General features: G+C 35.0%; 3 protein-coding genes across 5 annotated transcripts; all 3 read right to left on the bottom strand.

Moving 5' to 3' along the window:
• Positions 1-7,497: 7,497 nt before the first annotated feature.
• LOC110692693 (homeobox-leucine zipper protein ATHB-16-like) lies at positions 7,498-9,818 on the bottom strand. The gene is made up of 3 exons (XM_021869730.1): positions 9,353-9,818; positions 8,889-9,259; positions 7,498-8,497 (listed from the first exon to the last, which is right to left on the bottom strand). The coding sequence occupies exons 1-3, from the start codon at positions 9,411-9,413 to the stop codon at positions 7,916-7,918; spliced, it is 1,014 nt and encodes a 337-aa protein (XP_021725422.1). The 5' UTR covers positions 9,414-9,818; the 3' UTR covers positions 7,498-7,915.
• Positions 9,819-41,072: 31,254 nt separating this feature from the next.
• Positions 41,073-45,711, bottom strand: LOC110692691 (uncharacterized CRM domain-containing protein At3g25440, chloroplastic-like). 3 transcript variants are annotated; one of them, XR_002505510.1, is made up of 6 exons: positions 45,047-45,711; positions 44,466-44,862; positions 43,095-43,496; positions 42,840-42,994; positions 41,795-42,064; positions 41,073-41,687 (listed from the first exon to the last, which is right to left on the bottom strand). XR_002505510.1 is itself a non-coding variant. In XM_021869729.1 (5 exons), the coding sequence occupies exons 1-4, from the start codon at positions 45,115-45,117 to the stop codon at positions 42,842-42,844; spliced, it is 1,023 nt and encodes a 340-aa protein (XP_021725421.1). In that variant the 5' UTR covers positions 45,118-45,711; the 3' UTR covers positions 41,073-42,064; positions 42,840-42,841. The 3 variants fall into 3 exon arrangements, 1 of the variants encoding a protein (XP_021725421.1); XR_002505511.1 differs by having other exon boundaries at positions 41,073-41,659; XM_021869729.1 differs by having other exon boundaries at positions 41,073-42,064.
• A 2,403-nt stretch (positions 45,712-48,114) lies between these two features.
• On the bottom strand, positions 48,115-56,873 carry LOC110692690 (ribosome biogenesis protein BOP1 homolog). The gene is made up of 18 exons (XM_021869728.1): positions 56,529-56,873; positions 56,400-56,445; positions 56,156-56,289; positions 55,916-56,070; positions 53,607-53,724; positions 53,392-53,493; positions 52,405-52,561; positions 52,192-52,300; positions 51,973-52,075; positions 51,665-51,815; positions 51,435-51,567; positions 51,248-51,354; positions 51,039-51,106; positions 50,872-50,932; positions 49,977-50,204; positions 49,794-49,881; positions 49,166-49,329; positions 48,115-48,559 (listed from the first exon to the last, which is right to left on the bottom strand). Exons 1-18 carry the CDS (start codon positions 56,754-56,756, stop codon positions 48,474-48,476), a joined length of 2,238 nt encoding a protein of 745 aa, XP_021725420.1. The 5' UTR covers positions 56,757-56,873; the 3' UTR covers positions 48,115-48,473.
• Between the last annotated feature and the right edge of the window lie 15,216 nt (positions 56,874-72,089).

Below are 72,089 nucleotides of genomic sequence, written 5' to 3'. Positions count from 1 at the left end.
CAAAGCTTTTACTTTATAAATTAATTTTATAATTTGCGAATATACACTGCAGTGCGGTTCCACAATATGGCAACAAAGCTTGTTCCCTTAATTGAGGAGTTTCATTGGTTACCTTATTAACACTAATGGGTGGTAATTAATAAGAGTATTAGTGAACAACACCATCAAAAATAAAGAATACCTTCTTTTTAGAGAAGAAAGTGCTTTGTATTATATTATACAATATAAGTATTAATGAATAGAAGAAAACTAAGTAGGCAACACTTTATATGAAAGTATTATAGTTAGCATAAACCAAACACCAATTGTATATTCGTGTAGACTGAAGTGTAGTTTTATTATTCGTATCTATTCCCAAATTACAAACAATTTAAGAAATGTGTCAAATGCGCAATACTACCCTTAGAGAGATCTATTCTTTTTTGTTAAGTGTGGTTATTATGGTTTAACCTTAGTCAAGTTCATGTTAGATTTTAAGCCGATCACGAATTTTGTACAGAAATTATAATGTCATTATATAAATAGTATAAAACTTAATATTATTATTACAAAATACTTCGTATAATATATGAGCTATAATTGATTGTATTTGAGTCATTCTTTAATTTGGGTGAGGCTACATTCGGGTTTCTCTTGATAAATTCAAGCCAAGTTTGGGTTATGAGCGATTGTCAGCTCTACTTTTTATCTGGTAATTTAACGTTAGACCCTTAACCTTTTACGAGATTATTTGAGTTATTTTGAGCCATTTGGTCTTTTTTTTCATAAATGTCGTTTGTGTTTGTTTGTTTTCTTGGGTGTGAGTTTTAGCCTCTAGTTTATTCATCTTATCTTAAATTAACTTATTTAGGATTGACAAATGTGATAAAATAAATGTGTCATCTAATTTAAAATGGAGAAAGTATATAAATGTTGTTGCAAAATGAATCAAAGACAATCAAAGTAGGCCTTATTCTTTTGAGCTTCTAGGCAAGCAAATTTCAATAGAGCAGAGCAGATTTCAACGAGTAGAGCAGAGCAGATGTCAACAAAACAGAGCAAATTGAGTCAATAGAGTGCAAATTTTAACAAAGTAAAACAAATTTTAGTATAGTAAAACAAAGCATAGCAACTCAAAAGCACATAACCTTAATCTTCATAACATGAAAATTCATATCCAAAGAATTAGATTGGTTTGGAGTCTTTGGACTCGACTTTGGCAAGCTAATCCACAAAAAAGGCAATATGAAAATCAGTACACACGAGCAAAGTCTACTGACATCCCTATCCAATGGAAGGAAGCAGCTACTCCTCACTTTCATATTCCCATGCAATTTTTATGACACTTGTGACCTTTGACAATGACGACTGACCACCCCTTATTTTTTTAATATTTTATTTTCCATTTGTTGGGCCCCACTTCACATGCCCCTCTTACATAGCATCATTTCTGATAAAGATTTTGGGAGAAATTGTAGGAAGGTACATCACTAACCACTGGGACCCACTTCTGCGTGTGGGCCCCATTTTTAGTAATATTTATATTGTATTCTTTTCAAGCTTTGAACAAGTAATTGTGGGCTTGAAGTTGACATTATTTAACAAATCAATATGGTTATATCTTATATGGGTAACCCCCTTCACCATGAACAAGCAACTTCTTTTTTAATGGAGGAAAGGTTGCATTTTAAATTGTTTAAACTCATTTGTGGTAGTATATAAAGATTTTGGAAAAGAAGTAATTCTAACATATTTGTATAGTACGTTTATTATTTAATTTATGATTATTTATTTCAAGAAATTCTATTATACAGGTGAGTATAAATAACAATATGTATATTTAAGATGAGTAAGTTAAATTAATTGTAATTCTTTCATAAAATAAAGTTAAATTAATTCTAATACAACAAATTTGATCCCTATTGTTATCATTTAAAGGTGTTTTTTTTGGAAAGATTATGGTATGTTACATAAATTGAAAAAAAAAAAAAAAACACTTAGATTTAGGTTTAGATAGATTCAATTACATCTAAAAAATTTATATACATCAAACTCAGTAACTTATTAGTTATTATACATTTTAATGTAGCACAACACTTCTAGCTAAGCTAATGTGTCATTACCCGATTAATTCTCCATAAGTAGTTGAAAGTCCATTCGAAATATTGCCATATATTGGTGTTGATCAATTAGTCACTCTCAATACAAAACTTGTTAAGACTAAGTAATTGAGGCTAGCAAGTGCCAAGAATACACCATTTTGAAAGTACAACAAATTGGACAAAAACAAACAATTGTGCCTCCGTTATTCCCCACCTTAGCTCCACGCATTTTTCTCATTGATATATCAAGATTCAAGAGTAATGTTGATAGAATATAATTGTAGTGGTTTGAATGAAAAATCAGAATTAAAGGCACACAGTGGAGTCCTTGTAATATGAGAGGGTGTGAGACTTTACATAAATGATAAGACCGACCATATTACAACATAGAGTACGTAAGTTTGAGGCCATATTAAATCAAATACAGAGTAATAATTATGTCATTTTAACCGAGCAACTCAACCAATTAATAATAAGGTATTCCCTCCGTTCTATAATATAGTTTATGTTTCCTATTTTAGAGACTCAAAATGTTATTCTTATTTCTATTTTTGGATAGTATATAAATATCATTACCCTCATTTTTTTTTACTTTATTAATTAAACTTCTTAATTTACCTTAACTTATTCACTTACATTGTACTTTTTTCCACTTTATCTTTATAACTTTTGTCTATAATTGTACTTTTCACTTTTTTCACCTTAAATTATCCACTTGCTTTGTACTTTTGTCTAGTTTTTTTCCCACTTTTAGTGTACTTTTTCCCCCTTTTCTCCGATTTTTTAAATACAGTGAAAAAAATTACAATAAAAGCTATATTATTGGATGGAGGGGGTAGAAAAAATTAAAATGCCCGAGAACATGAAGAGTAGATACAGTAACTAACTGTTAGATTAATTGGAATAGAAAATAGGTGTCCCATGATCCAATGCATCAGGTTGAGATGATATGTCAGGGGTCCAGTCTGCAGTCTGTACTATATTTTTACATTATCTTCTTCACCTTGTCATACTGTTACCCTATTTTAAGGACACGAGTACATTTACATTTATATCACTGCCAAGCTCTTAATTTAAAAGTTTTAATACACACAAAATATAGAGAATACTCCATATTAAACTATAAGTAATACAGCAGTTGCAAAAGTAGAAACTCACCCAGTGACTTTGAGGTTATAAGTTCGAACTCCAACAAATACATTTGTTTTAGAGTCGGGGGATTCCATCCCTTACCTTCTCCTATACTTTTAAGCATTGACCTACCTAGTTGGGCTGACTTAATTTGTGAAATTGTTTATTTAGTAGGAAAAAAAAAGTAAATATCATACGGTGCGAATTGGAAGTATAGAATGTGAAATGCTCAGTCGTACAGCCACTCATCATTTTAATCTCTTACGAATAAAAGTTAAAACCAACCAAATTTTTCATCTTATATTCACTCATTTCAAGTTTGATATGAAGTGAGTGCTAATGATATAAGTTCAAAATTGGAGAACAATAATGGAATTCAACAACAATACATTACTTTTTTTTAGTTAGTAAGATGAAGACGCCCTATTATATTAGAGTCTCTCACACAGATTAACCCAATCCACGTTAAAAGGCAAGACCCCTTAAATATATGCGTGTGAGGCTACAGGGGGGAGGGGAGTGGAGGAAGCCCCGCCTCCAAGATGCCTCTAACAGGAGTTGATCTCTTAGATATCCTACAACTTCATGTTTGTGAAATAACAAACCTTACCACTAGACATAGTTATAATTAATTACTCGATCATATTTGAGTGTAATTTAGGGTTTAGGATTACTGCATCATTTATGAACTTAATTTTCAATGAGTTCATATGACAACAATGACAAGTAAGCAGAAAAAGACCAGAACCTCATATATTAACCTCTATAGAGATAATAATAATAATAATCATTTCATCTATTAGTAAAGGAATTATATACCGAAGTACATCTTTAATGGAATAAAAAAAACAGAATAATCACATACAATTCATAATACATAATTCATTAATTCCACCCCAAAGTACGAAAGAGTGCAATTTTAAGTAGGAATTGCACAAGTTCATCATATTTTTACGCCAGTGTACAAGTTTTTCTCTACAATTAGCAAAATGGCCAATTTCACATTTAATTATCCAAACTGCCTACCCTATTACTAGGCTAGAAGGCTATACTACATGCTACTTGGCGTACTACTAGCTAGTAAAGCTAGAGTCTGAGGTTTTCTATCTTAGCTTCACAATTGTTTAACTCATTTTTACTTTGTCAAGCAACCACTCCCGTGGGTTGCGCTCTCTCTTGCATATTTGCACATCACGTAAATTAAAATTACCTTCAAACTCCGTATAATAATATTTACGGATTATATATTCGTGCTACCGTCTCATAATACTTTATTTGTATTATTCGGATACATTATTTATCAGTATACAATTGTGATCATTACGAGTGATATTTTAAAATATTTATTGCAATGATTTGATGATTTGAATAAATACCCTACGAAGTATCTAACAAATAACTTTTTTATGTAAGCATTCATTGTTTACATATTAAAAAGAAAAATTAAATTAAAATAAGTATATATATATATATATATATATATATATATAAAATGTACCATGATTCAAAAGTTCATAACGGTAAGATATTCTTCACAAGAACAAAGGCCCCAATTATTCAAGGTGAAAGAGTGGGATTGACAGATTTGATCACCACTAAATTGTCTCTTTCAATTTCAATACAAGTAGTGAAGTAGAGGTGTAGAATCTTAATGTTGAGCTAAAAGAAGGCCGTTACAAAAGGTCAACAATTGTAGCAACGGAAGGTTTACATACCCAAATTGAATGATAGGAACGTTACCCTCCTAACCCTACGGAGGACTTTCTTAACCCTTAATAGGGTCAAGTAAGTACGTACGATTTCTTGTCTCTAATTGCATAAGTAACCATTGAACCTTGTCGAGCGGCTCCTTACTCGGAGCACAATTTAAAATACTACAATGGAACATACCATGCTCCATTAGCTCAATATCGTTCTCTCCACAATGGTCGTTGGCAATACATCAAGTTTAACAAACTAGATTTAAGAGGTCGACGGCTCCCTTTTAAGGTAATCACCAAGATAATTGCGAAAAAAAGCCAATGTTGCAAAGTCGAAAATTATAGATCTATGTGTAGGTATTTGGGAATGCAAAATCGAACCAAATCGAACCAAATTATAGTGCGTTTAGTTCACCTAAATTTTATATAACTAATGTTATACAAGTATGAGTTTATTTTAGCTGTATATTGCTCTTCTTAACTTATTTTAACACGTATGAACTAAATTTAATCTAGCTCCAAATTCATCTGTTATGAACTCTTGATTTTTTTTTAAATCTTAGTTGAAGTTATGAATCTATTTTTCCGAAATTAGTGAAAATATGATTTGAGAAAATTGACTTATGTATATATGACCAACAAAGGTTATACCAACAAAGGTAAGGTTATCTCAACTCTCAATTAAGCGATACAAAAAGATTGTTTATTATAACGGCACTAAGGCAAAAAGTTCGAATTAAAACATGTAAAATAATAACATTAGATAGTGAGTGACTAATGTCTATATAGACGAAAACTATATGCTTCGCCTAATAACATTTTTTCCTCCAAAGTAGCCCAGGCATCTTTAAGCGATTTTAATACACTATACACTAGAGAAAATTAGAAGTATAAATCAGACTATTACATAATATAATGCTCATACATCGGTACCTATAGATTCTTCAATTCTTTTTCACTATATAATATAATATAATTAAGAAAGTTCTATCCAATTTAATAGTGTAAGTGATTCCTAAATTTAATAGCTTCTTAATAACACAAACAAATCTTCATAAAAAACGACCCCTCGATCCTTTGGGAAAGGTGATGATCACAAGAACCTAATTGGTAATTGATAAGAACAATGTCAAGTGTGAAAAAGACACTGGTGAGGTAGAAATGCTCATATGCAAGATGAAAAGAAACTAAGAGATTTAGCTTTCCATTATCATTATTTGTTTTCGATAATTATTGTTAAGAGTAATATACGGAGTAACCTCACACAAATCTATTTTGAAAAATTAAAGTCGTTCACCAAAAACACAACAAGTAATTAGAATGAAAAAAAATACCCTGATTTTATAACAATAAATCTGTCTCATATAAGATTTTGCCTGATACATAAATACGATAACGTACTTAGACCCATCCCACCCCCTTAATATAGCAATAATTGAAAATTTGCGCCAATAGTAAGTAGGTCCTATCCCATTGTTTTGGCAATGACCTCAGAATGTAACAATTTTAGGAATTACTACGTACTATGCAAAGGAATAGTAGTAACCTTTAATTACTATTTGGCACAAAAATTCAATCATCAATACAACTTTACAAATTTTCTACCCACTCCTCCTCTCCCCACAAAGAATTTCAAGGCTTAAGGGCAGCTCATCACATGAAGACAAGCAGGACAAACAAGCCCTTATTCAATTTCACAAAGACTATTTAAGGATAAAGTGAAATTAATCCACTAAAAAAAATGAAATTTAGTAATAATAATCATATTTAATTATTAACATTAGTTCTAATATAAAAATTGATTTTGATCACTTGTAGATAGATTTAATACGAAATACGTAGTATTATGTAATTAATACAATTCAATATCTGAATAGAAATTACTTAAGAATTAATCGAATAGGTTCGTCTAACCTGTACTAAAAAAAAAGAAAAAAAAAAAAACTATATTGATCAATAAAAAATAATTTGATGAAGATATGGTGAAAACAACAGGACCTAAGATCATCTTTTAAGTGTTCCCCCATTTTCTTGCCATCCCTTTCTCTCCTAAGGTACGTTAGATCAAAAGTTGAAAAAAATAGTGAATGGGATGATAAAAGAGAGGATTTCATAACCCTCTTTATGTTCTCTGTATCTTTCTCATCTCTCATATATATAACTCACTTTTTTGAGTATCTTTGAGTGAGAGAGAGAGAGAGAAAGAGTTGATACATAACACTTTGTACTATAATAGAGTTATATATTGTTAATGATGCTCTTTTGAATTGAAAAACATCAATTTAAAGTTCTTTTGCCTAAAACAAAGGGTTAGAGAAGTAGGGTGTGAAAGATTGAAGAGAAGCTTACACATGACTTCAGTGGACCTCGCTAACATGTTTATTATACACCCGAATACCAGCACACACCCGAATACCAGCACGAAGGTAGTCACAATCTTCCGGATAAAACATACTCATTAGTAAAAGCTTCTTTAGAGTGAACACCATCATTTCAAAGAGCTAAAATTCTTAGTTCATAAGAAAGATTAAAAAGTGAAAACACAAAAAATAAAGAATGACATAATATTCTAAGATGATATGATATGACCAAGAAAAAGGGGATTATAAACCCCATCATCATATATTATTATTTGCATTATACAGGATTTATCCTGTTCGTGCATATTAGTAATAATAATATTAATCTTGTTCATGTTTTTACAGCATAGAAAACTCCCCAATTACTGCCTAATCATTCATTCATTTGCCGCACGGTGTAATACTACAAGACACGGCCACCTCTAAAAGACGTCATCTTTCTCTCTCCTCACATGGCCTCTTTTCCCCTCCATTTTTCTTGCTTCCAACAAGAAAAATCACAGTGCTTTGGGAACTTAACCTCTATACAATTAATTTGGAAGGATGTTTTTTATTGAGTTATGTTCCCAAAACCCATGAAATTCCTCAAATTTGATCATCTCATTTTTTTTTTGTTTGTTTAAGGGTTTTGATTTTGGGATCATTAAGTCCACTGATCTGGGCAGTACCAATGAAGAGAAGGAGCTTGTTCTTCAGAGAAGAAGTTACAAGCTTCTTCACCACTGAAGAAGTTATGTTCTTCAATCTTCACGAATTGGGGATGATATACATTGTTGTGATTCTGGGGAGTGGCTAAATTGTCTGATCTTGTTTCGGCTGCGAAGCCGAAACAGTTGATTGAAGGCGGAGGTGATGAAGAACAGTTGAATCTGAAGGAGGATGTTGGTGACATCAGTAGCTGCTGCTGCTGCGGGTGGTGGAAGAGTGCGTCGCTTGAAGAGTTTGATGCATTTGGACTGTTACTGTTATTGTCATCGTTTAAGATTGCGCTTGAATCACTGTCTGATGGTCCGTCTTTGAATTCGGGGAATGCATTATTTACCTTCAGCAGCTTTGCATCCTCCGATCCACCGTCGCCGCCACTCAGTGTGTCGAGTGGGGTGATCAGCTCAACGTCTTTCTTGTTGTGATCGTTGTCGGATTCAAATATCAAAGCTTCTTCTTTGATGTGTGTATTGCTGTCTGAGACATTTTCTTCACTCAGCTTTGATTTTAACTCTTTAATCTGTCAAAAATTATAATCACTTGGTAAGAAATACATTACGAAGTACATATAAAGTCATTTTACTTGCAATCTATGTTACTCACACGCGACTCGACTAGATATGTAAGATTATATGATATAGCAACTTAAGCTGAAATGAAAGTAACAAAATTTACCAAAGTAATACTTGAATATGTTACTCAGACTCGGCTAGATGTATAATTGTACAAATATAACACGACTTAAGGTGAAATAAAGAGACACTAAGTAACATAATTAATCAAATTACTTGCAATCTATGTTACTCAAACTCACTCAGACTACTAGATGTATAATATGATATGACACAACACCGAAGGTGAAATGAAGAGTCCGAGTAACAAAATTCAATAAAAGTCACGTGAAATCATACCTCTTTATGGAGTGCATCCTTGTCATGTTGAAGAGACTCATAATTCTGCTTGAGATTATCAAAACTAGCTTTAAGAACACCATAATCTCTCTCCAACTGCTTAGTCTTCCACCGAGCCCTACGGTTCTGAAACCAAACAGCAACCTGTCTAGGCTGCAACCCAAGCTCTTGAGCAAGCTTAACCTTCCTTTCAGGTTCCAACTTATTCTCAACCTCAAAGTTCCTCTCCAAAGCCTTGACCTGATCCACACTTAGCCGTCTCTTCTTCTCCGGTACGTGCCCGGTTTCTTCTATACATCCTTCTTCATCAAACCCATCTAACATAGACTGGTAATCTCTGCTGTATATGTTGTTCCTTGGGCTATGCTCATCTGCATCAACCAACATACCATAATTCAGCACCCAACAAATAAAAAAGTACAATAAAATATATTAAAGAAAATTATGTTGTTAAATAAGTAAACCTGTAGGAGGGCACATGGAAATGAGGGCACCCAATGAATCTGAGCTGCTAATTCTCTTCATAATTCTCAAACTTTAAAAAGTTTATGCCTTTTTAATTTTCAATAAAAGAGTTAAATGCTTTAGTCAACTTTATTGAGTGTTTCAGATGTTGTGTTGAGTTTCCAAGTAAGGAAGAATTGAAGCAGTTGAAATGGTGCAGTACAACAGATAATTCACTGCTAAACAACCATTTTCTTTACCTTCCATCATCATTAGTTTTAGTTTTACTTCTTCTCCTCTACAAAACCCCATGCAACAACAGTAAAAAAAAACACAAGAATTTAACCAACCAGAAGCAGGAAAAGAGTGTTTTACAAGTTCATTTGGGGATTGAGAGGAGAGAGAAAGTAAGAGAGAGAGAGGGAGGAGAGAGAAAGAGATGTATAACAAGATCACAACCCAGAGCCAGAAGGCTCTCAGATTTCAGTGTCCTTAAATAAACAAACTGGGGTTAGTGAGAATGGTTAGAATTCAACTTGGGTTAGATACTACTGGGTTGTGAAATGAAATGAGCCCCAAATTATAACCAAATGCAATTTTTGTTGACCGGCTATATCCGGTGGTAGTCCCTTCTCCCTTGCTAAGGGACCGTTTGGGTTTTGATGAGAAGATATTTTCACAAAATTCATCTACTACTAGTACTATTTATAATTAAAAATAATGAAATTTACTTTCAAGGTTTTTTTATTTAAAAATAAATAAAATTATACACACTGGTGCAAGGTGCATCCAACCATCTAAAAGAATTTTTTGTTCATATTAAAAAAAAAAAAAAAAAAAAAAAAAGGATTTTAACCATATACCCTGACACTATGTTTGGATTGAAGGAAATTGAGGGAAAGGAAGGGAAGAGAAATGAAGGAATGAATTATCTTTCATTTGGATAACAAATAAGGAAAGAAGGGAATTGGAGGGGGGAGAAATGGAGGGATTAAATTGTAAGAAATTGATCTCTCCAACAATTGAGAGATTTAGAAGGAAAACTCATCTTTCTTCTTTCCCCTCTCTTTCTCTTCCCTCCCCTTCACCTGCCTCCCCTTCTTTTCTTTCCCATTTATTTATCCAAACACACCGTCAAGTATTTTTTTTATTCACCATATATCCGTGAAACTTTTCAGATTCATCATATAACCACGAGCTTCAAAAAAATGTCACCAAATGACGACGGTTAACTTCGTGACTCGTTAAGGATAATTATGCCATGTGGCGATAATTAATTGATTATCTTTTAAATAATTTAATTAATTATTAAAAGATAAAAAAAAACTAAAAAAAAAAACTCAAGACCCCAGCCAACCAAACTTCCCCTAACCCTTACCCTCGGTCGGCGCAGTTGCCCAATAAACCCCCTGTCGTTGCCCATCCCTTTCCCCTGAACCACCCTCCCCCCATCTTAAAACCCTCTCTCTCCGACAAACCCTTTCTCCCCACCCGCGCGACGCCCTAAACCCCTTCTCGCTTCCCCCTGCCATCTCCACCAACTTCCCCCACCCCCAACCATCTCGCTTCGGCAGAGGAAGGGTGAATTGGGTTCGTTGCCGCGGGGGAGGGGGTTTGAGCGTTGGCGGATGGGGAAAGGTTTTTCGAGGGAGGGATGTGGTTCAAGGGAAGGGCAATGGCAGGGGGGTCGGGGTGGTTCCGGCGTAGGGGTTCAAGGGGGAATGCGTGGCGGCAGGGGTGGGACACACCCAACCTTTACACCTATGTCGGACCTCCTCCTATCTTTTCCTCCACCCCACCGACGCCCCATCCCCTCCTATTAGCTCCACCCGACACCACACCACTCTTCCAATTTGCCTTACCCCGACCCCTACCCTACCCCAAAAATGGCCCCCTCCCCTGTTTTCGGCCCCCAGAGCCCCACCCAAAAGCACCAACCAACCACAAACACGATTTCCGCGTGGGGCTTGAGTGGGGGAAATGGGAGGGCATTGGGGGGGGGAGAAAGGGTTGGGGGGAAAGAGAGAATGTGGGGGTAGGGATTGCTGACAAGGGGGTGGGGGACAAGGGGTCCGGGCGCCGGTCGAGGTAGTGGGGCTAGTACGTTCGACCGAGGGAGGGGTGGCTGGTTGGGTGGTGGTTTTATTGATTTTGTTTTTTACTTTTTTTTTTTTATTAATTTTTAGTAATTAATTAAATATTTAAAAGAGAACCAATTAGAAGTTGCCACATAGCATAATTAGCATTAATGACTAAAGGAGTTAACCGTCGTTAGTCATTAAGGATATTTGGTAACATTTTTGTGAAACTCGTGGGTATGTGGTGTATTTGAAAAGTTTTATGGGTACATGGTGAATAAAAAAAAATTATTTAGGAATATATTGTAAAAAAAACGTAAAAAATATATCAAATGAGTGAAAATCAACCCTTCAATGGACTCACCTCTATGTGAATTTGTATACATATAAAAGGTTATGAATTTCTTGGATAAAGTAACTTTATTGTCACATTTGTCATCAGCCTGTGTTACTTTAACACCATGTTGTATGTCGGATGCACGTATCGAATCACATTCCGATGCAATCATTCGACATTTTGACACAACACGATATGAACACAAATGTATAATGGCCATATTCGAAATTTAATAAATCTAGATTGTTGGACACGACACCTAAATTCAAGTCTAGGTAGCATAGATATGAACTATTAATACAAAATTCATCAACAGTTAAATTTTACAAACAATTAATATCTTAAAATATACTTTCTATTTCCTCACATAACATTTTTTGTTAGCTTTGAGCACCAATATTAAGATATTTAGACCTTGTTATGTTTATGTTATTTTCACTTAATTTAGGTCTCATAATATCAGATAAGCTCAGAGAAAATAAATTATAATAAGGATTACTCAAATTTAAATGACAACTAAAATTAGTTTTTATAAAGTTTAAGGCCATGTTTTGTTCACCTTATTTTAACTTATATCATGTTTCATTAATTCAGATAGAAAAGATAGTATAAGTTCAAATAAGTCAAAATAAAGTGAATAGAACACAATTTAATAAGATCTAATAAGTTGAGGAAATTCAAGAAGTTCGGATAAGTTATGGTAAAATAAGATAATTTCAACTCAACGAATATCAAGTTAATAGAACACACCTTAGTATGATGTGTATTTTTTGGGATTTGTTAAACATCGCCCGCAAATTACCATATAAAGCCCACAAATATGACATGGTGTGACCATTAGGCCCATTTTCTAAAATTGAACAAATCTCGGTTTAAAAAATGTGGAGCCGTACTGGCTCGCCGGAGGAGACCGGAGGGCAGGCCGCAGATGCGGGGGACGCCGGAGGTACGTCGTCGTCGACGGAAAACGAGGTAAGTCACCGTTAAAATTCACGGTTAACCGTAGGAGTGGCTCCGGCGCCTAGGATGGACGCCCTAACCGTAGCCTGGACGTCCAAGCCAGACGCCATAACCACCACAGTGGCGTCCAGCCCAGACGCCCAGACCACCAGACTAGCGTCCTAGCCAGGCGCCACTCTACTAGCTGTGGCGGCCCTTCCAGGCGCCAGTCCAGTGGCGTGGCGGCCCTGGCAGACGCCACCTTATATTTTTTTTTGTTTTTTTGTTTTTTTTTTCTTTTTTGATTTTGTTGTTTTTTATTTTTTTTATTTTTTTTATTTTTTTTTAAAATCGAAAATGATTTTTTTAAAAAATTCGAAATGGGTTTTTTTAAAATTAATTTTGAAAATTCGAAATAGGTTTTTTTAAAATTAAGTTTGAAAATTCGAAATGGTATTTTTTTTAATTTTAGTTTGAAAATTCGAATTGGGTTTTATTAAAAATTAAGTTTGATTGTTGAGAAAGGTTTTTTCTAAAATTAAGTTTGACAATTCGAGATTGTATTAAAAAAAATTGGAAATTGTTTATGTGACTTTTATAAATGATTGTGTTTAAAATTTGTATGTGTATGTGTATGAATAATATTATACATAATTATGTTTTTTTTTTTTTTTGTTAATTCTGTGTAAATATAGAAATTAAATGTATTATCCGTTAAATGTATTTATTATAATATATAATTGATGCAGGATTATGGTGGTGACGGAAATGATTACAGTGAGATATTTGGATGGTCCATTCGAAAAAGCTCAACAAGCGATTGATTGGGCAAAACAGGTTGCAATTGCAGCTGGATTTTTCTTGGTAGTAGTAACTCATAAATCTCAACGGGATGGTAGAATGGATCGCATTTTGAGATGTGACCGTTATCGCAAAAGAGAAGAAAGAGATTTTCGTACAACCACTCGGTTTGATACAAAGCGGAAAGGTTGTGGGTGTGAGTTCAGAGTAAAGGTCCGACAACTACGGAGTCGTGACGGTTGGAAAGTGATTGGTTACTCTAAATGGGGGTATCACAACCATGAGATGATAGTATATGAAGAGGGTCATCGACAGCTGAGCGGCTTAAGTCCTGCTGCGAAAGTAGTTGTGAAAGAAATGAGTGATGCTCAAGTCAAGCCTGCTAAAATATTAGCATCTGTGTTAGAGAAATTTCCATAAGACCATCCAAACCGAAGACAAATCTACAACGTCAGACATCAACTCAGGTTTGAACGGTCAGAGGGAAGGAACCCTATACAGCAGCTGCTACACCAGGCACAATCACGTGGTTACCTGTTCTGGTTTGATTCTGATGAAGATACAGCGGAGGTGACTCATCTTTTCCTTGTGCATCCTGATTGTGCTGATATGATCAAGTCTTGGCCATTTGTGATTTTGATCGACTCAACGTACAAGACAAACAAGTACAAGTTCCCACTGGTTGAGATCATGGGGATGACTCCAACGAACCAGAACTTTCTGATTGGTCATGCAATCATCAAGGATGAGACGCCTCCAAGTTATTATAGGGTGTTGGAGAAGCTAAGAAACTACATCGGGCCTAATGTTCATCCAGCAGCCATCGTCAGCGACTGTGAGGGAGGTCTCTTTGCCCCCTTAGCAGAGCTGTTTCTAGAATCGAACCACTTATTGTGCACATGACACATCAACAACTGCGTGAAAGTGAAAGCCTACAACCTTTTCAACAATAATTTGGAAATGGCAGAGAGATTGGTGAATGGTAAGTGGCGGAAGATCCTACAGGCTACCAGAGAGGAAGCGTACGAGCGAGAATTGGCTAACTTCAGGGATTCGTACTAGTGGTGTCCGGCACTGGTGGACTATGTGATGCAGCAATGGGTCCCTCACAGGGAAAAGTTTGTCAAATATTGGACAAACCAGGTACTTCATTTTGGGAACACTACAACATGTAGAGTTGAGAGCGCTCATAGAGCTACCAAGGACTAGACTGATTCATCGACCGCTGCTTTGGATACACTGTTCGATAGACTTAACAAGTCAATTGAAACTCAGAAGAACGGCATCAGGAACTCTCTAGAGGAATCCAGACGACGACATGGTACGATGTATAGCCATTTTATATTTAAGATTCTCCATGGTCGTGTGTCGCACTACTGCTTGGGGTTGATTCTCACTGAGCTGAACAGGATGAGGGACTTGGTTGACGAAGTGTATGCTCGGTGTGGGTGTGCTATTTCAGTAACTCATGGATTACCTTGCGCATGCACCATTCACCGCGTTATTACAGAAGAAAGGGTGTCGTTACATGTTGATCAGGTCCATTCATTCTGGAGGACGCTTGTTATTGGTGAGCATGCAGACACTCAAACGGCCGACCGTGAACAGGAGGAGTTGGAGCAGTTTCGTTCGATGTACGACCGAGTGTCCTCCATCCATCCTTCTATTATTCGTGACGCTACTCATGTACTTCATGACATGTTCCACACGTCTACCTTAGATTATGAGGAACCCGAAGGAGTTGACCGTCCTCGAGGTCGACAACGGCGGAACAGGAGTGCGTTTGAGTATATCCGTGGTCTTGGTCGTGGTCGTGCTCGTGGTCGGACATCGTCATCTAGTCGTAGTCAATCTTCATCGTCTGTGAATATGCCCCTGAGAACTGGTACGTTTTGGTTGTTTACATTGCACATAGTTTTAAAGTGTTACTCCTGCCTTCTTAACTGTCTATAATTATATGGTGAATAGGAAGAAACGATGTTAATCAGTTTCCGTACAAGGAAAGGATACCTGCGATCATCATGCCGTACTTGGAAGGGTGGAATGATGTAGTCGGAGATGGTAACTGCCACGACCCGGAATCCGCAGTTACCATCTCCGACTACATCATTCCACCCTTCCAAGTACGGCATGATGATCGCAGGTATCCTTTCCTTGTACGGAAACTGATTAACATCGTTTCTTCCTATTCACCATATAATTATAGACAGTTAAGAAGGCAGGAGTAACACTTTAAAACTATGTGCAATGTAAACAACCAAAACGTACCAGTTCTCAGGGGCATATTCACAGACGATGAAGATTGACTACGACTAGATGACGATGTCCGACCACGAGCACGACCACGACCAAGACCACGGATATACTCAAACGCACTCCTGTTCCGCCGTTGTCGACCTCGAGGACGGTCAACTCCTTCGGGTTCCTCATAATCTAAGGTAGACGTGTGGAACATGTCATGAAGTACATGAGTAGCGTCACGAATAATAGAAGGATGGATGGAGGACACTCGGTCGTACATCGAACGAAACTGCTCCAACTCCTCCTGTTCACGGTCGGCCGTTTGAGTGTCTGCATGCTCACCAATAACAAGCGTCCTCCAGAATGAATGGACCTGATCAACATGTAACGACACCCTTTCTTCTGTAATAACGCGGTGAATGGTGCATGCGCAAGGTAATCCATGAGTTACTGAAATAGCACACCCACACCGAGCATACACTTCGTCAGCCAAGTCCCTCATCCTGTTCAGCTCAGTGAGAATCAACCCCAAGCAGTAGTGCGACACACGACCATGGAGAATCTTAAATATAAAATGGCTATACATCGTACCATGTCGTCGTCTGGATTCCTCTAGAGAGTTCCTGATGCCGTTCTTCTGAGTTTCAATTGACTTGTTAAGTCTATCGAACAGTGTATCCAAAGCAGCGGTCGATGAATCAGTCTAGTCCTTGGTAGCTCTATGAGCGCTCTCAACTCTACATGTTGTAGTGTTCCCAAAATGAAGTACCTGGTTTGTCCAATATTTGACAAACTTTTCCCTGTGAGGGACCCATTGCTGCATCACATAGTCCACCAGTGCCGGACACCACTAGTACGAATCCCTGAAGTTAGCCAATTCTCGCTCGTACGCTTCCTCTCTGGTAGCCTGTAGGATCTTCCGCCACTTACCATTCACCAATCTCTCTGCCATTTCCAAATTATTGTTGAAAAGGTTGTAGGCTTTCACTTTCACGCAGTTGTTGATGTGTCATGTGCACAATAAGTGGTTCGATTCTAGAAACAGCTCTGCTAAGGGGGCAAAGAGACCTCCCTCACAGTCGCTGACGATGGCTGCTGGATGAACATTAGGCCCGATGTAGTTTCTTAGCTTCTCCAACACCCTATAATAACTTGGAGGCGTCTCATCCTTGATGATTGCATGACCAATCAGAAAGTTCTGGTTCGTTGGAGTCATCCCCATGATCTCAACCAGTGGGAACTTGTACTTGTTTGTCTTGTACGTTGAGTCGATCAAAATCACAAATGGCCAAGACTTGATCATATCAGCACAATCAGGATGCACAAGGAAAAGATGAGTCACCTCCGCTGTATCTTCATCAGAATCAAACCAGAACAGGTAACCACGTGATTGTGCCTGGTGTAGCAGCTGCTGTATAGGGTTCCTTCCCTCTGACCGTTCAAACCTGAGTTGCTGTCTGACGTTGTAGATGTGTCTTCGGTTTGGATGGTCTTATGGAAATTTCTCTAACACAGATGCTAATATTTTAGCAGGCTTGACTTGAGCATCACTCATTTCTTTCACAACTACTTTCGCAGCAGGACTTAAGCCGCTCAGCTGTCGATGACCCTCTTCATATACTATCATCTCATGGTTGTGATACCCCCATTTAGAGTAACCAATCACTTCCCAACCGTCACGACTCCGTAGTTGTCGAACCTTTACTCTGAACTCACACCCACAACCTTTCCGCTTTGTATCAAACCGAGTGGCTGTACGAAAATCTTTGTCTTCTCTTTTGCGATAACGGTCACATCTAAAAATGCGATCCATTCTACCATCCCGTTGAGATTTATGAGTTACTACTACCAAGCAAAATCCAGCTGCAATTGCAACCTGTTTTGCCCAATCAATCGCCTGTTGAGCTTCTTCGAATGGACCATCATGTCCAAATATACCACTGTAATCATTTCCGTCTCCACCATAATCCTGCATCAATTATATATTACAATAAATACATTTAACGGATAATACATTTAATTTCTATATTTACACAGAATTAACACAAAAAAAAAAGCATAATTATGTATAATCAAACTTAATTTTTATAAAAAACCAATTCGAATTTTCAAACTAAATTTAAAAATATACCATTTCGAATTTTCAAACTTAATTTTAAAAAAACCTATTTCGAATTTTCAAAATTAATTTAAAAAAAACCCATTTCGAATTTTTTTAAAAAATCATTTTCGATTTTTTTTTTTTAAAAAAATAAATAAATAAAAAACAACAACAAAATCAAAAAAGAAAAAAAAAAATTAATTTATAAGGGTGGCGTCTGCCAGGGCTGCCACAACCACTACACTGGCGCCTGGCAGGGCCGCCTCAGCCAGTAGAGTGGCGCTTGGCCAGGACGCCAGTCTGGTGGTCTGGGCGTCTGGGCTGGACGCCACTGTGGTGGTCTGGGCGTCTGGGCTGGACGCCACTCTGGTGGTTCTGGCGTCTGGCTTGGACGTCCAGGCTACGGTTTGGGCGTCCATCCTAGGCGTCAGAGCCACTCCGACGGTAAACCGTGAATTTTAACGGTGACTTACCTCGTTTTCCGTCGACGACGACGTACCTCCGGCGTCCCCCGCATCTCCGGCCTGCCCTCCGGTCTCCCCCGGCGAGCCAGTACGGCTCCACATTTTTTTAAACCGAGATTATTTCAATTTTAGAAAATGGGCATAATGGTCACACCAACTCATATTTGTGGGCTTTATATGGTAATTTGCGGGCGATGTTTAGCGATTCACTTAAAAAAACGCCACAACCGTGGCTATGGCGTTCAGCCCTGGCGCCAGCCCACTGGTTGCGGCGTCTGCAGCTGGCGCCACCACCACTGGCTGGGCGTCCAGCCAAGGCGCCCCACCTCCGTCACGGCGGTTTTCAATTTTTTTTTTTTTTTTTTAAGAAATTGTACCTTGCCTCCTTGAGACCTCCTTCCCTCCGCCGCCGCCGCCAATTCCTTGCCTTGCCGTAGTTTGAATTTTTTTTTTTAAGAGATGTTGAAAGAAGATGAGCGATGAGAGTGTGAGTGATGAGAGTGTGAGTGTTTTTTTTTAGGTAAAGGGCAATATTGTCAAATCAAGTGAATTTTGTGGGCTTTATGTGGAGATTTGCGGGCGATGTTTAGCAATCCACTATTATTTTGGTAGATAATAGGAAATTATATCAATTTATCAATCAAAATCTTAATCCAATAAATGGAGTCGGCTACATGAATCAAATTTTATTATTTCGTGTAGCCTTCCACAAAAATCTTCATCCTCCATCCCTTACGATCCAATGCTTCATCCTCATGCAAATCCATATATTTCATATCCTTCCTAACTCCTTCCAACCAAGTCATTTTCGGTCTCCCTCTCCTTCGTTAAACCCCTGCATGGTCCCACTCTTCCACTTTTCGAGCTGGTGCACCCTCGGGTCTCAGTCTTACATGTCCAAACCAATGCAGGCAATTTTCCCTTAATTTGTCTGCAATGCTTGTCACATCTGCTTTCTTGCGAATAACCTCATTTCTGATTCTATCTCTTAGAGTGTTCCCGCGCATCTGCCTTAACATGCACAATTCTGTAACCTCCATCTTCTTAATGTGCTTCTTTCAGTCTTATTTGCATCCCATAGAGGTCTTATTTCAGTCTTGAAGAATTTTCCCTTCAACTGTAAGGGAATACTTCGGTCACATAATACTCCCGTGGCTGCTCTTCATTTAAGCCACCTCGATTTAATCCTTGGGCCACGTCTTGATCAATGTCACCATTTTTCTCAATGATCGACCCAAGATACTTAAAACATTCACTCATGGTTAATTCCTTTCCATCCAAACTCACCACTTCATCACTTGTCCCCCTCTAAGTACCAAAGCAACAAACCAATTATTCAATCTTACTCCAACTTACCTTAAACCCTCAAGATTCCAACATTTGCCTTCATTACTCCAACTTGGCATTAACCCCATCTCTAGTTTCTTCCACCAAAACGACATCATCCACAAACAACATACACTATGGAACCTCATCTTGAATTCGTCTAGTTACTTCATCTAGAACCGTTGCAAAAAGAAAAGGGTTCAATGCAAACCCTTGATGCAATCCAATTGTAATAGGGCTCAATACCCCTTGATTCCCCTAAGGCCTCTTTGGCCACTCTTAGAATACAATTCTTCATTCGTAACCAAGTCATGTTTGGATCCACCTCTCCATCTCAATCCGCCTCCTTAATTACCTTTTCTGTAAAAACTTTAGCATTTGTATCCCTTAGAATCCACCATCTTATCCTTGGCTCCTCTTATCTTCTTTTTTTCTTCTCGACACCCACTTTGAATTGAAACTTTTTCATGTATAACAAACAACCAAATTAATCAAAATAATTAATACATACTCGTTCATTTACTTTCCCTATTCCCAATCTCAAAATTATTTTGACAAATTCGTTCATTTACCTTCTATAGTTATAAAGTGCTTACTTTAAGGCTATGTTGTAAGTAAAATAAAACAAAGGAAGTACAGAGTTTAGTATCAAAATGAGTAATAGATAATTTGATCCGCATCATATGAACTAAAACACATAGGTGAAATTTTCAGTTTAGCATGAATATTTTTTATTAACATCCAGAGAATAGTAAAATTATCACAAATTCTTATTTATGGTAGGCCACACGTGGGCAGTCATCATGGGGTTACTTCGTCAGTGTTTTAGTGTTACAGAGGTTACTCGATCAATGTTACAAGTGTTACTTGATCAGTGTTAAAGGAATTACTTTGTTTTTTTTATAAGCGGTCACACGGTGTAACTAACCACACACAAGACGGGTTCTAAAATCAGCTGAATCTCTAAAAAAAATTAGAAAAATTATGTGAATAATGTAAAAATAAAATTGTTTCATCTAGATTCTAGAAGACTGGACGACGGGAGTAAGTAAATATCAGTTATTATTAAAATAATAATATATGTAATAATATACGTCGTATTTTTGGTGTGGGTATAAGCTGAAGCCACGCGGTTCAAGATTTGTACAGCGTCAGCGTATCCTGACCGTGTAACTACAGTGTGGTCGGTTGCGGGATCATGGTTATTTCACAAATTTATTTTTTAATATTTATTTTTAATATTACAATCGTCTTAAGACTTTGAAAGTGAGTGATGCCAAACAGCCAAAGGATTAATAACAGTAATTATATTAATTAAGAAGAAATCAAGACAAGTACGCCATAAAATGGATATTCCACCGATAATAATAATAATAATAATAATCATAATAATTATAAATTAAGATGGGATTAGTGTAACGGATTAAATTACTCAAATGATTGCCACAGGAATAAAGTTCAAAGTTCATCCTATGACAACAAAGTTAATACTATTATTTAGAGTATGTATTAACTTAATCATGAGTAGAAAAGGAGTTATTTATGCTAAATCTAGTTGTTAATGCCAGTGGTTATTGTAGTCTTTTTCTTAAAACGATATGTCTACTAAAATCCAAACACTATGTGATCCATATTTCCAGCAAATTATGTGGTGGAGAAAAACCAATTGGTTGTTGGTGTAGTGGTGATTGGAACTACACTTGGTAGGGAGGACTCGTGTTCGATCCCTCGCAACAACAACAATTGGGAGGGGACTGAAACCTAACCACCCAAAACTGATCCCCGAATTCAGATTAGCCCAAATGGTGAAGCGGGCGGAACACCAAAAAATATTGTGGAGAAAAAAAAAAAAATTTGACATTCTGGCTCCCTAAAAAAAAAAATCTACATTGATAATAATAACACCTCCTTAAAGGTAGTTTAAAATACAAAGTATAAATTAATATATCGATTAACATTTTGTATACCAACTTGTACTCAATGAGCTGAGTGTTGAATCACTTTAGTTATTTGATGTAATTTATCTATTTTGCTTGCATATAGTATAGACATATTCACAATCTTCTCTTCTTTGGATGTTTAAAGTCCTTAAATAACAAAAACAATAAAACGGAAGATTAACATTAGAGGATAAAAAACAAAAAACGTTCATAACATTAGATTTAACTCAAGTATTTACACCAACTAAAATAGATATAAATCCGGTTGAGTGGTTTGGAGACTAGATAACTATTTCGACATTGAACAAAAACAGGTTTCTTACAATAATCTCAAAATGCATCAAATATAACATTAAAGTTGATTAAATTCATTAAAAATTGCACAAAATTGCTCTAGCAATTAATTACTCATACGTAGGACTTACTCAATAAAAAATGCACAAAATTGCTCTAGCAACCATATATCAACATTAAAGTTGATAGTTGGACCTTCCAATAGTTCCACACTTTCGTCCATTAGGTTGATTTTGTACAATCAAGTACTCATACGTAGGACTTACTCAGTAATGTCTTTAGTTATTCATGTCATCTAGGAGCTCGGTACAACAAATGCAAGAAAGAAATGGTTTCTAATACAAGTAGATGTTCAAATATTCGTCTTTTAAACCATAAGTATAATAAGAACCTAAATAAAATTTTAATCCTCAAGGTAATTTAGTCTAGCATTTACCAAAATTAAGGAAATGTCTACCCCAATGTCCACAAACACATTCCCTTAACAAGACCTCGAGAATACTCCGTATAAGGTAAGTGCCTTATCGAGTGATTGTTTAAATATTCGTTAGAAAAGGCATTCAAACAATTTCCCATATACGGAGTACATAAGATTTTCATACCCTTCATTACGAGCATATACGAAGGACAGATTAGGTAAAGTATTCATTGTATATTAGTCATAACTGTCAGAAATGTCACCTGCAAGCACCTCGTGTTTTATAGATTGTCAAATATGGTGGGTGGCCCTTTTCATGGTTTCTTCTACCTGAGACCATGTTTTTCCTATTTCCCCATCTTTTACCGCATCTCTCATCTATTTCAAAGGTCCAAATAAAAAGGGCGGTTTCTATATATTTTAGGGAAATCACAATGTCACACTATGCCATATTATATGTATCTGACCGGTGTGTTAAGTGTCAAACTCGATTATTTTGCAAAGTATATACGTTTTACATTATTTTCAAATAAAGTGTTGTGTGTCCATAGCTCCATATTCATTTTTGTCAAGGACCGAACATATTCATTAAGGAATAATGAAGAATTTAAGCAACTTAAAGAACTTCAAGCACACAAGAAGATGCAAAAGAGTTAAATTGATCGAGTAGAATGGTGGAAACAGTAACCACTTGTCAATTACTGCGCTAATTCACCAATTTCTTTAATGGTCTCATTTACCCAAGTAAAAAAAAAAAAAAAATCACCCTTTCCCACTGAAGAAAAACACTCATCCCCCCCCCCCCCAAAAAAGAAAACAAGGGCCCATATTCATGCACCAAGGAGAATATTTTATGCATATACATCCAAATTAATAGGACCCACCACATTTTTATAAAGGAAAAATATTATGATCTATATTCTATATCATCTCCCCTAATCCTGGGCACCGTGCCGTGCCGGGCCGCCGCGGGCCGTGCCTGGCGGGCCGCGGGCTGGTTCGTGCCGTGCCGGTCGTGCCGGCGGGCCCAGGATTTCGTGTCGTGCCGTGCCGGCCATTTTCACAGGCCAGCCCACGGCACGGCACGACCCTCGTGCCTGGCGGGCTCGTGTCGTGCCGGCCACGTGCCGGGCTGCGGGCTGGCCTGCGCGGGCTGGTGCAGTTTTCATTTTTTTTTTTTTTTTTTTTTTTAATGACAACATTATTAATTAATAAGTTTATAATGTATATAAGTTATAAAATTATAATTATAAGTTTTATAAGGTAACTTATAAGTTTATAACTTATAAGTTATAAGTTATTAAGTTATGAATTTTATAATTATAAGTTGAATATTTATGTTTTATAATTTGTATATTCAATATTTATATTTATATATTTACTTTATACTATTACTTTAAAATTTAATGTTTATGATTTATTAGTAATTGGTATAATTTTATTTTTTTTTAATATGAATTTACAAATTGTAACAAAACGGGGAAAAAAGGCAAATTGGACTTTGGATGTGAATAATGCGTACTTTATATTATTATTACTTGAGTTGAGAAAATTGTACAATGATAACAATGATAAAAATCATACAATGATGGTATTAAACAAAAATTGGAAAATGATAAAATTGATATTTTTAAAATCGTACAATATACAATAATTGTCTATTCTTCTTCTCCTTCTTCTTGCTCGTCTTCGTCTTCGTCTTCGTCTTCGTCTTCGTCTTCGTCTTCGTCTTCGTCTTCGCCTTCAAGGTCATCGGCTAGTTGCATAGATTGGGAACTAGCCGAACCCGAACCGGAAGCGGAGGTTCCTTCTTCGTTGTCGTTGTGGTCGTAAGAACGGTCTTGTGAGCGATTTTCCGCATCCAACCAATCTTTGAAACACACGCACATTTCTAGTGTTTCGGGTTTTAGACTTGTTCTTCTATCGTCTAAAACCCTTCCGGATGCGCTGAAAGCTCGTTCGGAGGCGACGGAGGAAACTTGGATAGCAAGAATGTCTCGTGCCATTGCCGCCAAAGTTGGATGCTTCGAGCTTTGTTGTTTCCACCATGCAAGGAGGTCGAGGCTGTTTATCTCATCGTCGTCCATGCCTTTGGTGAAGTCGTAACTCAGGTACATCTGCAACTCCGAGACGTCGCTTTGCGTTCTCCTGATTGATGAATCACCTGAAAACCTTGAAATCAAGTTAGTAGCTTGTGAAAATAAATGTTTGGCCTTCTTACTTACGTTTTTGGATGGTTGAGAAGGCCCTGAGCGAGGAACGGTGCCATATTTGGCTTCATAGACTCTATATAAAGCAAAAAACTGATCCTTCACATTAGTCTTATAGTTTTCTACATCATCGTCAAGAAACATGCATTGAAAGTAAATGTCAACTAACATAAATGTGTTTTCATACTTTTGCCTAGGATCTAATATGGAAGCAAAAATATAAATCAAAGGAATCTGACTATAATATTTACGCCACTTTTTTTCCATTGCTGGAAGATACTGATCATAATCACTTTGATCGCGATGATCAGCGAAAAGTTGGGCGAGTAAGCATGCATTAGAAAGAAAGTTTTGAGCACAAGGATTGTAAACAGTAGAAAAACAATACGTCATGTTATATAATAACTGTTAAAATTGCATATATCTTTCACAGTTATTCCAATCATCATCATACAAAGCATTTTGTGGAAATTTTTGGTTGTAAAATAATGTTAACGGGCCCTTGTACTCAATTGCCTTTGTTAACATGTCATAGGTGGAATTCCACCTAGTTGGGCAATCGGTTCTAATTTTTATTACCCTTATCTTTTGTTGTTTTAGAAAACTCTTCCATTCTTGGTATCTCATGTTAGAGCTATTAATAGACATAATAGCATCTCTGATTTTGCTGTAGTATGGGCCAATTGCCCGAACTCCATCCTGTACACATAAGTTAAGTACATGGCAAACACATCTAGTATGAAGAGCTTCACCGTCTAATAGTACATCGGTTAAGTTTTGTTTGATAAGATTAGCTGTGTATGTCATAGAGGTTGCATTATCAAAAGTCATAGACATCATTTTATCTCGAAGGTTGTATTCGTCTATTGCTTGCATTAAATGGTGAGCAATGTTAATGCCGGTGTGTGGGTATTCCAGCATTTTGAAATGTATTATTCTTTTTTGTAACATCCATTGATCATCTACCCAATGGCAAGTCACACATAAATAGTGATATTTATAACCACTATCCCAAGAATCGGCTGTTAAAGATACTCTACAGTTAAGGTTACTCAATTCGGCTTGTAACCGGACTTTGTACTCTAGGAAATTTTTCATTGCGGCGGAACGAACGGTTTTCCTAGAGATTCTTTTATGTTGGGGTTGTAGTGCTTTGTTAATGTAGGTGTTGAATGCGTCACTTTCCGAGAAAAGAAAAGGTTGTTCGGCGTGTACTATCATTTTTCCTAGTTCATCCCTATCCCTCTCATAGTTGTATGTAAAGCCGTATGGATGGAATTGGGAAATTTTGGGCTGGGTTGGATCACTAGCTGGTTTTGCACAAGCTTTCATGTGTCTAGATAAGTGTCCCGTCCCGTTTTTGGTAACTGCCGTGAATACACTATTACATGTTTTACATTTTGCCCATTGTTCACCATCTTTACTTAGGACAAAATAACGCCATACCTCACTCCTTCGGTTTTTCAAAAGTAGCATCTCAGTTTCGGTTAACCATTCATGATGTGTGTGATGGTTAGTAGGGGGACTAGTGGGAGTGGCAGTAGAAGGGGTAGAATCGGAGGGAATTCGGGTATTTTCTTGGCTACCTTGGCTAGAACAATAGTTTTGTTGATTACCGATATAATTAGGTGGAAATTGGTATGGTGGTAATGGAAATTGGTTTAGTGGTGGTGCTGGAAATCCCGACGTATTATATGGCTCATAGCCCGGGGGGAAGTAAATGGGGTCATTGGTTTGACTCGTAATTTGGGGGCTCGTTGTATTTGGTGGTTCCCTAGAACTACTACTACGGATAAGTCGGCCTTTCCCCCTAGACCTAGATGATGGGTTGTTCGATGCCATAATTAACAATTAATTTTTTAATAAAAAGTGGTTAACTATAATAATAATAATTAATAACAACAATTTTAACAATAAAAATATCAATAATAATAATTAATAACAACAACTATAACAATAACAATAACAACAAAAATAAATAATAACAACAATTGTAACAATAATAATAATTAATAACAACAATTATAACAACAACAATAACAATTAACAACAATAATAATTAAACAAGATTATTCTAATAATAACAATAAAACAATAATAAATTTAAGATTAGTTTAGATCTTACAACCGTGCTTCAACGCTCCACTAATTACGATTACGAACTTTTTAATTTTTTCCGATATTAGGAAAATAATTAGAGAATTTAAGAGAATAATTAGAGAATTTAAGAAAATAAGGATTATTAGAGATTTAGAGAATATAAGAGATAAGAAGAAGAGATTGTGATTTTGTGATTTGGGAATGAAATGGAGGTGAGTATTTATAGAATTTTTGGCAAAAAACTAGCCGTTTAACTAGCCGTTGGCCTGCGGGCCGTGCCTGCGGGCCATGCCCGTGCTCGTGCCGGGCCGTGCCTGGGAATTCTCCACCGTGTCCGTGGCACGGCCCGTGGCATGGAAGTCGAACTTCGTGCCGTGCCGTGCTTGACTTCGGGCCGTGCCGGGCTGCTCCGAACGGCGGGCCGTGCCGGGCGGCACGCGGGCCAACCCGGCCCGTGCCCAGGTATTCTCCCCCCCCCCCTGTTATTAGAAAGTTACAGGTCCTTATGTCCTATTGATCCGCACCTTGGACGCGGATGTAACATTAAACCTGAATTAAGTTAATACTAGTACACCAGATAAAGGTATGGTTGCTCATACAAATGAAGAAAAAAGAGGTGAAAACAGGAAGGGTTAAAGGATTTTCCTTTCCCTTTCAAAAAAGTTTTACTCGTACTCAAATCTACCGAAAAGCTGGTCTAAAAAACATAAAACTTAGCACAAGATGATGTTAAATTTATGGTCAAAGTATTCGGCTTTCGGGAAAAGCTTGAAAGCGCCCAGCTAGTGTATAATCTTTTAATCTAACCAAATCGATGACCCAATTGTAACATGTCTATACTAAGTAGTACTTGGTTTAGTAAAATGGATAATCATCTCACAATCACGCTGTTGTGGGATCAATCCCCACAACTTGGAAGAAGGAATTCCCTTACTCATCCCCCCAACCCCCAACACCTACTCTCAAGAGGCCTTGCCTGCTAACCCGGGTTGATTTGATAGGACGCCTTCTCCTTACATACCATTTTAAAAAAGAGGTATTTTCTTGAGGTTTGAACAATTAGCTAGCTTAATACTACTAGAATCCTAGGACATAAGTTAGATCATTTGAACGGGATGGATGGTGGAATTAGTAGACGGTAACCAAACCTCATTCTCTTCTACTTGTACATGTTCTAAAGTATACTGCAACAAGCTCAAAAGGTGCAAAAATAAAGCTACAACCAAGCTTACTAAAATTTGATCTTTCGTCTGATAGATGGATTACCAAGATGTTTTTCTTGTCTCCTTCATTGGGGCCTAACGATGACTTAGTATATTGGTTACGACGTCAATTGTCAGGAAAGCAATTTGTAGAAATTAGTCTGGATAATGAAGTGGGTTCCAAAGAATACCAACCTAAAAAAAGAGTTTCATCAGGAAAAGGGCATTCAGCTGAAGATGTTTTCATAAGGGAATGTAGCAACCCACCTACAAACATAAGGGTGTACATGCATAATGTATATCCTAAATGCCTGATGAAATTTAATGTACAAACGTAGAAGCCAAAGACATATACCTATCATTTGGTTTGGAAATTAATGCCCAACCTGGCAAATTCCAAGTCGTAAACATGGAAGTATGGAACATGACTTGATCTTAGTAGCAAGAGGCGATTAATGGGCTGTTTTAATCTGTCAAATATGCAATAAAATGAATGAAAATCAGCAAGTTGTCTTCATTTTGAGCAGACACAGATCAATTTCAGGGAAAGGGTAACCACACGGTAATAATGGTATCAAATTCCAATTGAAATAGCTAAGCCCCAAAACTTCTAAGCAAAAACAAAATGAAACGGAAAAGGAGAAACATGATAATAACATGAGGTAATTGATAGCAAAATACTTCCATAAGCAAACATACATCAACTAGGACAAAAATCCACCCTTTATCAGTAAAGTTTACATGCATGAAAACGTAACGTACATTATGTCAAGCAATCAGAAAATCATGACACAATTTCAGGTAAATTAAAAAATAAACTGCTCATATCAAACAAGACAAGAAACATGTCCATACGAAAAATTCAGGAGTAAATTGTACCTCCTAATACAACACCAAATACTCAAAGTTCTGCAGTGAAACCAGATACAATTATGTCAAAATGTAATGTCTAGTCTCATTCAACACCAACAATATTAACCAGGTTTATGGACAACCATGCAGGGTCAAATCCAAGAGTTTTTCCAGTAAAATGGCGATAAATTTGTGTTACACCTGTAATCTCTGTCTTATGTCGACCGAGGGTTGATTAGGGCTAAAGTTTCTTAAGTAAACTTCACTCACAATACCTTTTTTTTCTTAAGTTCCTAATGCGTAACTATTACTCCATATAATGAAATAGAGAGAGTACTCGGTAAACAAGTTGCCACAAACACACAGTATGCGACTAAGCGCCTACCGTGAGCAAGAAACAAAGACAGCAAGCATTTCGTAAGTTGGTGATTCGCAGGCAGTAATGGGGTTTTAGCTGGAGTTGTAGGGTCACCTAAAGAAAATAATACTTTCTTTCTCTATCTAAAAATAAAAAAGAAAGGACCCCACTCAGCGTTTGTCAATTGACAGCAACACGTGTAAGACTGAGTTTCTGGATTTCAATATTTTAGACCAATGCCAACAGAAAGGGGAACTGCTGAGTTGTAAGCATGTGGGATACTTTCTTGTATTTTTCATAATCAGCATAAAAGTCCACAAAACAAAAAATAAAAAAACTGAATCAGTGCTTAAAATCCAGTAGTAGGGTATGGAACAAAAGCAGCGTCATGATTCATAAGGAATCACAATACTTATAAGAGAAACAATTCTGGTCCCTTTAAATTTTGTTCCATGTTCAACTTCTTGGAACATTTGTAATGGGGTAGAGTTTAGCAAGTGTTACATAGGTTTGTGATTTTCAGCAATTTAACATGTACACACATGACACTAATACATCATCTAAACAGAGGGTCCCATTTATCTTGTACTACCACGACGTGGGTCCCACATTATTGAGTAGTGACTAGTGAGAGGAAAAGTTAGGAGTACTATGTGGGGGAATTTATTTTTACAAACACTGTCACGGTATAAGGGAGATAAAGAGATTGAACAGCACAAAGACTTGTGAAAGTTAAGTAGACCTGGGATTCTATTCAACCCACACCAAAATTAATTGTTTTGGAAAATATAGTTTTGGTAGGCAAAATGCATTCAAAGAGGCTCATAACTTTACAACTTGTACTCCAAGGTTTTCTTTTTATTAAGTGTGCCTATACCAAAGCTTGCCTAAGCGTAACAAAATTTATATCGTCTCAGTTTACCTAACACTATATAATTCATTAAAAAATTAAAAATGAACCTGAACCTAACACTAAGTCTAAACCGATAAGAACCTAACCCAACTTGATGAGCTAGCTTGAATTTGATGGTATGCCACATATTATCAATACACAAACCTAATACTAATAGCCTTGCATACCCTAGACAAGGCCTTCGGTAATGGGTAGTGTAACATAACAAACTTCCCAAGTCATGTGGCTTAGGAAAAGCTAATTGTCTAATCCTTTGATTCGGCAACACTGTTAGACTAACGTCTCATTATGTGAGGGAATGGTCCCAAGCTTGTTCACAGTAAAAGTTATAAGGCTGCATGTTTATACTACGTCGTAAGATATTAAAGTCCTATCACATAGTACTAGAAATATGAAAATATCTGGTTAAATCACATAGTATTGAAAATTATTGATCTAATTCTAATAATGACGTATAAAATTGGGAGACTCACTACTGTAAGTCTGTAACCTTAATGTCCTTAATAGTCAATCAGCCAATAAGACCACATACAATGAGGAGTCTCTTTCACCAATTCGAAAGCACAAGATCAGAGTTATGAATGGAACTTTAATGCACGTGGAAGAAAGCCCACAAGTCATAATAGACAAGATGAAGAACCACGAACCACTATACACACTAGGGTAAATTAGATGAGAGAAAATGCACCGGGTTTTTTCCCTTGTGCGGAGAGTCTCCTAAATTTAAATGTCTATTTTTTACCTTGTAAAAAGAAAAAGTGATAAAAAGATAAAAGCTCGTGTTTTGCAGATGTAATGGAAGCATCTTTTAATGAACACAAATGTGATGATAAGGTCTCAAACTGTGAGACGGAGTGGGTGGGTCTGTCCCGCATAATGGGGTAGAGGATCTTCCCAAATTCACTGTAATAATTTGGGAAAAAAGCATGAAATAATTAATTGGGGTCTGACTAAAACAGAGGATCTATCTATGCAAAATTTATATTATCATCTCCATCTTTTCTACTCATCTCTTTCAGGAAGGGGAAAGCAAATTTGCTACGTTCGTCTCCCCTGAATGACATGCATGTATATATGCTAGGATCAGAGTGCTTCTTAAATGAGCAATTATTTGATAATGAATGAATATTCATCAGAGCCCACTTCTAATCATTGGGTTTTTTCCAAGAACTAGTTGCTTACGAAACACTATTTATCTTTCAAGTATACAATTCAGTGCCCCCCACCATCTATTCATAGTCTCCCAATTCAACTCGTCTAATCAAGGATCCACCGTAATTTCATCAAACAACCCGTAATAATATATAGTTCTGTTCTCACCATCCTTTCTTCGGGTACACAAAATCACAATCTATTAAGAAACCGTAACAACTTGTTTTTTTCAGACATCTAATAATGTACTCCGTAAATATAAAATACTACGTAATATTTAAAAATGATTGAATGGGCAGGTAAGATGTCATTAACCTTGATTTAGCATTCAAATAGTGTGACTAAACTTTGTTAGTATGTAGAAGCAAAATCCTACTAAAAAAAGAAGCCGACAAAAGCACAGAGATTTCAACCAGATTCTGGCGTCTTTCAATGCAAAAAAGACATGATCTACCTTGACCTGACTCGTATAAAAATGGGAAAAGTAATCTTGATTTTTGGACTAAGACGGTAAGACCTCCCCCCACCCCGCACTATACCTTCCATCTACTGTTAAGTTCTTTTTTCACAAGGCAAGCAGTAAATCAATTAAACCACTATTGATCAAAATATGATCTATGTTACTCGAACTCTACCACTCCGTATAAGAGTTTAGCAACTTTGAAATACACTTGAAGTTTACACTTCATAGTGACAGTTGCTAAATGGCACTATCAAATAAAATTGAAGGTTGCTTTTTAAATACTTGAACAAAAAGTCCACAACTATCATATCACTATTAATATTTAGAGCTGGCAATCCCGACCCGACCCAAATGACACAACCCGTGACTCGAAATTGACCCAAAAACGTTAACCCAAAATTGACTCGAACACGAAACTGACTCGATCCAACCCATACCCGACCCGAGATGGAGCTAACCCGAACTTAACCCGATACCTGAATTAACCCGATCCGAAGTTGACCCGATATCCGAAGCGACCCGACCTGAATTGACTGACCCGAAGCGACCTGAAATAACCTGAATCAAAATTAACTGATACTCAAAATGACCTAACTAATTTAGAGCTTAATTACTTACCCGAATAAACACTTATTGAAAATAATCTAAACCAAATCGACTTGTATCTTTTAGTTGATATTTATTATATAATATGCATGTTTTAAATGTTCTTTTAATTTTTATTAATAGTTTTCCCACTTAAATTTTAAGTGACTTTATTGTTGGGGGAAAATTTTCCCACTGTTATTTGGAATAAGAGGGAGTTTCCCCACAATTTTTTTAGTGAAGTTACTTTTACTTTTAGAGGGAAGAATTTCCCACTACTAAAATATCAAGTGTTCAAGTTCAATGTTTGATTAAGTATGGAGGTAAATTTCCCTCTAAATTTTTCAATCATAACTTTATAAATTTTTAATTTTTATTTAAAAAAAAAAAAAAAAACCGAACAACAACCTTATAACATGACCCGACCATAACTTGACTCGATAATTGGACTCGAAAACCGACCCGACCCAAATTTGACCCAACCCAAACTTGACCCGACATTTGGACCCGAGCTCAACCCGACCCGAAGTGTTAACCCGATTCTCGACCTGATCCGAATAACCATTGATCCGAAACCCGGATTGACCCAACCCGAATATTGATTAACCAGACCCGAATAACCCGTTTGCCAGGTCTATTAATATTGTTAACATCACCACACCACATAAATAGACAAGATAGTCCTACCTTTAGAGTCTTAATGGTCGTTTGGTTGAACATAGAAAATACCATTTCTTAGGATGGTCATGTGCGGATGTGCCCATGACTTTCCAATTTCTATGAAGTGTATTAATTTGATTAATTGATTATAGGAAGTTTCACTCGCTTAGGAGGCTTAGATAATCAACTTCTGCCATAATATAGGAAGTGCTTGAATAGGAAAAACCATGGAAAGTCTCACTTCCCACTGAATGAAGTAAATTATTTACCTTAGTCTCTCTAATTAAGCAAACCTTTCCATGGGACATTCTACTTTTCATGTCTAACCAAATAATAATCTTTACTACCTCAAAGAGTATGTATATATGGAAAACTTCTACCTATGAAATTTTACTTCGTAAGTTCAACCAAACGATCATTTACTAATTAAGGTAATCATTAAGAATAAAGTTAGAGTATTTAACTTTCAACACTACAAATCAGTTAATTAATTTCATATGATTTAAAAGGTTACAAAAACTTGGTTCGCCACAAATCAAACCAATATTCTCCATGTTACCCAAAATTGGCTAAAAGTGTTAATCCATGGATAGCTAGGTGCAGCTTTACAAAACCTGTATGCTTATAAAACTTGTGCTAAATACTTGGATAAAAAAAAACAAAGCATTATTACCAGTTTTGCATATTGACTATCTAAAATGGATACTCAAGATGAACCCACGAATATGGGTGAAATTTAGCTTATACTGTATTTTAGAGCCAAATGGGCAAGTATAGTACCTTCCAAGTTGCATCTAACTTTGCTTGGACCCACAGCCTGGTAATCATGGGAACAGTTGCAATCCAATCAAGCATGTAACCTGCACATGAGAGGGATTTTAATTTCTAAACATGAAATTTTAGGATGCACCTATGGTTGAATATTATGCCTAATATTCAGGAATAATAAGAATATAAGTGCCAGATATGGGAAACAAGAGTAGGCAAGTACTATCACACATTTACTAGGCGAAAGTGCATTAAGGGACATGCAAGCTGGTAGCTGTCATGACTTGAAACCCAAATTGAGGATGATTAACCTACTTAACACGAATCCGCACGGTAAAGTGAAGACAATAAGAGCCAAAAACTAAATCTGATAGTAACTGGTAATCTATTGAATATAGATTCACATGGGTACTTCTAAAAGGCCAGTTCTAATTTCCACAATCAGGCGATAAATAGCTGTCATGGTGTTTAATGTAATTAAAGTGACAGAAAACAGATTCCGCGGAAAACAGTCCTGGCATTCTAATGCTTCAAAATGTAGCATCAAATATACTTTTTCCATCCGACATTAACAACCATGTTGATAGGTTAATTAGAATTATTAGCATGTTGATTAATGACTAAATGCGAACGGAGGGAAAAATAGAGACTAGACCTCGGTCATGTCCTCGGGTACCTATATGCTGGCTGCACATAGAAAATGATGAACTTTGTTAAATAAATTTAAAAAGGTGACCATAACAATAGTAATAATAATAAAGTATACAAATTGGGAAATGATATGATTAAATGTGGAGCTTTATAGACTATCGACCCCTTAATGGTAGGCAGCTTTCTCTTTAGGCTTTCTTTTTTATTAGGTGAGTGCTGTCTAAAGGCTCAGGTTGAAAGGTAAACAAAAGCAGAATCTTTGTCAGGAATTCTTTTGTCCTCTTTTTCATGTATTAATTAACCTTTAGTTAAACCAAAAACATCCCTTTCACCCCCTTGTGAAGAAGGGAGCCAAATTACATGAAACCAGTGAGAGGTGATGGATGTGGCTTCTAGTGAAAAACAAATTAGCTCGTTACTTCATCGTGGCAAAGAATCAACAGTGTAACACGGGCATTTCATTTCACCTAAATACCCGTGTATAATAGTTGACATTCACTGAGAACATAGATACTTGGACACATCAAGTTTGGCCAAAAAGATGCAATTGGAAAATGGAGGAGTCTAATGCCTTGACATGTAATTATGTAACAACCTTAACTCAGAGACTCGGAAACTAAATTACATTTATGTGGCAATTTAGAGGTACATCAAACATAAATTTTTAATGATAAATAATAAAAAAAAAAAAAAAAAAAAAAAAAAAGTGAAACAAAAAACCCTACACTAACTTGTACAATAGCATATTTTTCTACAAAACCACCGTTGTAATTTACAATAATTGATACAAAAAAAAATTTCTTTGTAATTCCAAAACCTCTAATGTAAATTCGGGTGTACCTAAAGCTAGATGCGCTTGTTAGCAAATTTCTGTTAAATTAAAGATTTTGAAATAAGTAAAAAAAAAAATTAATGTCCAAAAACACGCCTTTAGGCATACCTGAGTGCATTTAAAAAATTCACTAATCTCATACAACTTTGGATATTTTTTATTTTATAAAAAAGACTAAAGATCCATCAGCATACACAATATACCAAGTTTTGATACACCTAAATGAGCAAATAATTACTAATTCCTCTTAGGCCAATGCAGAACTGAAAGACAAAGCAAAATGCCTAAATGATAGGGAAAGAAAACAGAACGATAATCATCAGCCAAGAAGCACACTTACAAGTTTCAAATGACTAAAACTTAGGGAAAAAAGTAGGACGTCTTTCTCTGGCTGGAATAATCTTACTCCACTAATGATCATCTTCATTACACTAGAGATACCAACTCAAAAAAGATGATGAAATTCCTAGTAGATTAGGAATGCTATCTGTATACATGACTTCTTCAGGGATATGCATGTTGGATACACACTAGCAATCATGCCAATCAACACCAATCATTTCAGTCAAACAACATGCCTATGGCCAAGTAGACCAAAAAGATCAGCCTATTCTCACCTTATCTTCTGTTACACAAAAAGCAATTAAAAACGCTATATAGAAATTCTGCTCCATTCCATGATCATCTTTTACATTGCACTAAAGCCCTAAATTTAACCCAACTTTTACAAATTTGGCTTCTATAAGGGCAATCTCCCAACATCAAGATTGTCTGTGTGCAGCACTTGAAATCTAACTTCTAATCGACATCAATAAACAATGCCATCACCTTCACCCTTTTTACTAGATGTACATCGTGATTTGTATAATCATTTCCATTACTATCCTATTATCGGGGAAAAAAAAATATAGCAATCCTACAGGATAAACAGATAACTGTGTACTAGTATCTCAAGCAAAAATTATATTTGTATATTGCAGCAAGTAAAGGTATTTTGCTAGTCTAATAATTTCCCAACTACATAGATTCTTCTACTTTCATTCAACGAGCAACGTGCCTTCACCCCTCTACGGCTCTGCCCATTCTGCTCACACCCTCTTTACATAACCTACCCCTTAACATTCTTGTTAACCCCTCTGACTATCAAATAGACAGAAAAAAAGGAAAAATAGTACGTACAGATATCTACAAGAAATATGCACAAATAAGCACCCTCATCGCTCAAAGTGCAAATGATGAAGCATCAAGCTGATTCAAGTCGGAATCTATTGCTACAAGTATCCAGAATTTAGTTATAATACTAGACTCTGGGCAAAGGATAATCATGTTAATTCGCCCTCCCTGCAAGTCTGCAACTCCACAAAATAAAGCTTAACGTATAAGCATCCATTTATTAGTCAACCGTGCAGCCAATTTTACATCGAATAAAAAAGATTTTAAGCCTGGTACAACCATCATACGATACTCAACCCTGCTTGTACAATAAAATAAGCTAAAAGTTATCTAAAATGTGCAACTTTAAATACTTATCAACCAATTATTTTATACAGTCTGAACACGGAAGTTAAAATGTCCTTTTTCCACAATAACACGTTCAACTTAATGTTCACAACCATCAGATACAGTATGGGCTTTGTTGAACACTTTTGGCCCTAAAGAATTAAGACATGCTGAGCTATACTAGGAGGAGAGATTTATTCTTGTGCAAGACTATGAGAATTAGCCTTTTGTAATCACTTTATCCCGGCCTCAGTTTACAAGGGCCAGGAGGTATTAGATAATATTAAGCCAATGGCAGGTGATAAATCTCAGTAAAGAATAAGCAATGCATAATAACTGTAAGACCTAGATATATTTTGTAGAGGATGACTTTAATGTCATTGGGCCAGGAAGTGTCTTTTTCTAAGGATTTTAGCCTAATCTATTTTTCCATTCTTATGTTAAGAACATACAGAATGGCCTTAGTTGGGCCAAGTGTTGTCTTGGACTCTTGGGCCACCAACTAGCCTTATAAACATTTGACCCGACAGGCCAGACTCCATCTTCAAAATCTTAATCTAAAAATGAAAGACCTCCAATACATTCAATGAACAGTTCACCCTTTGCAATTGCTGTCGGCACAAGCCTAAGTATCAGCTGAAGAAACTAAAGGGTTAAAGGACAAGAAATAGCAGGAATATGGACATAAAATTCTATCTTATCATGCATGACTTTGCTTCATTATAGGAGGACTTCTTTAAATCATACCGAACACTATATTTGTTTTGTAGAGCTCTGTTCAGACCAAAAATAAATAAATAAATAAAAATTAAGAAGTTTATAATTACTTAGAATTACTCTACAAAACTTGAGAAAAATTAAGAAGTTTATAATTAATTAGAATTACTCTACAAAATTAAGAAGTTTAAAATTTAAAATTAAAAAATAATTACAATAGATTCAGGAACCTTAAGAAGAGAGCTTCTTTTTTTTTATATATATAAAAAAAAGGAACCTTAAAAAGAGAGGGCTTACAGGTCCACCAGATTCAAGAAAATATTTTGGTTTAAAAAATTTAAATTTTCAAATAAGTGTTACATCTAGAAGGGGCACATTAGGAAAATTGTTAGAAGTGTGCACCTAAGAGAAGCTAAAAACTGTCTAGTCTGTAAAGATGCCAAAATTTAAACCAGGAATTTCCTTATCATTCTTCTCCCATCAAAAAAAAAAAAATCAAAACGGTGCAGAAAATTAATGCCCCCTTACATTGCTTAAATTTTTTTATACTGCACCTGATTATGACCAAAAACAGTAACAGGGACAACCCAGCTAACCCCCCCCCCCAAATAGCCTATGTCTGAGACTCTGAGGAACACCGTCCATGAAAACGAATCTAGTGCCTCTCCATTAGCATAGCACAAGGACACACGTAAGGAGATAACACGTAGCCTTCAAGCCAAAAAATTCTCACAAGTATTAAGTTTCTTCAAACATGCGTATACAGCATACCCACATACCCTGGCATGCTATAAAAAAGGTGGAGCTTTTTCAAGTATTAGGTTTATTCAAACATGCATAACCTTTCTCAAAAAGGTGGAAATAGGAAAAAGTTGAGGGTTAGGAATTGGATATAAAAGGAGCAGAAGTAAATAACCTGAAGAATTAGCTATCAAGTTTGTATGCTCCTTTCCATTCCCACTCATAAAAAAATCCTCCTAAACCGAAAAATCCCAGAAGTGCCACTACTTCCTACATAAAAATGTAAAATAGAAGAATGGTGAACGGTAGAAACCAGTAGAAGTAATGATAAATACACTAAAATTTGGTCTTTCGCCCAAAAACCCTCCCTAAGTAATGCACCCCTTCATTATCCCCCTTGTAATTTCACCAAGGGAAAAATTTACCCCAATAATCCAATATAGTTGTACCTACTCCAATTTACCCTATGCCTAGGATAACTAGGATATTTTGTGAAAAACTCCATAACCATCTTTCAGCTAGAGAAAAGGTTTTAGATTTCACACAACCAAAACTAAAACCTCCTTCCTCAAAATTACAAATTCACTCCCATATCACAAGGTGATACCTCCTACCATCTTCATTTGCCTTAGACCATATATGATATTCATTATCATCTCAAAGACATCAGCCATAGCCAAGTTGAAAAGGGGGGAAATTGGTGAAGATTAGCAAGTCTGAATGAATGCCATAAACACTCCCACCCCCTGGAGAATTGGGGACAAACCCTTTTCCACCCAAGTTCCTAAAAACCTTCTTAACAACCAATGCCCAAGATGATGCCTACAAGATATATCACCCCAAAGGAAGAGCAAAGTATACAGAGACAACCATAGTCCGCAGAAACTCCCTTGGAATAGCTTAGCTTCTATGTGTACTTGTGTAGTTGGACCATCCATCCTTCAAGTAGTCAGCTCTCCCTAATAGGTTTACGTGGCAATACAATATTTTCTAAAACCATAACCAAGGTTAGCTTTCCCTAGTATGTAACTTTAATCATCATATATTTTAACCTGAAACTGACGATACTATACTAGCCAAGCAAAGAGAGCAAAGATCAACACCTAAACTAAGCTTCAGAGGTTCATAAAGATTCTTTTTGAAGACATGGAGAACTACACATATTAATTACCTCATCCCAAACACAATACTGGTATTCAAATTTGAAACTGCATTATTCAAGTTACCTAAAATTCTATTAAAAAATGAAAACATATAAAATGATCTCCACATCCTACATACCGAAGTAACCATAAGCAATATTTTGAAATTAATTGCACTTTCCTTGCATATTATTTGAAAACTAAGACTTACATGAGTTTTAAGACAACAATTAGAGTTCAAATGTTGGCGATGTTCACCTCTGTTGTTTTCAACTAGTAGCATAAAAGGTATTTGGTAAGGTACTGAAAAAAAAAAAAAAATATATATATATATATAGGGCTAAAATGATTTTTATAAATAATAATAAATATAATAATAATAATCCCTCCAACAATAATAAGTTTCAACTATGCCAAAAATGGTTATCTAATGTTTTCAGCTATCAAATACTCGCATCTCTCCATAGTTTCAGCAATTTAAACAACTAATTTTACGAAACATTTTATACTAATCAGCGTCTAAAACTCAAGTTTCAACTGGTTTTTTCCAACCACAACATCCAAAACCATTATTGTATTTAATAGAATCAACATCATCACATGTAACTCTCAAATTCTTTAGGGATATGATGTCACAAACTCGAAGCCGACACATTCAATTAGAAAGAACAAATGCAGCAAAATTCTAGCAAAAAATCTAGCAAAACTACCCGCTTAAAGTTCAACGTTGCATCCAATTGCTACAAAATTAACCTAATTCTTCGTTTGAAATTAAAATAAAAACAAAAAAAAAGCAAGATAAATTACACTTTTAAAAACGAAAGTAAATAGACTTTCCAGCATAATCGTGGGCTACAGAATCCAAATTACGAATAACTCAACGAAATTCAATGAAATATACCAAAAATCGCCTCCGAAATTCCAGAAAATTCAAGTAAGAAATCGAAATTCAGCAGAAATACGAAGCTGATGAGAATTCGAAGAGAACGAAATTATAACGAGAACACAAACAAAGTTAAAATTGACATGCATCACTATAATTAGTGAAGCATAAAAATGGAGGAGTAATATTGAAGAAAAATCAGTGAAATGTGAAGAACCTGAGAATGTGAGAGACGTAATGAATTTGCAGAAGAGCGAGCTTTCGAGTTTCATATCGATGAATCGTTTGTCCTCCGAGTAAATGCTCAGTATTTCGTAGTTCATAAGGGAAAAAAGAATAAAGAATCAGTTCAAGTGCAACTCCGTAAGAGAGAAAAAAAAAAAAAAAACAATATTTTTTCTGTTTCATAATAATCGCAATACTTTGATTGGTATGCATGTCAATACACAACTTTGACTATTAATATTTGTAATTATATAATTATTAAGATGTATAAAGGGTTAATATAATGAAAATATACGTAAAGGCTGATAAAAAATTATTTTACATGTCAACATATGTTTGTTTATATATGGATAAAAAGTACAGTTAAAGTAAGCTTATGAATAATACAAAAGTCAAACTGTTGCGGTTGTTACAAATCGGAGAGAACACTATAATAGAGATCCTAACCATCCTGTATCAAAATAGGAAACGTTCCATGTACTTTAGAAGCAAACAGAAAGAGTCATGCAAGAATTTACAAACGAGGAGAGTTATGTTTGGCCAAGTTTTTGGAAAACAACTTCTGTTTCCTAGAAGTAGTTTTCCATAAACTATTTCTAGAGAAACACTTGCAAGAAACAGAATTGTTTGGCCCATCAAAAATCAGAAGTGATTCTTAGATTGAGAAACTAATTTACTCTGTTTGGCCTATATTAGTTTTTTTTTTAATTTTTTATTTGGGAGAATAAATTAGTATTAATTTCTTATACATTGTTGTTAATAATGGTTGTTTATTTTTATTTTTTTTGAGTAAATTGTTTATAATAGTTTGATGATAAAAATTTAATTTGAAATTTTGATCAATTCATAAGTCTAATACTTAGATTATATTGTCAAAATATAAAAAAATCCATATCCAAAAGTTTCATATGTTCATAATTACCCATTATTGAACCCAAATGTCTGATATTATTATTCCTAATAAAAGACCCAATAATGTTACAATCCACGACTCTTTAGAGAAGTTGCAATATTGTAACGAATAGACTCCATACTAAAATCATCCATCAGTCCATGTTCTTCAAGAGTAGTTACCAAGTTGCCTCCAATTTCCTCATCCCCTTCAACTTTAGGTATATATATAATAAGGATCTGCATCACATTTATCAAATTCCAAATCTTCAAGTGCGTGTCTTCTTATATAGTTATGCATAGCCATAGTAGCTGCAACAAGTTTCTTTTGAGTTTCCAACGGAAAGCTGGGCATATTTAATAATATCCTCCATCTTTTTTTCCAGACGCCAAATGTTCTCTCTATAACGTTTCTCAACGACGAATGTGAATAATTAAAGACCTCGTAGAAATCATTTGGAGGTTGTGTTGAACGACGAAAATCAAGAACATGGTATCGTTCACCTTTAAAAGGAGCCAAAAATCCTTTCATATTCGGATAACCTGCGTCAACAACATAGCTAGCGAGGAGCTGCAGAATTCAAATGAATAACTTATTTGTTTTTTTCCTTTTTCTTTTAGGGGGTGGGGTGGTTGAGGGCTTTAGTGAAGAAAACAAGAGGAGGAGGATACACTTACCATTGATATTGGTCCTCCAACAGCAGATTTTGCCTACATCACAACACCTTCTAGTACCAGCCCTTGACTGAGAATTGGTAAAGGCACTGCAGTTTCGAAGCATGCACTAAACAGGGGTTTTCAACTCAGAAGTTTCATCACCAGAAAGGTGAGAGATGAAACCATAAAATCCTTGAACAACTTTGTAGCATAAGCTGGAAATTCAAGTCTTTCAGCACTTTGAAGGCGTTCGATGCACAATGATGTAAACAAGAAAGTAGGCACATAATGCTGTATTGACGCCAAAAAAAATTAATAAGAATTTGCAGAGTCGAAGATACTTCCTAAATTTCTGCATAAGCCGAATATGAGTCAACAACACAGAAAAATAAAGTGCAATATCTAGATTCTTCAACTAATAAGGATCATCTTTAACATCATATTCAATATTAGGCCCAGCCAAAGTCATGCAGAAATATAAACATACCTACATATCATAACACTTTTAAAGGACCTATAAAGACCTGTTGGAGAACCCAAGTAAGCAGCATATAATTGCTAAATACTAATAGTTTCAAGCTACAAAGCTCCTGTCTTATCACACCTTCCACTCTTCCTGGTAACCAGTTGTACACAAGGAACTAATATGAGTAATTCAGCATTCCAGACTACATTATCAAACAAATTCCAGTCCATTTGGGTCAAAAATGACTGTACATGAGACAATTTTAAGGTCTGCACTTCAAAGACTGATTGGGGGAGAACCCAGTAACTAACAAATTAATGTGCCAATACCTTTAAGAAGGTTAAAGTTTTAGCAACCTAACCTGCCTTTTTAGTAGCCAAATATGAAATAATCCAGTCTCCTCTCACTGTTGCTTTCCTTTCTCAAACATCATTTATGTCTCTCAAGTATAACACTTCGCAAGATATTTAGCTTTTTCAGAAAATAGTAGAGTTGCAAAATTAATCTCTAGTTAATACTCTACCATTGAAAACAGATTAATAACAGTGCCAGATTATCAGTCTACTATCATGATATCATCACATTTTAATGAAAGCTTACCATCAATCAAGTGTATTAGAATCTTTTGATGCATTATTTTTCTCTCTCTTGTACCGAGCAAGGTGTTCATGATACTCTTCCAGCTCCTTCTCCAACTTTTCGATGAATTGACTTGTATGCTCAAGGGACTGTTCATACTGATACTTCTCCAAGGCCTAAAAAAAAAAGAAAAAATCTATTAAAGGTATGATAGAATAGACACTGTAGCAACATAGGGAATTTACCACACCAAACAGCATTAGAATGTAAAATTACCTTTGCCTTTGACAGTGTATCAGGAGGAGACATAACATCTGGCTGCACATAATTCTTTCCCCGGTAAAAAATTATAGTGTTGTCAGGCTTTATGTCAATAACAATACCTTTGCTCAGTTGTACAAGCTCTTCCGCAATTTCATGAACCTGCCCAGGCTTACAAGGTTTACAAACAACCTTAACCGTTTCATGCTTTTTCCAATGCAAATGCATGTTGAGCACAACTCCCCCAAAGACTCCTCGTCTCCCAACAGGAACATAATTCTTCTTTTTCTCACCAGTGCGTTTCAAATAAAATTTCTCTTCTTCTGTTAAACTTTCAGGATCATGTGTATCAGCTGGAGCCTTAGGTAACTCAAATTTTGTCAACTTCTCAATCAGCCAAGCTTCCTTTCGCTTTGCCTAAGGAGAGAACTGAATGCATTAAAACATTGTGCAACGTACATTGCACTATATTGTCTATATGCATGCCAAGGCATCGCAGTCAATATTATAACCTTTCCCCACTAACATTGCATTATTCTTCCACTTGGGGGTTATTTCCAATCTTTCTCGTCGTTTATGGATGGAAGTTTATCTGAGATTAAGCTGCATTTGGCGTGGATGATGGGATAGAAACCAGAAAATTTACTTTATAGCACAGCACCATGTGGTGCCGCAATATCAAAGTTGAAATGCATACAAAAGTTGAGACTTGAGACAATGCGAAAAGGCACCACCTTTCCTCTGTCTTGTTTTTCAGAAACCAGAAATGGCAAGGGTTGAGTTCTATAGCTTTTAGCAAAATGTACAACCATAATCCTAACTAGAGACTAAGTGCTTGTTTGGTTAAAATATATTGTGTTTGGTTAAAAATTTCCTAGGAAATTAAATTTCTAAGGGAAATGTAAATTCCCACATCGTATGGGAAATAACTCACCAAGCCCCCCCCCAAGTGAGTGAATTCCTACAATGCATAGGAAGTTATTTCCTAGGAAATACTAATTCCCATGATGTTAACCAAACACTTTTGCCCAAATTTTATGCAATTAGCAAGGGAAAAAACTTCCCATGGCATATGATTTCATGTGGGAATTTATTTTCCATGTTGAACCAAACAAGCACTTATATAAAAGTTGACAAGATTTAGTTATAAAATTCAAAAACAGCCATATTAATATGATGGGAAAATGTAATTATCATCTTCGGATCAAAATCATCACATTGCTAATTGTGTCAATCGTGCAATGATTAACTATTAAGAGATGCCTAGGATGATTGCGAAGTTTACAGAAGAAACTATACTCTCCTCCTAGAAGTATAATAGCAATGAACATAATGAATCACAAAATATACTAAAGCATCAAAATACTTAATAGAAAGCAATGCTACCTTTCCCAGTTTATATCTAATCCTAACTTCAGGATTCGACGATTTCATCTTCTTCTTCGCCATAAGCCGGTAAAGCCTCAATTCATTCACCTTGGCCTTCTTTGACTTCTTTTTCTTTCTCACCATCATCCCCTTTCCTTCTTCGGCAGCAGCCCTAGTATCACCCTTTCGACAAGGCGAATCGCCGAAAGAAAACCTAACAACACCATTATCATCCTTTACACCAACAACAGATGCATTGCTCAACAGCCTAACGCTCAACACTCTAGTAATACCCTCAGAAACCCAGGTTACATTACATTCCAATTGCTTATTAAAGATACCCTTTGATTGGTATTGCAAAAAAGTATGAAAATTTGATGAATAATGAGATAAATTGTTCGTTTGTGAAGAACCCCTGCATTAAAACCAAAACATTGTACCCTCAATTTCATGAAAAAATCGCGAAAATCAAGTAATATTCTAGCTAATTGAGCCTAATTGTTGATGATACTACAAGAATTTGAAAGCATAAAGATGAATTAGTCCTTAGAAATAATAAGAAAGAAAATTAAAAAGTGAGAAAATCAATGATTACAAACCGTAGAATGGAATAAAAATGGAGTGAGTTGAAGAGATTGCGATTAGTTGTTCTACACAGTGCCTGCATCATAATTTTGGCTCTAATTCACGCCGTGCAGAGTTGCTTGCTGGTTTAGCCTCAATAAGCCGATTAATGAACAAGTGAACAACTTCAAATGCGAGTAGACAAATACTCTATTTTATTTTATTTTTATTATTTAATTTTTTTTCATCTTGACTAGGAACATAAGATTGAGGGCTTGTGTTAGGTTAAAAATTCCCTAGCCCAATCCAACAAAACATAACAAGTGGTTTTTTTTTTTTTTTTTTTTTTTTTTTTTTTTTTTTGAAAGAAAGAACAAGTGGGCTCTTTAGATTACCAATATGCAAATTTTATAATACTCCTTCATTTTTTGTAAAACTACTACTTTATCTCTACATAAGTACATAATTGACAATAAGTCTTAGCTGCACCCACGCTTTATAATATGAACATTTAGTAAAAAAATATGAACACGTAATTAAAAAAAAATGAACATTGAGTAATAAAAAAATGAACACGTTAAAAAAAATGAACATTTAGTATTTAAAAGAGAACATGTTTAAGAAAATGATTATTTAGTGTATTAAAGTGAACATGATAATCATAAAATTGATGGACCACGACCTAAAAAATGAACATTTAGTAAAAAAAAAAAAATAAATAAATAAATAAAATTAAACACATAAAAATAAAATGGTCATTTAGTAATAAAAAAATAAACACGTAAAAAATGAATATTTAGTAATAAAAAATGAACATGTAAAAAAGAATATGAACATTTAGTATAGTAAAAATGAACATTTATCATACAATCATAAAATAGCTGATCCATACCTAATAAAATGAATAATTCATAAAAATATATGAATACATTATATTAAATGAACATTTAGTACAAAAAAATAAACACGTAAACAAATGAACATGTTTAAAAAAAACTATGAACATTTAGTATATTAAAAATGAACATGATTTTCTTATATTCATATAGGTTCAAATTCATTGTATATAATATTTAACAAAAAATAAAGATAAATATATAGTTAAATTATGTTCATATTTTATATACTAATGTTCATTTTTATTGTACTAAATGTTCATATTGTACAAAATGTTCAATTTTAAAGTACTGAATGTTCACATTATTTTTTTTATTTACAGAACACTATACAAATTCGATTGTAATTATTTTAACTCTAAAAATTTGAATATCTACCTTAAATCTAATTTTGGTTCATCATAGGGACAATAATTATCGATTTATAACATAATTGATTAGGAATCACAAATGCAAAATTGATAAAAATCAACAATTTTACAACATTCACATATTTATAATAAAATAATAACTCAAAACTACCTCAACTTTCACGATCGTGGCGAAGATGATGATGATGGAAAATGCTACAATGGTGACGAATTGGAGAATATCCGGATTAGAAGGACAAAGAAGTATAAATATTGAAGGAAAGTGAGGTAAAAAAGAAAATTAACTTATAAAAAAAGGGGGAAAAAATAGGAGACAGAAATTTCAGATTGAGAAAAAAACAGAGGAGAGAGAAAATTAATAGAGGTAAGAAATAAGAAGAGAAAGAGTTAAGATATAAAGAAGGAAAAAAAAACGTAGGTTCATTTTTGAATTACTATATGTTCATATATGGGTGCAGTGGTGCAGCTAGTGTGTAGCTAAGAATTTGCGCATAACTGACACAGTCAAATTTGATATACATGATAGTGTGCTAGTTTCACCTTAAATACATGTAATTATATATTGATTAAAAAAAATAGTAACAAAGCTAATATTATAAAACTTTATATGACTATACCTATATAACAACAAAATTCATGATAAAATTTGTTCAATATACGATACTTAAAATACTATGATGAAAAAAAATTAAGAAGTTTGATGATAATTATTTTGAAACAAAGAGAGTATTATGAAATTATACGAAGTATTTAATATCTGTCAATTCTATTGATCACACTCAAACCCACTTCTATATTTTAATTTCCTTACAAAAGGGGAGATTATGGTATCCCCTTAAAACTAACATAATATCTTTACATAATCTTCATTAAACACTATTGAAGACTTGAAGCATTGAGTTGATGCATTTTAGACAATTAATTATCACATAAATTACTAATATTTTTTTTTAAAAAAAAAAACGAAGGGGAAAAAAAATGGATGACATTAAAATGTCTATCAATCAAATTTAACATTTTGGAAACTTTACTAATCTTATACGAAGTATATAATTTAAGAGTTATTTTTCAACCACAACACTCCAAACCCCCAATTCTTAAAATCTAAGTAATCCTCTTTTTTTTTTTCTTTTTTTTTTTTGATATTTGCAATAACCTTTAAATAACTTTCACTTCTAAAAAAAATAAAAAAAATTCCATTAGGACGGATGCGCTCTAGTTAGAAATAATTTAAAAGACAATTGGTAAACGAAATTAATTGATTGTTAAGTTTAAGAGTATTAGGAATGCTATTAATCATTGACTTTAAATTTGATATTCCACCATAAATTTGTCAATCAATCAAAATTACTGACATTAATTTGCCAAAATTAGTACTTTGTATTAGTTATCAAAATATCAATGTTAATCGACATTATTTATAATAAAAGATGCAAAATTAAAATCATTTCATTAATATGCCAATCAATCAAAGCTCAATTAAAATTTTGGACACTAATTACAATTTCGTTGATAAATTAAAAGTGAAACGATTCTCTCCCCATCCCAAAGAACTGAAAATACAAAATATTTCTCTGTATCACGTGCAAAAACAGGCTAGTGAAAAGCGTAACCAAACCCGAAACTCAATGTGATTAATTTTCCACACCAATTATTTTTGTCAAATAAATTTCTCTTTTATTCGTGATGACCATTCTGTATAACGAGAATCCAAAGACTCATGTATGTTACTCTTCAAGTTAAGAGCATTGTCATGCTTATAATATTAACAGAGTGCCTAAACGAGTTGCAATCTGCTTGTGCGAAAGAAAGTATTACATAAACCTATAACATGGATTGCACCTGACATTCTCTTATTTTTTATGCTGCTTGTAAAACTATGTATGCTACAACAATACATCCTTAAGCAATAAGCAAATACAAGAGTTCTCCAAATACAAGGAAAACCAGTTGCTCAAAACAAAATTTAGTAGTATCTATAGCTTTACATCAACATCAGTCGTAAATATCATAGCAAAATAAATAAATAATAATAAAAAAATCTACTCTACAAAAAACAGCTCCTGCAGTAGCACTAGCATTGTAAACATAAAGAACTTTTTTTCCTTGGTTGTTTCCACAATTTATGATTTTTTTTACGTTTTCGGTGACATATGCATATGTTTCATGTTAATGAGGATGAGTAGTTAATCTTCCTAATGACAATAAAGTCTGATGACAGAATTAGCACCAGCAGTAAATAACCAGGGTTGCCTAGGATGGAATTTGCAATCCAGAATGCCTGCAGATACAAAGATAGATGATGGGAAAAAAAAAAAAAAAAAAAAAGTAAGCAAGGCATCAGCAGAAACAAGAGATCCTGAAACCATTTAACATTTAGAGTGCAAAGAAGAGAAGCATGCATATGCATTAAACAAATCAATTAGTCTTCAAGTTTGCTTCTCATTAACCACACCCCCTCTCCCTAAAAAATAGGATAGTAAAAATAAAAATGCCATGATATAATTTTGTAGTCTGTACTGTATAACTCAACTAAATCTATACGAAACCAAAATGGAGTAAATATGATTTAAGAGCATGTAGAAATAGACGGGTGTGTGCTTGTTTATTCGTTTAAATTTTGTAAGGCAATAAGCAGATATTTAATATGTGACATATATCATTACCAATAACATTAGCATTACATTACAAGCATGCAAAGCCATAACATAATTGCCAGCATTTTTTCTTGGCTAGAAAATAAAATACAGAAGCAGTTTAACCTTCAGCAAGAAAGAAAAAGACAAAAGCCACAACAAAAATGCCAGCTTTTTTTCTTGGCTAAGAAATAAAATACAGAACCTTCAGCAAGAAAATAAAGAAAGAAAAGACAAGGTTTGACATTTACCATTTTTCTCTTGGAGAATTCGCAGAGGAACAATGAGAGGATTCTGGTTTAAGTCCGAATAAACCATGCCATGGAAAACATATGCTAGACCATCCTCCGAACATGAAGCGAATAAAGGATATGAGCGGTGAAAGGACACATTTGTGATATCCTTTTTGTGAATCCTGAAAAGAAAACCATTGAACAGGTGAAATCAGTATGTCAAGTTTTTATAAAAGCAGTAGAAAATGGCTTAAAGGATAAAATTCCCAAAGAAGCTCCAAAAGAACAAAGTCACTTCAACCCACTTTTCCCAGGCCAGCCACCTAACCCACCAAGATGCCTTGTAGAAAAAGGATAATGAAACAGAAACAGATAAACAAACATATAGAGATTGCCCTGTATGAATTCTTCACAGCTTATAGATCATACTAAGTTTTGATTATTGCACTTTATTCCTCTTTATCTCAACATTACCACTTTTGGAAGCTAAAAACCAATTGCATAATCCATTAGGACTCCTAATATCAAGGCTGCCCACATTATAAAGCAAACGCAATAAAAATAACACCAGAGATGGGCAATTCAAAATCAATGTCAACCAAATTAAGCCAAGAGGATAGGAAGCCTTTTAAAAGAGAGAACATACTTCAGGTTTGCGTAAGGTTTTACGGAGGAGAGATCCATGTCAAACCAACACAACTTTCCTTCTCTACTCCCGATAATCACATTATCGCCTGCATTATAGTTATAACAAAAGTTTTACATAAAAGCACATGTACAACTACAGAATTAGAACTATGTTAAAAATGAGCAAAGAATGGATTGTTACCACCGGGATGTACTGCAATGCATGAAACTTCACGCAGCCCTGTATCAATTTTTTTGATCATTTTTTCCTTGAGTAAATCATACACACGAACATTTTTCTTGGTTGAGATAAAGAAAATGGAACGAAGTGGATGAAAAGCCGTAGAGACTGGAAGTCCATGCAACTTGAAAGGGATTCTCTGACTTCCTTTTCTAGACAGCTGGTGTATCATTATCGCTCGAGATTCACGTAAAAAGAATGTTAAGAAAATTCATGGGGCAAACAAGTAACAGTGAACATCATATTTAGCATTGTTGAAGATACTCAAGTGTGCCCAGTCTTATTTCCCACAAAGAAAGCCAAGCGGTCAGGTACAAGTATAACCTAAGTCAATTAAAACTTCAATTTTTAACCAAATGGAAATCAGATAATCAACTCGAATAAAGGACCTAGAGCGTATGAAGCCAATTTTTAAGATAAGGTTTTTATTAGTAATCCTGCTTCACTCTGTTTTAGCCACCAGTTCAACAGAAAAGGATAGTGTGTTTATTACCTAAAGTGTGTTCACTCTGCTTCACCCAAATTAAAGCCCCAGGCCCCAACACATTAATAATAAAGAGCCAAGAGCATCTGTTAGGATTATCACAAAAAATTGCTCTAGAATTGATTGGAACCAAGAATATTTCACTGCAACACACACAACACACACACACCCCATGTAGAGCAAACAAGAGCTTCTCATAACTACTACAGTAACTACACAAGTTATCTTCCCAATAGCTGGATACACATGTATCATCTCTATTACGGAAAACATTGCCTTAAAGCTTTATACTTCATATTATTTATGATTGAAAATTTGACATCTAAAATCAGCAAAAGGAGATCAATAAAACAAAAGAAGAGATAAGGATATCTGCTGGTATCACTGTTGAGAGATAATCTCCTTTACGGTGCCATTCAATTGATGTCACGGTCTGTAAATCCAAAGACAATAAGCAGTTACACTCTGCACTAAATCACCTTGCTGCCTTGCACATACCTTATGCGGGATTATATAAGTACATAATATGAAATTAGTACCTTAGAATGCTTCAATCTAAGACCACCTAACTTGTCATCAGACAGCCAGCTTACAATGGCAGCGTCACCTATATAATAACATACAGATTGAAAAGGGATTTTATTTTATTGAGAGGGGTTAAAGGGAAAGAGGGGGGGGGGGGGGGACAAAGCTAATCTTTACATAAGCAGATATAACAGTAGCAAAAAAAAAAAAAAAAAACACTGACTCGATTCATCAGAAATTGTAGATTTCTGCATGTGCAAAAGATCTTTAATTTTCCCCTGCTCTTCTTCACTCCCCAATCCAGTATCTAGAATAAGTACGTCTTGGTCCCTACAGAAAGTAATTTAGCCAATTGTTATGCAATTAAACAAGGAAAAAGCAAATTATTAGATAACTCAAAAGAACCATACACGGAGAGGGCCAAAATTGGTAGATCTGGTGAAGGATTCCATGCAACTTGCCGGATAGAACTGCCAATTTCCCAGACACGGACACATCTTCCAGTAGCAACCTCCCAAACACGTACAGTACCATCAGTTGAACCTTAAATTAATTAAAAAAAAAAAAAGACACTATTCAGCTTAGATGGCATCATCATGAAATACAAATATGTGATGACTAGGTGAACACAATAGCAAACCAGAAGCAATCCATTGCCCTGAAGAATCAGTTGAAATAGTGACAACAGCGCCACTGTGACCCTTGTACTCAATATAACATGTTGTGGGATAAGGTCTGAGATCCTTGGGATCAGGCAACTTTTTTTTCAAGGATTCAGGATCAATATTAACCTGGAGACATTCAAACCAGAATAGACTCCCATAAGGTCTTTAATAGTGTTCACAAGCACTATATATACAGTATACGTACAAAGACACAGAGTATAGTAAAAACTACAGCTCAGAGAAAACAGCCAGTTTTTCCTTACATTAAATGGCAAAAACTTACACGCTTTTTAATAACTCTAGGACACAGATACAGATCTAAACAGCGGGCAAATAATTCCTTGAGAAAATTGGCATATGCTGGGACACTTCTCAAAGATGTATACCTAATAAAAAAGAAATGTAATAAATCCATCAGTTTACATCAACATGAAGGGAAAACAATCTTTGAAAGTTAATATTTCATACTAGCAGACATGGTCATATGGAACATTAAAAATACCTCGTGGGAATAAATGTAGGTCTATCCTCCTCATACATTAGCTGATATGAATTAATCTCTTCTTGAGTTGGTATGTATTCCAAGGAAGGATTGTAAGCTTCCTCATGACCTGAAAAGAATATAATTTGTTTGATGCCAAATTTTAGGACCCAAGCCCGAAAAGGGAAGAGGGGGGGGGGGGGGAGGAGGACTCTCAGAATGAATTAGTCATACCAGGCAATTTTGCTTTTGGAGGAGGAATATAGGATAATCCTCTTGTTTTTCCTGATGAACTAGAATCATCACCCCATAATAGGTAGACCTTTTCCTTTTCTTTGGGTTTATCAAATGTGATTCTTCCTTCTCGGAATGCCCTAACATACTTTTTAATCTGCAGATTCACAAGATAGCATAAGATAATTAGAAATGTCATAAGCTTGTAATGAAAGTAAATTTAACTCCAAATGAGAACAGGTTGATGAAATTAGCCTATCAAAAGACACAGGGAAATTAACACATTAACTCAAATGAGACAGTATGAAAACCATTCTCAAAAATATTAAATAAAGAGGAAAAGTTCCTGTAAGGCATACAATTTCAGCATACTTTCTAATTCTTTGCACTAGATGTACAAAAGATAGCTTATTATCCTAACCCCTACCAATAACATGTAGAAAGATCTTCAAAATTTTTATCAGAAAACACTAACTAATTACTTTCACTTGTAAGACCCTGTTTTCTTCACCTTATTTTTGTTGACCTTCATTATTTTTATTGATTAATACTTATATTAAGTGAGCTGAACTTATTTTTGTTGAATTAACTTATTTTTACTAAACTGAACTTATTTTTACTAAATATTATTTTAATAATAAGGTGAAGGGAAAAAGGTCTAGTTTAAAGACACCATATCTCACAAATTGACACTAATTTAAACTAGTTTTGCAGCTACGCTGATAGCAGGGGCATTCTAAGGGGTCCAATTACATATTATATAATGTCCACCGGAATTTGACAATCCTAGAAGACTCCATACATAATTTTTAATGTGTAATTATTTCAGCACCACAGAACAAAAAAAAAAAAAAAAAAAAAAAAAAAAAAAAAAAAAAAAGAATGGCCCAATAACGTCTAGCCCTATATATAGAGATGAGAGGTTCACTACTGCATGAAACTATAAAGTGCTCCACTTGACAGAGAATCTTTTTTAAAAAAGAATACCTTCTTGGCCTCTGATTTAGAGGGAATAAACCGTCTCTTTGGCTCTGGTGCATTCGACAGAGGATGGCCTTTACCTTCCCAGACAAACCAATCAACATATGGCTGCAGTGGAGATGTATTACGGTTATGAAAAGACCACAGCATAGAACTCTAGTTGACTAATAGTTACAATGCATAAGCATTATAGTATAACACAAATAAAATGAGCAGGATACCTCATAAGGATTCACATCAGCATGTGGTGTCTTTCCTTTCAATATACGATTAATCATCTTGGTCTCCTTTTTCGTCAATTCCACTTCTTCGTCATTGTATTCATCAATAAATCTCCGCCTACAATTATTACATGATATAAGTCTAGTTACATAAAACCAACACTTCGCATAGAAGCATCACAAGCATGCATGTAGAGGATCACAACTTATCTTGCCCTAGAACAAAAATGAAGCATTCCTAAATCTATTCATCCCCAATCTTTGAACTGGCCCAAGCATTAATGATCTCAGAAATATTAAGAGCACAGCCAAATTTAAAATAAAATAAAAAAATCACAATGAAAGAAGCAAAAAGAAACTAAGATGTATATATAACTCAATATCTAGTAGTAACTAGCAAGTGACTCTCAAAGTCAGACTTATTGAAAATATATGCTATTTTAATCTCTAAATCCCCCCATAAGCACTTGCAAAGTTACATGAAAAATATGGTTATACAAGCTCAGAGTTTCCAGCAAGATGGTGAAACATGTTATAAGTAATGTTGTCACCATTCTTATATTAGTACACCGGAACAAAGACAAGCTCTTTGGTTCAATGCAATGGATGACAATATAGCATGCTACCAATGTATGAATAAAGGTGTCCTAGGAAGAAAAACAAAAAACACCCTATAAAATAACCTTTAGATGTTCATAGGGATTAGGGACTGAATGACAGGTGAAAATCATAATACAAAATTATCTCCTGTGAGAATGACAAATTCTGATAAGAAAGGCTTATGATTACTTCAATAGTAAAGCCCAACAAGGCTATCTTTTATGTGATGGATGTCTACAATAGATCTGACATTGAAAAGGTCTGCATTTATTTCTACGAATTCTACAGCGCATGATTCATTGTTCACATTCATTTACTGAGCCCCATGCAGAACCTAAAACTTAAATTCATGAACATGTGATAGTTAACAAGAAAACCACACCTAACCGCACCATATAACATAATTAACGCCGCTCCCTCCTCAGGTCTTTACTATGTTTGGTAAATCCTAGCCAACACACTTCTGTTCAGAACATTTTGTCAGCTACCCCAACGGTCTCAACTCCTATTTAAATATGTAGAGGACCTAGAGGTTATTTTGCATGCTAGGTGTCTATACAAATGTAATTCTGAAAAATTAAATTAGACATCCAACAAGGAAAATCTTTCCTTGTATTGTTGAGGACACCTATTATGCTTTACTAAATTTTTTCAAAAGCCAATCTATAAAATTCAACAGCAGCAATCTTCCTTTGAGGAAATGCTTGGTCTACTTGAACAAAGAGGTTAAAAAATAAAAAAAAGGAAGATGATAAAAAGTAGGAGTTGACCTTCCCCCTCCAACCCAAAGAACATTTCTGGCAACCAAAATGCAATTGGTGGAAACAGAACCTAGAGAGGGTCACCTCTCTCTTTAAACTAAAATCCCAAAGGCTACATTATTAAAATGATAATATTAAAATGAAAAAACCTTATTTAAAACTTTAATATCTCTCATAAATAATTTAGACAAGTATAGATAAGGATTGTTGTGATTTTGGATTTGTGCTTGGTCTTTATTAATTGATGAACGTAGTCGTATATCAAAATGCACCCCACCCCCAAAAAGTACTCCGTACATATTTTAAATTGAAATATATTAAGGCACATGAAAATTTTAGAATTTATTACAAAACAATAAAAAATATATAGTTCCTCCTTCCCTTTAATATTGCAACATGGGGGAGAATACCAAATTATAGGTAATGTAAATATTAAAGGCATGGAGAAAGATATAAATTACAAACTCGTACATTGGATTGTAAGCATAGACTAAAGTAATAAGTGTTTAGCCAAGAGACGATATTAGTTACCTAAAATGGGTAACAACTTTTATACGTAGTATAAAGATAAACTTTAAGTGGCACTGTATTTTTTTACCATGTGTCGCGTCTCATACAACTACAACAAAACATAAATATACTCGGTAACACACATGATGTCAAATAAGTGAAATAAACGTTGCAATATCAAAGAAACAAATTCTTCCTACCTTAAAGGTGATGCTCTCTAATTCTCTATTCAAGAGCAGGCTTCAGGGTTAAAAATTTCTTGTATTCCACTAATTATATTAGAGGGATGAGCACCAAGCTCCAAATTCCAACAAGTACTCAATTTGATAAATACAAAGGTACTAATAATGGAGCATACATCTTCAAAGGAACATTCATAAAGCATAGAAAACAAACAAATGCCAAATTATCACCACCAAGGAGCGATTGCAAACGTACCATGATTTCTTATCATCGACATTGGCGAGAAAAGCATCGAGTTTATCTTTCCGGTCCTTCTTCTTAATCTTCCTCCCAATAACATCATAACCAATGTGTTCCTCATCTTTGTAGAACTCCAATGGAACTTCTCCTATAGTATTTCGAGGAGCAACCTAACAATCAAAACAATCTTCAAACATCAAACTCATGAATTAAATCCCAATGCCAATAAAATTAAAGCTAATGCAATCTCCAAACCTCGTCTTCCGACGAATCACTCTCTTCAGCCGAATGAAAAGAATCATTATCATCGTTATCGCCGCCACTCGTATTCGCATCACCACGCTTACGAGCTACAACAGTACTACTAGGCGAAACACCGTCTCCCTTAACTAAATCAACATCACATTCAAATTAAACACAGAACTACAAAAGTACCAACCCTATTATTCACAAATTATAATTAAATAGCTTAACTTTAAGCAGGAATTTAGATAATTACCATGTAATTCATCTCCAGAGGTTTCTTCCTCCTCGGAATAATAATCCTTCACAAAAAAATCAAATTAAAAATCAAAACTTGCAATAAAATCTCAAAAATCAAAACTATTTAAATTAAAAAGTAACTCACTGAATTTTGGGATAATTTTTCTGCTTCCTCATCATCATCAATTAGTTTGATTTTCTGCAAACTACTTCTAACTTTTTTCTCCTTGGGTTTTTTCTGCAATTTTTTACTCAATTTTTTCTTCTTAAGTTCATCACTCCGCTTTTCCTTTAAATTCTCATGCTTCTCTTTTTTCTTTGTGTTCTTCTTAGTCGTCTCCATTGTTACTTTCTTTCCGACCTTGAACTCCATTTTCTCAGTCTGCTAAGAAGCCGAGAGATGGGAATGGAATTGAATTGAATTAGGGTTTTTTTAGGGTTTATCAAATTAGCTGAAAAGAAGGGTTATTTTGATAATTTCCTTTTTTTTATTATCTTTTCTTAATTTAATTAGTCCGTTTTTATTTTATTTAAAGAGTTGGATGGTTTTGGTTTTTAAGGTGAAACGGGTAGGGCTAACCATTGGACTAAATTATTGATATTGGGCTTGGTCCAATATTTGGGTTAGTTATTATACTCGGCCCAAAATGTTGGGTTTAGACGATCGGGCCTAAATCAACTTGCCCAAAAAAATCGAATGATAATTAATACTCCTCTTCGTTAGACTACTATTGTGCATTGTGAACACTAACACATCAAGCACGTGGAGAAGGTTGTGTTGGGTCAGGTCAGGGTGCTACGTGTTCTTACTAAATATCAGTTTGCGGACCTTTTTACAAAAGGTCTTTCACAAGACTTATTTAAGGATTTCAAATTCAGTCTTAGCATACTACCTCTTCCCATTATAATTGCGGGTCTACGAGGGTGTGAAAGATATTATAAACAGATAATATTTGTCATATATTTAATACTCCGTACATATTTTATGCTTATCTTATTTCTATATATTTTATACAAGATTAAATTATGTACCATGCACGATTTTCATAAAAGTTTAAAACGAATTATAATGTTAATTCAAAACCTACCAAAAAATAATACTCATATTTTAAAATGAAATAAAAAAAACTTGAATCTTAATTTGCACACATACCAATGACGTTAAGGTTATTGATGCATGCATAGCATTTTATAAATATAAAATGAAAGAAATTTATGGACTATGAGCTTTTATACTACTCTTATTATAAATAATGACATTTTAGATTAGTACACGTAGTACAATACATATATATATATATATATATATATATATATATATATATATATATATATATATATATATATATATATATATATAGGGAATTGCTAGAATGAGAATGAGAATATGAGAAAATCATTTAAAAGTTGACACATGTCCCACTTCCTAAATTTTTTAAAAAGCAAATATTCCCTTCCTATGTACTTTGTACTTTATAAGGGACACGTGGCAATTTTCTCATATATATATATGAGGCATTTTAAAAGGAGGAAAGTCATGCATTTATAAATGCATAACTAAGGGCAAGGAGGTCTTTTTGCGCTGTTTAGTTGAATTCCAGCTGGGCACCCGTTTTGCTTTTGTCTGACACTGTTATGCTTTTTAACGTATTTCTTCTGTATTTCTTTTCGTAAGCAAATGTATCTCGTACGTTTTACATATATGATGCTTTGTTTTTATCTTCCTCCTTATTCGAATTTCGTTCTTCGCTCTCTCTTTCTCTCTCTTCTGTGGTCGAATTTTCTTCTTCTTTTTGTGTTTGTTCACCGTCCTCATTCTCCCCTCCCTTTGTTCTTCTTAAATTATACATCGTTGTTCGCATTCTGTCGTGGTGGTGGAGGAGCTGAAGAACACTACCTTTAGGCCAGCTCAACTCGTAAGTTTTATGATGAAAATGTAATTGGTATAACCTAAATCGACGTGTTGTTAGGATTTTGATAATGGTTGAAGTAGAATTTGTAATTTCTAAAATCGATTTTGGGTTTGACATTGATAGCATTTGATATTGGGCAATTTTAATTTTAGGGTTTTTCAATTGTTTGTATTTTGTGTTGTTTCTCAATTTACTCCTTTTCAATTGTTTGTAGTTTGTGTTGTTCCTCAATTTACTCCTTTTCAATTGATTGTAGTTTGTTTAGTTCCTCAATTTACTCCTTTTGCAACGATTATAGGGTTTTTCAATTATTGGAATTTATCTATTTTTCTCAATTGTAAGAATGTAAATTTACGGTTTTACAGTTTTATGTAGTGTCGTTCTTTCTCTAATTGTTTATATTTACTCCCTCGCATCGATTTTATGGTTTACAATGTGAGCGTGAAATTTATCATTCTCAAATCGATTGTAAGGGTTTAGGATTTTCCCCCCACTGGAGCTGGTTGTTAACCACTGGAGTTAGCTGTTAACAATTTGCTTATGTATGTATTAAATGCAACGGATGTAGTTCGTAATCAAATTTTTAGGCTTTGTCAATTTGTTATGATTTGTTTGGAAATATGCATTCTGTGGTTTTGGCTTTTGATGTTTGTTGGTTTTGATGGTTTCAGAATATTTATTGCCACTTTGTTAAAAATGCATTAGAAGAAAATTATGAAGAAAAAGTCTGTGGTTCGGAATTTTAGTTGGAAAAAGGGGGCAAGTTTTGTGTAAGGATTTTTTTGTGCTATTTTACCCTATAAATGGTTGATATGAATATGAAATATTTGGTTTGGGTATTAGGTCACTTTGAAGTCTTGTAAAGGACCTGTAAAGGGGCAAGGGTCTTCTAAAAGACCTGTGAAGGGACAAGGGTTTTCTAAAGTAGCTGAGGAATATAATGAGGAGGAAGATGACCATGGTTCGAGTAATTCCCAATCAGAGGATTATGTTGAGGGGGAAGATGAACAATCAAGCTCTGAAGTATTTAAGGGACTGTTGATGCATTTCTTACAGAGAAACAGTTAGAAGAGGAAGTCAAAACATATTGATAAAGGTCCAATGAAAATTCCTAAGGTATTATTGTAGTTTATTCCCGTGTTTTGTTTTATGCTGATTTATATAACAAGTAAATGATATGATGCATATATTTGTCAAGCAATTGATATTAATGGGATGGTTTGGTTGATGTTTGCAGGCCGAAAAAAGTGAAGGACATAGAGTGTGTGCTAGGGGTGAGGTGATTAAGACACACTTTGAGAATGTTGGCAAGGTATGACCTTATAATCTGTGTGTTTCCTTTATTGACAAATTCCCATGTGTTTGGTTAGTTTTGGATGTGTGTGGTTTGGTATGGATATGTGATTTGGTGTGTATATTTGTAAGTGGATTTGATATGCAACGTAATTGTGTTGTGTGTTGTGTTTTAATTCTGCAGCAGCCGAATATTGTCTGTAGAGTGGAATTATTTTGTCTATAAGTTGAGAAGTTTGACGATGACTGGCGGCAATTAGTTAGAAGGATGGGTTTTTAAGGGTTGTTGAGTTTGGATTTGAAGAATATTCCACGGCAGTTCTGCTACTGGTTGATGACTAGGGTAAGAGGTGATGGAACTGTTGTTTTTGGTGATGGAGGAATGTTGCCTTCGGGTGCAAAACAAGTGTGGTCTTACTTGGTATACCTATGGGAGCAAATCCTGAGCCCACACACGTTGATATGGAATGTGCGGAGGAGTTGGAGAAGGTTAATAGGATCATTAACATGTATGGTGCTGAATCTAAGAAGGAAACCATATTATTGGCTACAACTTTTAAAGTAATGTGTCCACTTGATAGTTCTGGTAAAATATTGCCTTTGGGTGGTGATGAGCAGGATGAAGAGGATTTATGACTGCTTTCATGATAGTGGTGCTTGGAAAACTAATATGCACAACAACAAATAGCTCTAACATGGCTAGGTCTCTAGTTCCTGCTATGGCAGTTGCCTCTAGATCAATCGATTTTGACTGGTGTTCTTTTACGTTGAGATGGCTCTGTGATACCGTTGCTCGATTTCAGAAGAAGTTTTTAAAGGATGGTTTTAGGTCTGGTTGTGGTGGTTGTGTTGTGTTCCTTCTGGTAAGTTCGTGGTTAAACTTACTTATTATGATTTGTGGTGTTGTAGATGCTTAAATTGATTGTTTGTGTGTGCATATTTTCTACCTTGATCATCTAGAACGCGTCCCAGTGCAGTGGGGTGTGTATCCTAGGATCAGGACAACGGAAGAAATTCGCGCTGTCGTTGCTGAGGATCAAGTGTCAAGGGATAATTATGGGAAGTTGTTGGTAAGGCTAAGTGTAGTTTACAGTTGGTCATCTGTGAGTTTGATTGTATTGTTACTGAATAGAAATATTGGGCAACCCATAGATATTGGTTATAATGGGGAGCAGCATCCCATGCATGATTTCAAGGGAAGGCGAAGGCCATAAAGAAAATGACATAATTTCTAATGTTGTCGACAAGGTACAATTAATTTGTCGATAATCTTTGTTGGTATGTGTTTATTAATATTTTGGAAAATTGTAAATTATTAATGGTATCCAAAAATTTGTGTTGGGTGTAGGTTTTGACATGGCTCGCTCCTAGACTGGTTACTCATGTTGAGGGTATTGTTGGGAAAGCCATGAAAGCTGGTGGTGGTGGTGGAGGTGGTGGGTCATATGTGACTGATGGTGCTGTTGGTCCTTACCGAATTGAAGAGACGAACACGGCAAGCAAAGGCAACCTACCGAAGGAGGTTGAGCCGCAACAAGTAGGTTATGATAAGTAAAATACGGGGGAAGATGACAATGGTCCGAAGTCGAAAGCAATAGATGGTGTTGATCGCACTTATGCGGTTTGGAAATTTTATGTTATTATGTTGATTTGCATATCTCATTCCTTTTTCTGTGTTGGTATTGTCTCGGTGAATGGGGTGGTTTACAAATATGTACTTTGTTTTCCTTTTTTTCTTTTCTTTCTGTGGCAGACAATGTTAATGCTCAAGAAAAACGAGTACGCGAACTTAGCTAGGAAGCATGGGAAGGTCTTCCTTTCATACCCGCTGGACCAGATACGCATTGTGAAGATACTTACCTCTAGTACTTTGTTGTAATTTACTGGTCAACCGTTCAAGGTCTTCCTTTCATACCCTTCTAGCTGTCACTACGACTAAATTACAAGTCAAACAGACATTTACAATATTCAGTGGACCTCATATAAATTTTAAGAGATTACATATGTAGATGTTTTGTAACGTTAATGGCAATTTTTGTTGCCTCATTTACGACCTTTGTGTGACTATAACTCATGAAAATGGTAGTTGTTTAACCTAATGTTGCATCAACATTGATCAAAAGTGAGAATTCAAGTGAGGACACTAGCACTACATGTACTATTCAATTATACTCAATTACCCCTTTACACTTACAATATGATTTGCTTTAGAGTATTGAACATGTAATCAATGAAGGTAATTATCCCTTACACTACACATGTAATCAATTACTCACCCAACAATGATCCATAAGTTAAGATAACCTCTTGTAAGTGTAATAAACAATGAAGCTACATTTAATTGCTCATAACCTTGAACTATAAGTGTATTAATAGGGTGTGATAAGTAATGAGATCTGTGGTACAATGTCATAACATTAAGAGTCTTATTATAAGGTTGTTCCTTCCCATTTAGCTAAGGTATTGGTAACCATAGCATACATAGTTACTCTTTTTATTTTCATAATGGTACCCTTCATTACTTCAGTAGTACCCTTAAGGCTTTAAACACCCAAATCCATTCCATAACCTAGACGAGTGGTACCTTTGGTATAAATAGTTAGTCTATTTATATTAATAGTGGTACCCTTTGTCCATTCGGTGGTACCCTTTACTTTTGACCCCCCCTCCTAAAACTTGCAGTGCCATCGTTACTGTGGATAACTGGTACCCTTGGACTACATAATTGTTGCATTTACATTGACAGTGAAATCAAGAGTCAATTCAGTGGTACCCTACAATTGAATCACCCCATCCCATCCTATTTTCACACAGAATTATATCATTCAATTTTTATAGGGCGTTGAGTAACCTTCTATTATCAAACAAACTTTTGTCAACTATGTAAATTAATGTAAGAATCACACTCCCACTATAACGATCCCCATTATTACACATCAACAAGAAACACAAGCTCGATATATAAGAACAACTACACCAGATCTAAACTAATATTAAGTAATATGAAATACATATGCCCCTAAATCCACATATAAGAACAAGTAAACGACATCTAAACTAATATTACTTAACAACTCATAAGGAATATGAAAAACAAGCAAAGAATAAACAAACAAACAAACATAGAGTTCACAATATTCAATTTGAGGTTGGTAGAATCAAACATAGTAGAATATTATTATATTTTATAACGTAGTTTATGTATGTCCATAAACAATATTATTATAAATTAATAATCTAGTGTAAGGACCATAGAACCATAAAACCATAATATTAATAAATATTAACCCATTAACTTACTTACACATTTTCTTTAAATTTCAGTAGTATCATTTACAGTGTAGTTAATATACCATGAAAACAAATGGTACATTAAATAAGGCATATGACTCCTACTAAGACTCACTTCATATGAAATAAGACATTTGAGTCCCACCGAGACTCACAACAGAATAAATCACTAATTCAACGGTACCCTTCTATTTATAAACTGTAACCCCTAAACCCTAAAACCTAAACCCTACACATAACTATAACCTTGAAGACATAACCAAAGCCTGTAGATCAGAATGCAACATACTTACAGTGGTACCCTATAAAGATCTTAATGTTGATAACTATGCTCGGTGGTACCCATCTAAATGTTCAGTGGTACCTTTTGTAAGTCATAGTTCTATTTTTATTTAGTTCGAGTAACACCTTTATACTTTCAAATCACAATTATTTGAAATAGTTGTACCATTTCACTATTAATGATATCGAAGAATGTACCATTGAATTAGTGATTCAGTCATATAACACGTTGTGATCGTGGATTTAGTGTCAGAAGTAACATTCCAATTTTGTTTTTCCGTTGAAGAATTTGATAGAGTATTACAAAGTACCAATTCTCAAAAGGCTAATTAGTAACACTACTTAAATTCATCAATGAATGCTAGATCATTGTCAGACAGCCGTTCAAAACAATGCATTAACTCTTTTGAGGTGTGGACGGAGTTGGAGGTGGAGTTGCAGGTGACCGGGGTCGTGGAAGTGTGGGGACGAAACCTCCTTGCCTTGATGCAGCTGATGCAGGAGACACAGGTCTTCTCCACTCACATATGGGAATCGGATAAGGACCCTTAACAACTGGAAGTTGCGGATAAGGAAGGTAGCAATCCTGGGATGATATCTGGGAACCATGAAATTGCTAAACACCACCACCAACAGAAGTAAAGTACCCAATGGACCCATCCATATCCACCATTTGTATACCTCCAGCCATATGTGGGCTATATTGATAATGAGGGTTGTGCTAAACCATATTGTAGGGAGCTGCCTGCATACATAGGGTGTCAAATGTGAACTAATATGGAATGGAACTTATCTGGAATTAGAATACATACATAGCCAAAAACAGATTACCTGCATGGATGATGAACTCGGAGTAGTCAAGCCTGCCTCTGAGTCTTTGTTCTTTTTTCCTTGTGTGGTCTTTGACGTTTTAGCGGTCTTTCTAGGTTTCTCAAGGCACGACTTATAACTTGAATCGGTGGTGCGATGGGAAGGCCTCTTTGGAAGGGGAGGGTCTTTAGGTATTACCGGATCTTCCCCTTCTTGGGGGTCACAACTACCTTGTCTTTGGGTTGAAGGTGTACTATCATTTCCCTTTTCCATGCAGACAAATGAAGGTGTTCCAACTAGCCCCTTCTTACTAACCACTACGATCTTTTTATCTACTTGTAGTTCCAGAAGCTGTAATGCTTGCATGACCACTGCAGTTGCTTCAGGGTAAGCCGATGCCTCGGAACACACCGAACCAAACCTAACCATCATTTTGTCAAACCTAGAAACCTCTGCTGTTTTATTAGGGTCATGGTAACAAACCTTCACCCATGTGTGCTTTCTTATGACATCTTTCCTCCACCTACGTAAAATGTATTTATCAGGTATTTCATAGCAGTTGCTCATCTCGTACACCTTTATCATGTGGCGACAAATGATGCCATTACAATCGAACATCCGACAGTCACACGAAACTTCTTTACGGGAACTATCATACAAAAGCTTGTACTCCCTCTTTCTCTTTGAAGGTTTCTCCTTCCTACAGTTTTTTGCCTTATACCACACTCGATCCTCCACAACGTGTTCAGTCACAGTATCAGAAAGTTTCTTCCTACTAATCTCACTCACATACATTAGGCGAATGCACTCTCTTTGCACCTCCTTAAATTTGGCATTTGTGTATACTTTCTAGAAAACCAATTCAGCTGGAAAATCACTGTATGCTTGTCGGACATACCTCTCATTATTGTCATCAGCCCTTTTCTCACTAGTGGATCTAACCTCCAAGGCATCGACATACCGCTCTACAAACTCAGACAACAATATGTGCTTGCTCAGGTATCCATCAAAAAACCTGTGAATACTCTCAACACGCTGCGTTGTTTTCATGCCAGCCCAAAACAAGTGCTTCACATAGGCAGACACCCACATATGACGCTCCTCATACAACCCTGCCTAGATATTGCTCATATTTATCAGCGCATGTATCTATGCCTAGTTCACAAAGTCATAACCAGAACCATGGTAAATCAGTCCTCCCCAATGCACCCAATAGACCCACACAAACCAGAACACAACACCGGTTGCCACCCAATAGGGCACATAACAACAGAGGCATTCAACAGATATGCTCAAACAAAAATAGTCATCAAATACTAAACATCCCAAGTGAGTGCAAAAGGTACAAAAAACATGCAGGCATACAACAGGATCACACCAATAAACAGCAATAACCAACCATCATCTCCTAATAAAGCAAATAAAATTTTACATGACTAAATACAATAACTTACAAACCTGTTAGCCATTCATCATCTTCTAATTTGTGTTTCTGGATCACCTCTTGCCAATTACTCTCAAACTCTTCACAATCTAGACTATCATAAATGGCATTCTCAAGGTCATCATGAATATCTGGATAATCAGGGAGCTTCCCCAACTTCTTGGCAAATTTCTGAGTAATGTGCCAAATGCACCATCGGGGAGTGTTTCCTTTCATGGTTAGCTTTCATGCTTTCCTCAAGGGCGGGTCCTAATCTATTAGAATCCCAATGGACTCTTTTTCTCCCATACACTGCAACCAGTTAGAGAAAACCCATTCAAAGGTTTTCGAAGTCTCATGAGAAACCAGTGCACAGCCAAACAAAATGGTTTGCCCGAGATGATTCACACAAACAAAGTTACAAAAGGGTAACTTATATTCGTTAGTAAGGTAGGTAGAGTCAAAACAAACGACATCACTAAATTCCTCATACGCCATCTGACTCCTTGCATTTACCCACAATACGTCTTGTAAGCGACCCATCTCATCCACACGATGGGTGTGGAAAAAATTGGCATTGTCATCTACCATCCGTTTAAAGTAATCAAACATAGCCTTGGTATCACCCTCCTGAAATTTCACCTTTCTTTGCTTCACCACTTCTTCATGCAAATCTTGCTGAGTGAATTGCATCTGTTCCCTGCCATTTCTTTGATAGGCCGCACAGTTACAAATCTGAGATACAGGAACTCCGGTTTTCCAATCATTCAACAACTGTTGCACAAGGTGGGGGTTGTCAGTAAGGAACTTCTTCCTAAACTTAGTAATGTTTTTTGACCTACTAGGTGTAGGATTGTGACCATCATGTTCAAGCTTCACTCTCTTAATTAACCACTCACCAGCCTGATTCACCGTAGCATTCAAATTCACACCATAATCAACTTTTTTGCTCTTCCGCTTAACCAATACTTCATCACATAGTTGTGAATCAGATACAAAAGTCGAACCCGTTTTCTTCCTCTTCCTACCTGGCAACTTATAACATTCACATGTCCAAGTAATATTCCTCATATCCTTTGCATTAGATCCTTTCCCAACTGTTGCTCCACATGAGTGCACTACACCAAAACCCTCTTGTTTCCCATAATTCCTAAAGTACTCGTCAATTTTTTGCAAACTATCAAAGACCATTCCCACAGCCGGGGGCCTCATATCCTTTGCATTAGATCTTTTCCCAATTGTTGCTCCACATGAGTGCACTACACCAAAACCCTCTTGTTTCCCATAATTCCTAAAGTACTCGTCAATATTTTGCAAACTATCAAAGACCATTCCCACAGCAGGGGGGGGGAGTGAAACCTCCACATTCGCAAACTCTTCAATCTCCACACTAATAGCCACATTACTCTTTCCTTTTGTAGGAGTTTTATAGGATTCCTCCCTAACATTCACCTAGATTCAATACAACAATTAAGTAAAGTGAATATAATAATTACTAGCATGATTATTATATCAGTAATGCCAACCAACAATGATTAAAAAATAGCAAACATATCCCAACAACCAAGACATACATTTCACACTGAGACAGTTTAATCAACCAATAATTAAAAGGGTAATCAACCAAAAATTAATGCAGTATTATATCTATTAACTACCTCAAATTCACACATATAACACCCACCACCATGTTTAAAAAAATAGCATGCACATCCCAACAATACAAAATCCCCACCACAATGCTATATAAAGATTTGCATGCTACAACACTAATTTCAAGAGATTGCATAAAAATGAAACCCCTAAATTCAAACAAATTGCATAAAAATGAAACCACTAATTTCAAAAATTCAAAATTGAATCCCTATAAAACACCAATACCAAATATACAGGTAAAAAAAGGTGAAATTAAGATACTTACGAAGAAAAAAAAATCAAACAACAGTCGTGAAATTTACCCCCTTTAGCAATTCTTCAATTGCTGTTGCACAAGCATCATCTTCCTCCGCTGAACCTCCGAAATCCAACCCAACATCCTCGTTCTCGACTCCGACCCCTTTCCCGAGTCCAACCTTAGCCTCGGTGGTTCCACCCGCAACCCAATGTCGACCTCCTAAACCAGATTCATCTTCTATACAATTTTATAAAAATGGATCATTTATCACTAACATTTTCCTTGCCATTTCGAACCATAAAGACTTTTGCTTCCAATTTTTCAAAAATTGAGGGAAAAATTTGAGCAAATTAGAAGACAGAAGGAACAAATTAAAACCTAAGTGGGGAACTCAGAAAGTGTTTTTGGTTACACATGTGCTCTACGTACACAAGTATTCTACGCTTTAAGCAAATACCTTCAATTCTTTTTTTTTTTCCACTTTTTCTAAACCCAATCTGTTTTTTTGGGTCCTAGCCGTTACTTATCCACCCCGTTTTCAATGTTATATATATATATAATATATATATATATATATATATATATATATATTTCGTATTATTGATAAATTTTCATTGGCACAACATTTTATGAAAATTTAATTGATTTAATTTTACTTTATGATGATTAGAAATCAACTTTTTCTTAAAAAAAAATTATTACCAATTAGTAGGGTTTTTCAAAAAAAAATAAATATTAACAGTAGTAATTTTAGGAGAAATTATATAAATTTTTTATTATATGATTAGTTATAATTAGAACAAAATTGGTTTGAAATTTTTTGCACAGACACGGAGTAGAAAATAAATGTATTTAATACACCTAATAAGCACAAAAAAAAATAAAAAAATAAAAAAAAAAAAAGAAGAAGAAGAAGCAACACAACCTTAACCAACCAAAAATAATGTGTGTACATAATGTGCGTCAATTATGCTATTCAAATAAGATTTGTATCTATATTTGAAGTAAGGTTTTCAAATATGTCACTAAAAAAAGGTAAGATTGTATAATCTTTTATAAGATATATACGAATATGTTAAGGGAAGACAAAAAAAAAAAAAAAAAAAAAAAAAGGTAGAAGTCTATTCTACAAACAATATAATACTAAATTATTAATTAGTTTGTTAATTAAAGTAAATTCAATTATATTATATATTTATATATATATTTTCTTAGATAAAGAAATATTTAAAGTGACGCGGAAAAATTTTCATAACAAAGTGACAAGTGTCATGGAAGGATTCGCTTTTAGTATAGATTAATAGATTATCTTCAAAGCTTTCCTTATGAATCATACACTTAATAGTTAGGATTTAGGAATCGTATTTTCTAACCCTATAGATTGTGATCATTAGCATTGACTCTAAATTTGAGGAGTTTTCTCAAAATCTAACTGTAATTTTATACTTGACTTTGATTGTCATCGTGCTAAGTATCCAAAATCGGCTTAAATTTTGATAAGCTTTACCAAAATCATACATTTTGGTGAATTAACTAAGAAAAAATAAACAATAAAATGAAATTAAAATATGAACTCCAACAAAATACATAGATCATCCTTATGGCTACAACAAAGTGTTATTTCGTTCACCGAATCATATAATAATCATCCTTACGACTACAACAAATTTTTAGACAATCTCTCCGAACAAGTTGCATTTTTCAGCGATGTGTGCGAAGAATATACCACAATGCAAGATCTTTTCAACGATCGTAGCTTTGATGAAGGAAACCTTTATTTGATTCTAATTTATATATTTGTTAATTTAGATTTCATTTGTAGATGTCGGATGGTTTTTTATTAATGAATTGATTTTGTTCACCAAAAAAAAAAACATATATTTCAGTTGATATCATATAAACGTTATGATTGATTTTTAATAAAATTCAAAGAGATATATAAATTAATAATTAATAAGGAAGATTACAATAGTAAAAGCATTAAAGTAATGTGTCAACTAAATAGAAATAATAATTAATGATAATAAAGAAAAAAAATATCAACATTTATTAAATCTAATATGTAAGCAATGATGTATGTATTACATACAATACTGCATTTTTTTAACATAAAGAAAAGACATCTTTATTTAATTAGGCTAATGCCAAAGTATTTACATTTTGCATCAAATAATTTTTACAATGAAAATTGATGCGAAACCAAAATAAGTCTATCACATAGACTGAAAATACATCCGAAATGCACCTCAAACTGAGTGTGCAAGCAGGTTCATTAAGTAACCCAAAAACAGAAAACATCCATAGCTTAGTACCCTTGATTCTTCATTTCTTTTGAGCAGCAGCCACAACCAGAGCAAGCTCTGCCTCATACAATTCACGCACGCAATCAGGGATTAAATAATGAGTCTTGTAGCCAACCGCCATCTCCCTTCCAAAGACTGCCAATTTGGGAGCCAACTCGTTATGTTCCCTTGGAATATGAGTAACTATGGCAACCTCAAACTTGGATATTATAGCTGCAACATCACATATTGCCGCTCCCAATTCATGGTGTGGGTTAGGGCCTGTAGATAACAACATATCTCGAAGAACCTTAGCATTAATCTTAACTATTACAATAATGCATAGTAATACATTTGTATATGATTTTACCAATATATTAAATTTGAATAGAAAATTCTTGCAAAATAATAGATCAACCATGGAAATAAACTAATTCTGATTTCAAATTTGTTTATACAACGCATGATTTATTCCCTTTTGATAATACACTCCTTCCGTCCCATAATACTTGGGACGTTAGGGTGGACACGTAATTTAAGAAAACTACAAATGGATCCATTTAAAACACTTGTTTATTGTATAAAAGATTCTCTTTTGTATTTTTATATTGCAAGATTACAAAAAGTAGGGTGGGAGTAGGGTAGGTAAGGAGAGAGAAATATGGGAAAATATTTTTTATTAGTGGTCCCATTCCATATTTAGTATCGTGTCAAGTATTGTGGAATGGAAAAAAATGGGACCTGTGTCAAGTATTATGGGTCGGAAGGAGTATATACTTGTTAATTTGTAGTGATAATTGTGAAAAGGAAGGGATAATTAGTATAACAGAGAAGTTGTCAATATTGATCTCATTAAAAAGTGGAATAATACTCAACGTATAAGATGATCTATAATTATGATATGAATCTTGTCAAAGCAGGAAACAAAAGATTTGAAAAATGGCACATTAATTCACTCTTAATGTTAGCTAAATGCATTCTAAAAATCACACACGCATCGCATGCATAGAATACTAGTACTTGTGTATTTCATCCCATCAAAATTTAAAAAAATAATAATAATAAAATTAGCTACCTCCTAAACACAAAAGGCCATGTCATGTATAATGAAAGAGCAAAGTGTTAATAGAAGATAAGAACTTTATTGACTTTATTGTGTGATTCACCTTCTTCATGCAATCTAGGTTATTAAAGAAGGAAGAAAATCTCATACTTGTCCTACCCTATATTTGCATCATAACCAATATCAGCAATCCATTAACAAAATGTACAAAATCTATCAAACAAATCAACCACTAACACAAGATCTATCTTCTCCACCACTCCACATAAAGAAGAAAATAAACCTATCTTAGACTTTCTTCCGATTTTCTTCTATATGAAACCCGTTAAATTAGGACACCGTTCATTCCTTATCCCTTCCTTTAGAACGATTTGCCAAATTGGTGTTAAAAAACAAATAAATTACGAAAATAGTGTTCACTTGAAAATATTTCACAAAATAGTGTTCATGTAGGATTGGAAAAATAGAAGCTAGGAGTTAAAACTTAATGGCTAGAAAAATCATTGAAGAGATGATTATTTCTAATAAAATCCTAATAAATACGTATTAATGTATGCATCAAATTCTTTATCATTAACGTTTAAAATATCTTAACCTCTGTAGCCTTGAGTCTTAATAATTGATGCTTCTGTATTTTAATATTGTAGTAAAAATGGATACAATAATCACTAACCAACCGTATGGATTATGAATACGAAGTATTATACATGTTTAAAAATGTCTAGCATTTTTGTATATTGGATACATGCATTTGTATAATGGGTATTATGACTCGGTGTCTAAGTAGGGTAAGTGAAGTGGTGCATGTCTACCAAGTTCCACTTGCAAAATCTAATTAACCAACCTTATATGAGTATAATTGGGCAACATATAAGAATAATTATTCATTTTTAGGTTTAATTTTACAGTATTGATTTACATTGTTTAGTCAAAGTTCTAATCTACTTGTCATGTAAGCCCATAGAAATTTCAGTTAGGAAAGAAGGAAAACATACCTGAATAGGACAGATGGAGCGATAGTGATATCATAGATTGACTATGCTTCCTTGCCGATGTTGCGTCTAACATCAATGTCTGGAACAATGGTGAAGTGAACCCGAGAGGACTAGTTTTGAGACTCCTAGAATTTGTTATATACACCTGGGTGCACCGTTTACCCAACTAACCCAAGTTTATTTTTGGAAAATTTAACAAGAGCAGACCAACCTTTAATTCGTTCTCCCAAAATGCACCAACCTTTAAATCTGCCCAAAATAAATCTAAGTTTGTGTTTTTTTCTCTCCTAGTAAACCCAAATGACCTGTGACCAGAAGATCCAGTCATTTTTTTTATTTTTCTTTAATTATTTTTTTAAATTAACAAAATAAAATTAAAAAAAATAACTCAAACCACCCTCACCCACTGCCAGCCCCTCCCTCCCTCCTTCCCCTTGCCGGTTACCGGCGCCTAACTTAC

The sequence above is a fragment of the Chenopodium quinoa genome, unplaced genomic scaffold, assembly GCF_001683475.1.
Source record: "Chenopodium quinoa cultivar QQ74 unplaced genomic scaffold, ASM168347v1, whole genome shotgun sequence".
Lineage (NCBI taxonomy): Eukaryota > Viridiplantae > Streptophyta > Magnoliopsida > Caryophyllales > Amaranthaceae > Chenopodium > Chenopodium quinoa.
This window is presented reverse-complemented; position numbering and strand designations above follow the sequence as displayed.

Coding starts and splice junctions, on each gene's coding strand:
- LOC110692693 (XM_021869730.1), bottom strand. CDS start 9,413: ATGAAGAGAATTAGCAGCTCAGATTCATTGGGTGCCCTCATTTCCATG. Junction 9,260..9,352: donor TTCCATGTGCCCTCCTACAG/GTTTACTTATTT, acceptor TGGTTGATGCAG/ATGAGCATAGCCCAAGGAAC. Junction 8,498..8,888: donor AGGATGCACTCCATAAAGAG/GTATGATTTCAC, acceptor AATTTTTGACAG/ATTAAAGAGTTAAAATCAAA.
- LOC110692691 (XM_021869729.1), bottom strand. CDS start 45,117: ATGATGCAGGCACTGTGTAGAACAACTAATCGCAATCTCTTCAACTCA. Junction 44,863..45,046: donor CATTTTTATTCCATTCTACG/GTTTGTAATCAT, acceptor GTTTTAATGCAG/GGGTTCTTCACAAACGAACA. Junction 43,497..44,465: donor TTAGATATAAACTGGGAAAG/GTAGCATTGCTT, acceptor TTCTCTCCTTAG/GCAAAGCGAAAGGAAGCTTG.
- LOC110692690 (XM_021869728.1), bottom strand. CDS start 56,756: ATGGAGTTCAAGGTCGGAAAGAAAGTAACAATGGAGACGACTAAGAAG. Junction 51,355..51,434: donor CCAATTTTGGCCCTCTCCGT/GTATGGTTCTTT, acceptor TACTTTCTGTAG/GGACCAAGACGTACTTATTC. Junction 51,107..51,247: donor TACAATTTCTGATGAATCGA/GTCAGTGTTTTT, acceptor GTTATTATATAG/GTGACGCTGCCATTGTAAGC.